We start from the raw sequence: 60948 nt of genomic DNA, 5'->3' as shown, positions 1-60948 counted from the left end.
TGGAGATGTCCAAACGTGAGCAGCGGAGTGACGTTGGATAATCCACAGTAAATTGATAGCGCCGCTTGGTCGGCGGAGCTAACAGCTGACCGGCGGCTAACAGCTAACAGCTGATCACTGGAGAAGGCGAGCACACAGAGCCAAATGTGCACAATCTTCTGACAGTTAGCAGCACCAGACAGTGAAGTGTAAATACAACTTATAGTGATAACTTATTCCTACATGCAGTGAATGTAGGCACAGATTTAACAAAAAGCGAAGTTTTGCTACGGAACTGAGAAGCGGCGACAAACACGCCAGCGTCCTCTCAATCTGAAATCTCTCTCTACTCTCTCTACTCTTTAATGAAGTAAAATCAAGACAAACAACTCAAGTTATCAACAATGTACAGAAACAAATAAAGCTTCAACAATCCTTCATGCATATTTAGAGCAAAACATATTTTTTCCCCCCCAAAACTGATTTAATTTTAATAGTTGTCAGGTAATCCCTCAGGTTGACCTCACTGACCTCATGCTGAAGGAGCATTGCTCCTGTGATGACATCTACAGGACATTTATGGTTATTGCAGTTGGATCCCAGTCAAAAATGCATTCAAAAACCATGGGAGTTTTCCTGCCAATGCACTTTTTATCCACCGTTACCTTAGCCAGCTTCTAAATTATATAACTTCCAGGATATATGTGTCATTAAAAGAGCCAGATTTAGTTTTGACTACGAGTCCACCATCTTTTTGTTGGATCGCAGGTCACTTTTTGCATAAAATAGGTCATATTTCACAATCAAACTCTTGATCTGGATAAACTTTAACCAAACTTTATTGAGAAATAAACCGTCAAAAAATCGGAGTACAGAACAGTATTATTGTAGTAAACCACATTTCAACGAGAATGTCAGGCAGTGGCAGTCAGCCTGGAGGTAACGATATCAATACATGCCAGTCTTCACAAATATGATCCCACTGAGATACTAGACAAGCATTTTGGCTTCATGGAGGGAGGAGGTGATGATGGTTTCAGCAAGTTGGTGAGCCAGTAGATGAAGATTGCTGTTGTCGGCTATCTGCTCTCTGTGTTCATCACTCAAGACCCAGTCGATGATGTCACGTGAAAGAGCCTCCGCGAAAGCCTCCATCTTGGCTCCGTGGTGAGATCCTACTTCAAAATAGTCTCTCTCCAAATCATCTGTGGTCAGCGAGTGCATTAGATGCTCCATTAGCTCCACCTGGGGGTCGCTGGCAGCTCCGTCCTCTTTGTCCTTTGGGGTCGGCGGAGGAGGCGAAGGCAGGAAAACCGTCGCCAAGCCTCCTTTCAGCTTCCTGGAGAAACTGTGTCTGCTCCTCTCAAGCTCAGTGAGGACAGGAGTGGTCGGAGGGGCGTCGGGGTAGTCGAGGGATCCCACCACGGGGAGCCCTGACTGGGACAGAGATGGGTGACAGGGGTTGGCGTCTTTGGAAGTCTGGATTTCTTTGCCTGGATCCATCTCCTGTCCACCGTCCATCTTTACTCCAGCTGACCTCTCTGACACTTCCCTCAGAGCGACCTCAATCACTGCGGAGGCTAACTCTTCAGCTAACACCTCCTGATTTCTGGACGCCCGGCAGTCCATCTCCGGTTCCACCGTTTCCATCTGGCTTATAAATGACTGGATTATGTTCTCGGACATATTTTGGGCAAACTCCTCAAGAACCCCGATGTTTAGGTGGCTTCTCTTGAGGCCTTCTTGAGTGGGCTCTTTGGCTGCCTGCATCGGGTCCTGTGAGGATAAAAGCAATAATCTTAGTGAAAGTGAAGGAAATCTTCCCTTTCCTGGAGAACATGGTGAAGGCCGGTACACGGCTTAAGCACAGAAAAGAGTCCAAACATGGTTTGAACAGCTGCCTCGTCCCTTTAATTAGTACATTATTTTTATGATATTTTTATTGGATTATTGCATGCGTGTTCAGTTAAAGCCATGCAGGACATAAATATTCCTCCTTAATGGTCATTTTTTATATAATAATAAACTTTATAGCACTTTTCTTAACAAGGTTACAGAATGATTTCCAGGAAAAAAAACAGCAGATAAAAACCAGAAACATGCAACAACAATAGAACAAAATACAAACAACAGAGGGAAATTAAAAAATATATTAAATGGCAGAGGAGGGCTGATAAAACCCAGCAACAAATAAAGGATTGCTAATCATGTGGCGTGTGTGATTCCAATAGGCAGAGAGTTCAGTCTAAGGGCTCTAACAGCAGAGGCCCAGGCACCTTTGGTCACAAGACTGGATCTAAGAACAACCAGCAAAGCTGCAGCCAACGATCTGAGAGAACGCCCCGGCACAGAAGGGGTCAATAAATCGACCATGTACTTTGGAGCAAGGCCATTTAATGCTTTAAAAATGATCAGTCACATTTTAAAATTAATATGGTAAATAATTTGCAGCCAGTGTGCGTTGGCTAGTAATGCGTTCGTATCTCTGAAGCTTTGTTTATCCTCTGGCGAGGCATCTGACTCCGCAGATGGCACGCGAGCTACGAGTACGTACAGTGGCGTTTTCTCACAATCGCCAGAAGGCGTGCAAACAAAATATTCTCTGAAGAAGCAAGAAGTCAGCGAGTGTTACCTGCAAAACACCATAAACCAAACGCCTCAATACTGAGGAGGAAATGTAATTAACTATAAACTCATATCTCATATTCATGGACATACTTTATCACCTTTTATACAATCCCTGTATAGAAATGAGTCAAGAATTAAATGTATTATAATAAAACAAAGGCTGAAAGGTTTAATATCTCCTGCTTGTAAAGCATTTATATTGGCCGACTTTCTAATTCATTATTTTACTTCTTAATTTAAGGTATTTGCTTTTATCCTATTGTGGCTGTCATATCTGAAAAAGCCTAGTTACATAAATTCAGAGGTGCACAACCAAGCTGTGCGGCGACTTGCGGAGCCTTTGCGCCGTACACACAATACATTATGATGTCATTTTGCCTGGCACACCCTTGCACCAAGGCTTATTGGAAGAGGCTGCGACACGGTCTGGAGCCATGGGGTATGGCACATGTATGTGCAGTGTAACTGGTCGTGCGTTATTGGCTCAATTTCAGCGAGTGCAGACCGGATTTTACTGCGTTCATCATCATGTGACATCTCCTCCTTTCAACGTCCTTGCCTTGCGTCGGGAACACTACGGCTAGCATAAACCCTGCTTTAGTGCCTGTTATAGTCAGTGAAGGGAGCTCTGGCTGATACCAACAGCATTACAGCAAAGTGAAATAAAATAAAGTGCATTCCAGGCGAGAATTTTTTTTTTTTTAATTTATTTTAAAATAAATGTAACTTTATGTAAATCAGAAGGAGACAAAAAAGATCTGAATTTAGAGATTCTTTTTTTTTTTTAGCTCAAATAAGCTTGCCTTTTTGTACTTATTTATTTTATTATATTATATTATTTTATTTTTAATATATATTTATATATATTTTGTATTATTTATTTTTTGTTATAATTTATTTTTATTTATCTATCTTTTATTATAATTTATTTTTATTTATTAATTTTTTCTTCTGATCAACTTAATTTGGATTATTATTATTCATTTATTTAGTATTTAACCATATACCAGTATACTAGATATCCAGTGTTTGTTATGTTTTGTGTATAAATGTTTGCATAAAAGTGGAAAAAATTTAATACAGATATTTGAATACAAAGAAGCCTGACTTTTTTTTAAATATATTGTTTATTTTATTATATTATTTGTATTTTTTATTATTTATATTTTTTAATATTTCTTTCTTTCTTTTTTCTTCTGATCCACTTAATTTGGATTATTATTATTAATTTATTTAGTATGTAAGCATGCACCGGTATACTAGATGTCCAGTGTTTGTGACGTTTTGTGTATAAATGTTTGCATTCAATACAAATATTTAAATAGAAAGAAACATGACTGAACAACAGTATTTACTTGAGCATCAAAACAGAGATTTGCATCAAATATTACATAAATATTATTTTACTCTCTGCTCTACATTCCTGGCCTGTTTCAGATTAGAGCAGAAATAGATTCAAACTAAAGGAATGTTGTACTGTACATAGAAGAAACAGCAAAAGAGAAAGTAATCAGGACTGATGTAAATAGAGGAATACAACACAGATGCAGACAGAACAGAAAGTCCCCTCTGAAGCCTCAGATGGAAAGTAAGATTGAGGCCTCGACCACAGCCTGTCACCATATGAGCTGTCAGCCAGCCAGGAAGTGACAGGCAGGAAGTGCTCGCTGTCCACAGCAGCGACCCGGCATTTTCTCTAAACTCTGTTTGCATCTGCATCTGTAGTTGATGGAGATATAGAGCTGCGTTTGATAATCCTCTTTTCAAGTCGAGAAAGCGGAAATGGAGCAAAGCAAATGTTACATGAAATGTGTAATGTTGTTTATTTCTGACGGCCTCTGAATCCATTTCAACACAATGGAAATAAAAGCTTTGGACAGACACATGAATGTTTGAGAGGCTCTTTGTTAGCCTGGTTCAGCAAACAGGACGGTTTGTTTTCACATCCAGTCTACAGGTGTGTTAATGCAAACTGCTAATAATATGAAATCTATAAAGTTATCGTTGCTCTCCGGGGCTCAGATTCACAAACCTGACTTGATATTTTTACTGCTGTTTTAGTATTATGAAGTCCAGACTGTCTCTAGGAAAGGTTTACATGTTATTCTCTAATGTTCAGGAATAGTTCAACATTTTAGGAAATTGTCTCATTTGCTTTCTTGTTGAGAGTTAGATGAGAGGATGGATACTGCTGTCAGAACTGTATAGTCAATATGAAGCTCCTGCCAGCAACAACCAGTTAGCTTATAGCTTAGCACGAAGAAAACAGCTTACCTTTAACAAAATCCACCTACCAGGACCTCTAAAACTCATTAATTAACACGTTATATCTTGCATGTTTAAGTCCCACAAAATCTGAAGCGTAAAAACGACACGTTGTGGTTTTATGGGGGATTATGTGCCAGACAATTTCTTGGCTGTAGGCCTACAATAATTCTCAAATTAGCTCAAATGTTTCAGTAAAAGTACATTTTTGGTAAAAAGACAAACCTCAAAACATTAATTTACATGTTTGGGATAGGTTGTTCTTTCAAAATCAATAGTTTTATATACGGCAACGTAGGCTACATTTTTTAGTTTAACAGTTGCTAGCTAGCTAGCTGTAGCATTAGATAGCAGAAGTTGGCTAACGTAATAGCAGTTAGCACTTGCTAACAACATTTCAATTGTTGACCTTTTTGGCTAAAAAGTTGTAATGTAATGTCAAATTTGTTTGTTTGAACTGCTGAAAAAATGTATTGTCCCTCTTTTTAACCTTACGTTGCTAACGTAGCCTTTTGTCACATTTGCTAAGTAGGTTGTATTTTAAGTTTTCTGAGTGAGAAACTAGAGAAGCAGATGAGACAGACTGTGAGAAACTGATGTGAAACTGAACTTAACACCCTTAACAACTTCCTTATCTTCTTCTTCTCTACTGTACTACTACTGTTACTACTGTAAAAGGACTGTCACAAATCTACAATATTTAGACCATGGCACGGTTTTAAACGTGAACATTCAAAATGTGTCCCAGTTTATTACCTGTTGCAGTGTCTGTAAATAACATCAGCTAACAGGAAGTAAACATGGATCCAAACTGTTGCCTAGCAACGCAATTCCATTGCAATTCCATTGCTAAAACGGAGCGTTTCAGACAGTGGGTAAATACAGGTTTATTCAGGCAGACAGTATGAGGAAAATAATGTGTTCTAGTAGAAACACAAAATTCAAACGAAAATGAGCACAATGTGGGACCTTTAAAGGAACGATGTGTAACATTTCGGGGGATTTATTGGCAGAGATGGATATATGACATCAATTTAACAAAAATGTCCTTCAAATCAGGTTCAAAGCAATTTCCCAAACGCACACATACTCAGAGATTTTCTCTTTCCTCTCTGAGCTCCTTCAGCCAAAAGTGAATGACGCTCAGGGCGACGCCAGAGGTAACTTTAGTCTCTCGTGTGCGTGTTACGAACTTCATACGATGTGTCACAGTATTATCCTGCCATTAGATCATACGCCGAGTTCAATATGGACGGAGCCCAGAGAGGAGGACAAGAATGAAGCACAGATGTGGAACAAATTACAGCTAAAACAAAGAATGTTTTCTCTTGGCAGTCTGACTTGGACATCCTGATGGGCAAACTAATGCTCATGAAACGAGGATGCTACTTTATTCCTGTGTTCTTGTACAACCCTGTCCAAACAAAGTGTATTGAATATGACAGTCTCCAATAACATTCACCCAAAGTTTATACAAGGTGGTCACAATAACCAGCACAAAGGCCATTCAGTGCTTTGCAAAATATTGTTGTAAATGCAACGTCTCAGTTGACCTTTTACTAAAACTGGGTTTCTTCCACACCCATTTTCTAATGAAATCCAAAGACAAGGCCATCTGCATTGGAGTATTCAAAGTTTTAGAATCCACTTTTGCTGATAAATTACCTAAAATATCTTCACAATGTATCAACTTTTGTTTTAGTTATTATGTCAAATTAATCTTTGTTAGCCCAAGAAAAGCTGGGCAGAAATTAGCAGAGATTTTACACTACAAACATAGATTAAACAAGAAACTGTAAAGGATTCCTGACCAAAAAGAGTCAAATCAACTTGCTTTACATCATAAAAGTTTAACGTTTATGAAGTATGGCAGATGAAAGGGGCAACTCCTGATTTACTACACCGGAAACACGCAGAAGGCATCTCAAGGGCCAGTTGGATAAGAATAAAGCCAAAAGTTACGTAAATGTACCACAAAATATGGAAACAACATACAGGAAACACCAGACGGCGTCTGTTGACTGTAGACCAACTTACCAGTTAGTAACGGGCTGCAATGTTTGCTGTTTGGTGTCTCCGGGGCAAATGAGTTTACACGGAAATGGATTGACAGATGAGTTCACAAGTTTCAACCACTTCCTGTGTGTGTGTGTGTGTGTGTGTGTGTGTGTGTGTGTGTGATAGACATGAGTGTTATTTGCAGCAGTCTACCTCATTGACAACATACAGCAAATGACAAAGGTCGTGTCTAGGTAACCCACAATTTGGGAAACTCTCGTGAGATGGTTAAAGTTAGGCGTTGACCTCTAATGGTTAAGGTTAGGCATTGACCTCTAATGGTTAAGGTTAGGCGTTGACCGCTAATGGTTAAGGTTAAGCGTTGACCTCTAATGGTTAAGGTTAGGCATCGTTTCGGGCGCCGTCGGCCTGGAGGTTCCCACTCTGAGTGAGCTAAACCTCGCTCAGAGAGGTTCCCACTCTGAGCGAGGGTCGGCAAAACAGTTCAGCTTCAGACGGTTGATCTGCACACCTGTGCCGGTACAACGCAGCAACAGCCCGACCCACCCGCTGTACGAAGCAGACACTATTTAGCTAACTAACATATAGTCATGCACCCTGACCCCATGATGATACCCGTTGAGTGACAGTCCCCTCATTTGCATAATGAGGCAGAAATGCATAAAAAATGAATACAGAAGTTTGGGGAAATAAATAAGGGTGAAATGCAAAGGGAAAATCGTGCAGAAAATAAATAAATGCAGAAATACATGAATAAATACATACATTTGAAAATGAATATAGGATAAATAAATGCAAACATAAATAAATAAATAATGCAAAAATAAATGAATAAAACAATTCTGAAAAATAAATACATAAATAAATAAAAGGGAAAATTAAACAGAAGAGTAAATTAATAAGGGAATTAATACAAAGATAAATTAATTAATTAAACCAGAAATATCAATTTATGTCACATTTCATCAATTAATTAATGGCTACATTTATTTTTTAGATTATTTTTGCTACATTTATTACATACTTTTAAATCCAAAATGAAAGAATTTGAAACAGATTCCTTAAGATGTCAATGTTTTTTCATTTGTTTGTCACCCTTTGTGTTTTCTTAAAGTTATTTTTTTGGGGACATTTTCCATTTTATTGAGAGGACAGTGGATAGAGTCTTGGAAAGGGGGGAGAGAGAGAGTGGATGCGGAAAGGGTCACAGGACGGATTCGAACCCGGGCCGCCGCGGTCAGGACCAAGCCTTGATACATGGACGCCCACTCTACCAACTGAGCTAACCCAGGCGCCCAGTGTTTTCTGTCTAACTGTGTTTTTGTGCTGCTGCCTGTCTTGGCCAGGTCACCCTTGAAAAATAGTTTCTTAATCTTAATAGGTTTCACCTGGTTAAATAAAGGTTAAATGAAATATATTTATTCATTCATTTATTTTTTATTTTGGCAGGTTCCGTCCTCCATAGTTTCAGACCAGTATCTCATCCAAAGAGGATTTTAAATACACTACTTTTGTGATTTTACTCCAGTTTGATGCAGCCAGACAACTAGACAATCCTGCAAACTGATCGTGTGTGTGTAATTTCCTGTGATGCACTATGCCGATGACACCCTGAATTTAGTGTCCAAACCCCGTCCAATTCAGATATCTTAACAGCTTCAACTAAATCACAAGACTTATATAACTATTCCTCGCCGCTCTGATGGAGACGCAAAGCAATCTGGATAGAAAGCGCTCTCATGTGAAGGCGTTTTGTCTCGGATGTTGGGAGATGATATCTTTCTCTAGACTTCGTTAGACGCCAGATTGTACTGCGGGAAACAATAACCAAGGGATGTTTGTTCGTTTTGGAGTTTAATGAGACTTGACAGTCTGTATTGCATTAATAATAGTGCTCTACAGGTCAGAAGAGGATTACCATAAATGTATAAGATTTATTTTGTTCTCTTAACAAGACTGAGATCCACTTTATGGCCTCTATTCAGAGCAGAATCAAAGATGAATCTATCAAACTGCTAGCAGCTGGATGGATGTTGGCTGCCAGCTCCCCCCGGTGTCCAACCTGAACCCTCACAAATGTAATGTAATGACCCGCTATTATCCAAACTGTTGCTGCAGTAACTCTGTTGCTCGGCCCCAGTAGGCCCACTGCGCTCCTGCCAGCTTCAGTTCAGGAAATACTTATCTGTGTGTCAGTGAGCTCATTGCTAGAGTCTACATGATTATTTAAATAGATTTTAAGGGTCATTTCAATCTTGTGTGACTGCCTAAAGGGAAATCATTACATGCAAGACCTGCATTACACAAAAGAACAACTAAAACATTTAAAAAATATATATATATCATCCTCTGCATTCTGCATTTTTGTGAGGATTTATGCCACATTCACATTGAGTCCTTTTTGTCCTAAAGATCATGCTTATTTTCAGGTCAATACTTGTATTTTGGGTTTCTACTAGAACATGTTTACATGCTTTAATGTTTAAAATGCCCTTCATTTTCCTCGTACTGTCTGCCTGAATATACATACTATTCACCCTCTGTCTGAAACTCTCCGTTTTCGTACATTTCAATGGAATGGCAACAGAATTGCGTTGCTAGGCAACAGCTTGGGTCCATGTTTACTTCCTGTCAGCTGATGCTATTTACATACACTGCAACAGGAAATAAACTGGGACACATTTAGAATGTTTACGTTTAAAACTGTGAAGTGGTCTAAATATTGTATATTTGTGACATCACAAATGGACTGAAATCCTGACGGCTTGTTTCAAAAGCTCAGTTTCTGAATACGAGCTGTGTGTGTTTTTCTGTGAATTAAGTGTTTTGATACTTTCACAGTATTCATATAGAACTTAAACCTGCTTTATAACATAAAAGCCATGAAAATGTCACTTTTTACAATATTGGACCTTTAAAGGAACAGTGTGTAATATTTTGGGGGATCTATTAGCAGAAATGGAATATAATATTCATAACTATGTTTTCATTAGTGTATAATCACCTGAAACTAAGAATCGTTGTGTTTCTGTTAGCTTACAATGAGTCCTTCATCTACATAGGGAGCAGGTCCTCCTCATGGAGTCCTCCATGTTGCTCCTCCATGTTTCTACAGTAGCCCAGAACGGACAACCCAAACTCGGGCTCTAAAGAGAGACTTTCATGTTTCTACATTACCTGATGGCCACCGTAGTTCTCCGACACGCTGGTGAAACTGCAGTAACGTGAAGCGCAGAGTGTAAAACCGTGGTACCGCCAGCCGCCGTCTGACTTCAGTTGCTCCTAAAGTAGAGTTATTATGGTATGGATGGCCTCTGAGCGAGGTGAACGGCGTTATCATGGTTTTGCCATGGATGTGTTAAGAGAACTGGATACAGAGTTGGAGGCGGGGCCCCGTTCATTCCTATGAAAGTGTCTCAGTGGAGCATGAAGCCTAAATGGCTCGACTTCCGAGTGGAAAAGTTCCCAGATCTTCTGCATCCATTGGGCCTGTGTAGCAGGCGCAGTAGCATCCGCTCGGTCACATGGCTCGGTCACGGGGTCCCGACGTCACGGGGTCCCAACGTCACGCTGTCGTCACAGTTTGCTAACTCCTCCTCCCAGCCCTCGCTCCAGCCTTGGTCTGAGTCTCATTCACATGAACGGAGGAAGGGAAATAACTCTGTATTCAGCTGTTAGTATTTTTACACCCTTTAGGACCACTATTAGAGTGTTCATACTGGGGAGTTGATTCACCTAAAAATAAATGATCCTCTGAGTTACAGACGTCTCTTTCCCAATGGAAGTCTATGGGGAAAAGTCTTTTTGGGCCCGATGGCATCACGTGACAGAAACGGAAGTTGTCGTACCGCCGATTGGGCACTACGGAAATTGGCATCAACAACCGCAGTCTTGGAAAGGGAGGGGAGGAAATCTGGTTGGTTACAATCTGCAGCCACACCACTAGATGCCGCCAAAACCTAAACACTGCACCTTTAACTGTGAGATAATCTCTATAAACAGATTCTGCATTCATTGTAGAATCTGTCGGCAACGGCACAAGATTTTGGTATCAGAAGTGTTCACGTTCGAATAGGCTTTGGTTGCAGGTAAACAGTCCGTGTGGAGAGCATTGATTTAGCTTTTTATTGGTGTAAAATTAGCATGTATACTGTCTACTTTCGAAACAACCCGGTCGTACAAATCCTCTCTCAACTCCTAGTCAAGTCTTGGCCCTTGTTCCAGAGGTTTATCTGTCGTCAGACCTGAAGACGATGGGTTCTGAGATTGACTATGAGATGGGAAAACAGTTCATGTTAAACCATCAGGGGATTCCTTAAATCACAAAATGCGTATGAATTAATTAATGAATTAGTGAACATATAAAATTCTGTATTGTGAGGGTTGTGAATGCAGGTGAAAAACGTGGAAGCAAATTAGCAAATGTCCCCATGCACAGAAACTAGAAATTAAAATCATATGCCATCAAGTAAAAACTGCTTTGACAAATATTTTTACCTCAAGGTTACTTGCTCTTTCGTAACTTACCTGGTCCTCATCATCAGATGGAATTTGCTCAGTTGTCATGACTGATCAATATGATAAAACACCACATTTTCTGCTCAAGACCACATCAAACCTTCAATTCAAATATCATAATTTTTATCTTCAGTTCTTTTGTTTATTTTGAATTACTTACTGAAAATTGAAGTTCCATACAATCACATCTGTAAAACACCACATCTGTAGAACTACATTTGGACAATCAGCTTTCTCCATAAAGCAGAGGTGGGAGTAAGTCACACATGTGCAAGTCACAAGCAAGTCTCAAGTCTTAACCTTCAAGTCTCAAGCAAGTCCCAAGTCACTGTGGTGAGAATCAAGCAAGTCAAGTCAAGTCACTGCTCAGGTCAAGCAAGTCACAAGTCAAGTCATACGAAATTCTGATGATCTAACCCAGTTTCCACATTTAAAATCAGTTAATAGACAGTGGTCATGAAAAGATGATTATAGACATACTTTACAGGGCTCATGGCGAGGCAAATTAAAATGTTTACCATGGCAAATAAAAAAAAAAAGTTGCAAGTGAAGTGTCCCTTGAACATATAGAGTTAAGGATAAATAAATATTATTTACAAAATCTGTATCCTTCATTCCTTCTCGCTTCCTTTTATTTCGATCTGGAGGCTGCTTTATTAATAATAATAATAATAATAATAATAATAACAATATAATAATAATAACAGCAAATGTTATGGGAATATCACGTATTGAAATGAAACATTTACAAACCTTGTCTGATTATTAATTATGCATTGGTAGGCTATTAACTATCCTTTAGCTATAAAACAACAAAGGCATACATTTCAGAGACTTTTAGAAAAACTTTAACAATTTACTTGATCATCAGAAAATAATGCATTGTAATTATGAATGAAGCAATCAACACCTGGGCTGTAATCCCATCTGTCTGGTGCTGTGTCTAATCTACCTAACGCCTGGTCACCATATCAAACACTGTAGATTACTTTACATAACGTTAGCTAATGGGCTCAGAGTTAATTTAGTTAGGGTATTATCACAGTGTAGCTAACGTAATAACGTTAGTCTGTTACTCACCTCAATCATATATGCATAAGAAGCTCCTGTCCACTGTAAATCTAGCATAACATTAACTTGCATGCAAATAAATTATTGAATTAACATACAAACGAAACGAAATGTACCTTGAAAACACATGAAATATTAGCTAAATAACAAGGCTTTAATCACAGGACTGTCCTCCTCATGACACACTGACAGTCTGGGAGTCCTGTAGAGAGTTTCTCTCAGAGGAAACTTATTGTTGTCTGGGCCTACGTACATTATTTTTCAACTTTAGTTTTGAACCTGAACCATCTCTGTCACATCATGTTGCTTGCCACAGCCACAGCCTATTATAATTAAAAATGTGGAGCTCAGACCACATTTTGGTCAGGATGGAGACACCATCCGGGTGAAAGACAGACAGGACGGCCGGTCCTGAGGGAGTTATAAGAGGAGCCAAATGCCTGTTGATGCGCAGAAAGAACTGTGTAGAATAATTAATCAAAACGACAGGTTTGATGTGCACATACTGTATAAGCACGGAGGGTTCTGTGGTTCAAAACTACACTAAATGTAACCAGCGGATCTGTTGGTGTCCGTGTGTAATTGTGGCTTAACAGCTCGACTGCAGCGGTGCGCTGTGCTGGCTCTCTGTATACTGATCTTGTGCGCACAAATTAATTAATGAGTGGAACATGATAAACGTCTATGTAAGTATAATATTGTTATTTTAATTGTAGTGAAACTGGGACAATTTGTTAGTGACTGTTGAAAACCGGGACATTTGAGTGTTTTACAGATATGTGTCGGGTATCGGGACACGTCACCTTGAAACCGGGACTGTCCCGGACAAACCGGGACTGTCCCGGACAAACCGGGACTGTCCCGGACAAACCGGGACTGTCCCGGACAAACCGGGACGCCTGGTCACCGTAAATAAACACCAAAATACCGGTGCCTCCATCACTCAGATTGATAACCTGTGAAATTGAACACACAGCTGTTTTAACTAGTAACGTGTCCCCATAGTTTAACTGGTTATATGGCCCCGAATCAGTCCCCCCATTGTCTTTTACATTAACGATATGTCTTCTCAACAAAATGCATAAATCGATTTGAAGCCAAGTCTAACGTAGTTTAAACTTAACGTTAGCTTTCTAGCTAACATTTAACCAGCCAATAAGTTAGCTAAAAAGACTCATGTAGCCTACTTTTCTTTGTGGGTTTTGTGGTGACGGATGAAGTTGGATGTTGTGGTGGTCGCGGCACTGATTTTTGAGCCGCTGTTCTCTTCTTACTACTGTAGGGATTTGGCTGTAACAGGTTTGGTTATTAGCAAATTAATTAATAAATAATAATAGAATTATTAATATTAATAAAGATTATCAATAAACATTAATAATAAATGGGGCACCACCCTGGAATCAGGGACCAATAGCCAAAACGTTAATATAGTCTCTATATATATGCTAAACTATCAATTTGGAATGCTGATTAATAATTAAATTAATAACTATAACCAAAATAGATAGTAAAGGTTGAAGGATATCGGAGTTCTTGACATAGCAGAGGTTGGCATTATTCACTCTTGTACAACATTAAAGAGACCAGCATGTATATTCCACAAACATTTATTTACAAGATAATAAAGGTTCAAAACACAATATTAATCTAACTAAATAACTAAACTAAACAAACCAAACAAAGTGTGTAAGCATGTGTGTGTGTGTGTGAGCGAGAGAGAGAGAGAGAGAGAGAGAGAGAGAGAGAGAGGGGGAGAGACAAGATGGCTTCTTGTCTCAAGATGTCTGCCTACAGACAAACGGGGCGAGCACTGTAAAACTACAAAGATGGCGGAATCAATGATGATGTGGGGGTTAAGATTATCTGAAGCTGTATGTTTATGATTAAAACTAATTCACAGTTTCTGTATGTGATCTTAATGTGTGTTAGATATGCAGTGGGTTAGAAAAGATGGTTAGTTTGCATGCAAGACCTTGTCTATGTGAAGCATAAACTAAACACATCAGATGTGGCAAAGCCACCTACCCAAATATCAAATACAAATAAATCTCCACAGTCAAACTCAATGAATAACATTAAAGGGACTATTTGTAACTTTCAGAAATGCTTCTTAACAGCGACACCTGTGGCCGTGAAATCAACGAAAGTCAGCGTCGGGCTCGCGCTTGCTCGCTCTCAATATACCTGAACGAGCATCACTCAAAACAGTGAGGCGACACACGTCAGCTAAAACCACAATATCACTCTATATTTCAGCTGCTTAGCAGTAATGTTAGCTGACCAGACGAAGGTCTCTCCATGAACATGATTTAGATCTGATCCTAGTGTTGGCTTTTCCTGCCTAAGTGCAGGCTGAGGCAGCGGGGCTCTGCAGCATGTCTCCCTGCTCCCTCCTCCCGCAGCCGGAGAGAGCAGAGGAGACACCGGCACCCGGTCGGTAACGAGAAGACAACGTAACTATCTGCACAGCTCGGTCACTTCACAAGACACGGAAAACCTCTGTTGGTCTGCAGGAGCTGCAGCAGTTATTTCTGCACAAACGTCCCCTGTGCATTCACTAGATACTCTCAGAGCTAAACTAACTCTTCTGCAGTGTGGAGTGAGCGCGTGTTCACGTCTGGAGGTGGAGCGAGCTGAGCTGTCTGAGTGAAGGAGAGCAGGCAGAGGAGGAGGGTACAGCGGCTACACGCGAACGCGCATATGCGAGCGCGCATGTGTGACGACCCGCTACATTTATACGCTTACAAAGTTACAAATAGTCCCTTTAAACATATCAATACAAGTACATTCTAGAAATCAATGTTGAACAGTCTTGCTCAGCCATGTGCAATTGCTAATGCTAAGGTAAGCCCAGTACGTTACCAATCCATGGAAGAAAAGGGTTTGTAATTCCATGTGTTGAAGTTGTGGCTCCAAGTCAAAGATGTCGTCTTTGCTGTGCAGATTACTTTCTCCCCAGTAGCTTGATAGCTTGGTGCTAACTTCCTTGCGGTCGTTGCTGGAAGGTAGTTGGTGAGAAGGCAGGCTCTCGCGTCCTCTGCCTTTTTGGTTCCTTGTGTTGCTATGGCTGTTTCCTAACGGGTCATAGATCAGAAGCAGAACTGCTTTGCAGCTTCTGGAGAGCAGCAGCTCACCTCAAGCAGGTCAGAAGGTGAGGAGATGAAGAGCAGAAAGAGAAGGAACAAAGACATTCCTCTGGTTTTGTTCTGGGTGAATTTCACACGTATGTGTGAATGCTACAGTAGCCAATGGCTACTGAGCCCTCAGTCAATGGCTACTGAGCCCTCAGTCAATGGCTACTGAGTCCTCAGCCAATGGCTAGCTGAGCTGAGCTGAGTCCATGGTTCAATGATCATGTTACTGAGTTCATGTGGTCACCTGCCATTTTGCTGGGTCCCTACACTACCGTCATCGACAACATAATCATTGAATCTAAATTGTATTATTTTTGTTATTGTTATGTACTAGGCCCCTCCATGACAGCTCGCTGCCTCCTGCGTTGGCCTCTGGTGAGTCCTAGTAGGTTGCCAGGTTTGTGCGCATTGTACTAGAAATCCCCCGATGTTTCAAAAACAAAAGGTAACTTCTCAATATCTAGAAAAATGAAAATATTTAATAAAAAATAAGTCAAGTCCTTTTGAGTCATCTGTCTTAAGTCTAAGTCAAGTCTCAATTCATGAATACCAAGTCAAAGTCAAGTCGAGTCTTTTATCAATGTTAGTCAAGCAAGTCTCAAGTCCTCAAATTTGCAACTTGAGTCTGACTCGAGTCAAGTAATGTGACTCGAGTCCCCCACCTCTGCCATAAAGGGCTGTCAACTCTGGAACATATTACCAACTGAAATCAATCTAATTCCAGATATAAAGTCCTTTACAACAAAAGGTTAAGAGCTGGATAAAAGCAATACAGAGCTTTATCCATTTATAGCAAATTGTACTGTAAATGACCGAGGTGCATTAGGGTACTTGTATTTGTAGTGTATTGTGGTTTTATGATAGAAATCTGTGTATTTTAATTACACTATACGTACATGTTAAAGCCCAACGAGTTGAAAATTAGCAATAGCTATAAATTCTGTGCAGCACATCAGTTTCATACCCTGTATTGGAACTATGTTAAATTCCATCGTCCCTACCAGATACAAATCAAATGAAATCACATGAATATTTTCAAGTTGACTTAAATGCAGCATTATCTAAACAGTGCATGCCATGTGTAAGTGTGCATGTGTGCTGATCGTGTAGGTTTTTCCTGTACATATTCAAGATAAGATAGACATCATAGTAAAATAACTGTTCAAAACAGCATGTGATTGATATATGTGCATAACTGTTTACTATGTATAACTCACCATGTATATACATGGTGAGTTATGCATATATAGTAAACACAATATGTTGACAAGCATATAAAAGATAGTACCAGTGTGTGTACATAATATATGTCACGTGTGTGTGTGTCCTGAAATAATAACCCCCATCGGTTGGTCATGTTGGTCATGAAGAAAACCTCATTAAATCCCTGCAGTTTAAACTGCTGCTGGCTGAGAGGAGGTTTGAAAATGCATGCTTCTCCTCCGGGGTTCGTTGGATTTAAGTACAAGGAAACGAGGTGGGCGGGTGTTATTTATAAATGTATTTATAAATAATAAGTTGTTCACACTATTTTGATTTAATTTTTCTTAACTTTCTCATTTACATAACATAACAAAATAAAAATGAACAATAATACGGTTTTCCGTATATAATCCGTTTTAATGCTACTGCTCTGATAATCAATGAAAGAACCGGGCGGAGCCGTTACAATGAAACCAACGCTTCCATTTTGGCAACGGCATCCCTAGCGACTTCCTCATTGGTCCGCCCGGCTCAAATTCCAGCCAATGAGAACGAAGCGCAGCAGATTTGGATCCGCAGCTGAAGCTCTTTAGTTCGAGCTCTCTCATCGTCTGAGAAACAACACAGCAGACCTGCACTACTATCACACGATTTATACACTATTTACAGCAGTTACACGAGCTGGATGCGCTGTCTATCGTCGCGAAACGGAATAAAAGGAGCTGGAACTGTAAAACACGGTAAGATAAAACTATAATGTTTACCTAGTGTCGATGCAGAACCTGTTCACGTGTGGAGAAGCCCCCGGTAAACACACAGCCACACACCGCCGTGTTCAGCTAACAGTACTCATGTTGTTATCTGCAGCTAGCTAACACCGTCTAGCCTGAAACACTCCAGCAACACTCCACCGCTGTGTTTAGTTTTAAAACTCACCCGCCATCTTTCTGTATTGAGCAGATCAGAGTTGTGCGGCTGCAGAGTGCGTGTTTGTGGGAGTAGAGGAGCCAGCAGCCAGCAGCATGCCTCTACCGAGGGGGAAGAAAGCCCAGGTCCCCGCTGGGAGTCAGATCCTCAAGCTGAACGCAACAAGGAGTGAGAAGCAGGTAAGAGAGTCACTCAGCTCCGGCTCGCTCAGAGAGCCAGCTGAGGCTGTAAACTCAGCAGACACTGCAGCAGCTCTTCCTCCAAACTGCATGACTTTTAAAAGGATTCGAAGTTAACGAGACTTGTGCCATGTATTTTCTTTTAGTGCATGTATGTGATGCGTGTGTTTGTGTTGCAGGAGGAAGGCCCGCAGGCGAAGAGGTCCTCCTCCCCTCCACATGGAGCCCCGAAGAAGAGGACTGCTTTCATCGACATCACTAATGTAAGTCTCGTCTGTCAGCGTTGTGGTTTCGGTAGAGAGAAGAGCATCCACATTCATCATCAAAGATTAATAAACATATTAGATGAAGCAGTTGGATTCAAGGATGGAGACGCAAAAAGTCTCCTTTATTCACTTAAACCAACTTGGTGGAGAGGGGAAACCACATTTATTACTAAGTATTTGTGCACATATAGGGATATATGTAAACAAGTATGTGGAGAAAAAAATAGGTGTGTATATATAAATATTATATAAATTGGGGCTGAACGATTTTAAAAATCGAATTGTGATTATTTTGAGTGATATTTCAATTGCGATATGATTTGTGATATTAGAGGGAATGATAGTTTCTACATCATTATTCTCATTTTCAGTGGAAAACATGTTGAATTGTTTATGATGTGATGTTTTCTTAAGTCTGTAGAAGATGATGTGTAGGCCGGGACATCTCTGCAGCACCACAATATTTAATTTGAAATGGTATTTTGACAACATTTCACCTTTACAAAATTAGAACCTCCTGCGATTTGAAAAAATTGCAGTACGTCATATTGGGTTTTTTGATAAAATGGATTAATTGTGCTGCCAATAATCAACAATAAAATAAAACATCTAATCGCAAGTCAAGTGTTCTGTAAGTTGTAAACAAAACAAATAGTGCAAAGATATAAATACTGGTTGGATATACTGTACATGGACTGGATGATTATATACATGTAAAGATGTTTATATACGGTATGTACGGTCAGAAGGATTTATATTGACCGTGACAGATGATCTGTACACTTTACAAAAAATGTGCATTAGAGACTGTAAATTCTAATCTATAGTGCCTCTCAGAGGGGAGAAGCTGGACGAGATTGGTTCCAGGGTGTTAACAAGGCTTATGGAAAGGAGGCAATTGAGCCAATCGCAACTAGGGATGTCACGATACCAGAAATCTAGTAGTCGATACCAATACCAGTGAATTTCCACGATTCTCGATACCCAATTCGATACCACGGTACAAAAACAACAACAACAATAAATCCCCTGTAATTCAACACGTACTCTTTTATTAAAAACATTTGAACATTACAAAAAACAGAGACATGTAGCCTTTAAGTAATAAATAAAAATAATTGACCCATTTAGTTCATTTTGGCGTATCAGCAGCATGTTATCAATGGATAGTCAGACAACGGACACTATATACTGACCGTGAACGCATCTGGTCCGTCAGCTCAGAGTAGCAGGAGTAGGAGGCAGAGGATTTGTTGTGGAAGTGAAAAGCAAACGCACCTATTTGGCAATATTTCAGGTTTAATCCCAACGCTACAAGGGAACCATAACGTTAATGAGGTAATCGCCGCGAGGCGGATGGCGCCGTCACAGCCGGTGTGCACGGAGCAGCGGCGCCAGGTAGACCCCGCAGCGGAGCCCCGCAGCAAAAGCTCTACCGGAGAGGCCAGACACACCGCCACCCGACAGTAAAGATCAGAGTCAGCGCTCTGCACATGTTGACCATCTTTTCTTGTAAAATGTCCGGTGTAATCGGTAACACCGGTGTTGTCACAAGTTTATTAACCGGTGGGAACATTTTCCTCACCGTCACATCCCTACCAATGACCATTATTGTGACATCCCTAATCGTAATGCACGACCGCAGCTTCGGTTACACTGCGCATGTGTTATACCCCAATATGCGCGTCGGCCCGTGACCCAGCCTCCTTTCCATAGGCCTTGGGTGTGAAGAGTCTGCAGTGATGCTTCCTGACTCTGGAGGTGTATCAGTCCTGGATGGATGGAGGGCAGGCTGGCACCAATGTTTTTTTTCACTGTAGTCTGTTCCTGTCCTGTTTGGTGGCTGATCCAAACCACACAGTGATGGATGTGCAGAGAACAGACTGGATTATAGCCGTGTCAAAGTGTATCAGCAGCTCCTGGGGCAGGTTGTCTTCTGCGATGTAGAAAATGCAAACTCCTTTCACATCACCCTGGTTTGGGAAATGTTCAGGTGGGTCTCTAACAGCGGCACAGGTTGATGATGGAAACATTTGTCAGCCTGGTGCATATATTTGCTACCATTTTAGTCATCTTTCTGGTTGTTTTAGTACTTTGGAGTAAATCAGTGTTTCCGTATTGATTGTGTTCTGGGTTAGTTTTCCTGACTACATAGTGGAGCTGTTCAACAGCTGTCTCTGAAGTGGATGTCTGAGCTTCCTGGCATCGCATTACCTTTGAGGCTCCAATGATTGCATCACTGTAAAGTCATCATACGTTAGTGGGAACACTTTTGCATTTGTTTCATACTGAAAGTCACAGTGATGCACAAAAAATGGACTTGTGACTGTCAAGGAGAATAGCGGGAACATGTGTGCTCTCTGGTTCGTGGGTAGAAAGGCTCCTTTTATCAACATTTGTGAGATGTTAATAAATTAGTTTCACCCGTGTCCCTTTTTTATCCCATAATACTGCACATGTGTGTCGATAATTGTACACACATGGTGTCCTTAAGCAGAGTCTTGACTTGTGGAAAAACTGTTTTTTAAAAGTGATTTCACCACCAAATATTTGTCATATTTCAAGTGTGGTTTTTAGCCCAGTACCCACTCACACAGTAGCAGGATTGTGTGTCACCTGTATCACTCCTTTTTATGTGAAGGGGAACAAGCAACCGGAAGAAGCTGACCTTAAAGGTTTTGAAATTTAGACCGAGCTGACCTGGAGAGGACTTTAAATCAAACCGCAGCTTCAGATTCATCAGCATGCTGCACACGTCCTCTGTAGCATCTAATTCTGACAAATATGTCATCATCCTCATAAAGCTTCCAGGTTTGATTTATTAAGATGTCAGAGAGAGAACGATGGGCTGTGAACCACTATCTGCTGTCTGAATGCTGAATGAGTTCTGGATGATCTCCCACGGTGCGTTATCTCGTCTTAGCTGAGTTGTAGGACATTTTAAACAGTCAAATTATAGTGTGAGGCATATCTACAGTTTCCTCATATGACATGGGCATCTTACTTTGACAACATTACCTGTTTTAGTTTGTGTTTGCAAAGCGTCTTGCTCTGCTCTCTACTCGGCAGGGACACAGCCTCTCAGCTGAGTGCTCACACACACATCCATAGAGCATCATGCTCGCATGGTTTTGAGGTGGTCGTAAAATGTACGCGGCATGACGAATCCCAACTTGTTAATCAAAACTAATTTATTAGAATCCCCGGCTGGACTTAAACGAGCAGTCGGCTGTTTGGCCGGCACTGATTGAGAGCTCTGATGTGTGCGTTGTGCTACACGACATTTCAAATAGGTTGATCTTTGTGGCCTCGGGTCACGTAACTTTTCACCCTCCACCAATCAAGGTGATGATTTAAAATGACTAAGCCGTGGACTAACGGCTTAGTAGGTTTATCCGCCACCCTGAGGCGGATAAACCTACAAATGCTGTTTACATATAGAAATTACATACTATAAATTAGGGCTGGGACGATTCACCTTTCTCCCAATTGGATATTATCACGATACTTAAGTGCCGATTCGATATTACGATTTATTTTGTTAACTTTTTTAACACTAGACCATAGGAAAAAGTTGAATCATACACTTCTAGGGACTTTTACTTTGGAAAATCTCTAAATGAATCCAGTAAATTTTTTTAATTTTCAGCATGTATGTAGTCAGAGATGTCCTGAAGTCAAATATATCAGGATCAATGTCAGGAATTATTTATTATCCAGCAACCCAAAAATCAAAGAATAAAGACGTTTCCCTCACAGATTAGTGGTATTCATTTTTAATTTATAAGGGACATGTAATGTTTTATACCTCTGGTGAATATAATGCATCAATCTTATTTCCATAGATGTGTTTTGTATATACAGTTCCCTTTTGTTAACACCTTATTTTGATAAGGTCATCTTTAGCGGACGTAGTCCCACATGTCTACATCCTCTAACTTCTCCAAGGTGGTCTCTAGCTCTCCTGTCAGCTCCGTTCTCTTTATCCATCCATGGTCAGCTCCATCGGGGCCGTTTCAATGCAGAGAACATAAATGTCAGTATCTGGGTGCTCTACAGTTGTAGCGTCGGCCTATTTGACCACGGAGATGAGAGTGACGGCCGGCTCGACCGTAACGTTACCGCAATACGATAACGTTTCCTGTCAGTGACAGAGTTAGCATGCAGCTTTAGCCGTGATGTCTAGCTCTGCTTTTCCTGTCAATGTGTGAAACCCAAAGTGTTTCCATCCTTTACTGGATGTGTAGTGTTTACCACGTTTAACATGTGAGGGTGCAGGTCGTATCCACGCTGACCCTCCAACGCTTTCTACTGTCTTGTTTCGTCTCGCTGAGGTTTGTTTTGGTTGACGGATACGGAACGGATATGACGTCACGTTACTCAGACTACAACAATAAAAGCGGTAACTTCCTTTTACCTCCACATAGACTCAGATGAAGCAAATACATAGATTCTGGCATTAAAACATCAATTTAGAAATCGAAGAAAAACAATCTGGATACATAGGTGCTAGTATAATTCGGCTTTAGTGAACATGGCATTTCTTAACTAGTTTCTGAGAGTGTGTCCCTGCTGGCCACCGTACACTCTGACAAAGCCAAACCATGACTCTACTGTATCCGTCAGGTTGTTAAATGTTTCCAAATGAGTTGCCTGTTGGATTTTATTACACCTCAACAGAATGTGTACACAAAATAGTGAAATGAAATGTCTCTCAGCAGCAGTTTTGAGTCACGTGTTGATACCAACATCCTGATATTCCAGCTCTTGGACATAAGTCAGTTTTGTTCTTTGTGACTGTTTTTGAACACTTGGCACTGATCCCAGTTCTCATTATTCATGAATGTTAGACATCGCCATCGTATCCCACTCACTGTAAACTATTAAGCGTGTATTATTGGGGGGAAATAGAAAATGAGTGATTTAAAGATGTGACTTTGACTGTGTTCACAGGCTCATAAGGTTCAGATCATCCTTCCAGGGAGGAAGAAGGAAGCGGCGAAGAAGCAGGGGAAGAAAACAGGCGCCACCTCGGTGTCAGCCAAGAATCATGCCCACCTGAAAAAGTAAATCATACAAACAAGCTTTTCTTCTAACTGTTTACTCTGCTCGCTCTTTCTCCCGTAGTGTTCTCCTTAGCGCTGGATATCTTTTCATTTGCAGCCTCTCTCCCTCTGCAGGTCTTCGTCTATGAGCTCAGAGGGGACGCCCGCCGAGAAAGACAAGACCAACGCAGAGGAGGAAGAGGTGCAGAATGCAGCAGCTCCAGTAGAAGAGCTGGTGGCTGCTGCAGCGCCTCCTGCTGCCCGTGAAGTGCCAGCACACCTTCAGAAACAACAAGTAAGGGAACTTCAGAGAAGCTTTCTGAGCTGGAATTGTTTGTCGTTCCCTCCTCTTTACTCCTATTCTCTCCATCTCCATCCTCATAGATCCCAGAGGAGTTTGACATCGACTCTGAGAACTCTGAGGACTGTTATTTGTGTCCGGAGTACGCGAAGGACATCTTTGACTACCTCAAACAGAGAGAGGTGAGCCAAACCAACACACTGTTACCTAATTCTGAACCACGCTCCCAGGATTTGTTTCTTCCCCTCATGCGGTTCCTGAAAAGGCTTTTTTTAGGGACACAGCCTCATCTTTCTGTTTTCATCTTATTGTCTGCAGGAGAAGTTTGTCCTGTGTAACTACATGCCCAAGCAGCCCAGCCTCAACCCAGAGATGAGGGCCATCCTGATCGACTGGTTGGTGGAAGTACAGGTGAGTGGTCCTGGTAGCCTGTTGTGAACTTGTGTTAAGAAGAGATATACTGTATTTCAAGGTTGTAAAGTGGGTGAGGTAATTCATTTGTAAAGTAAAATCATTGCTGATTAAAACTCCGGGGGGGTTCAAATAAACTTTATATTTGAAGCCCATAATTAGTAAAATCAAGAGGACACTTCTGATGATTGAGTTGCTGCTCAGTTGGATGCTTCTTTCCTTTGTGTTTGTGCAGCATGTTGACTGGATTCTGTCTCTGGCATTTGTTTAGGAGAACTTTGAGCTGTATCATGAGACCCTGTACCTGGCCGTGAAGATGGCAGACCACTACCTGTCCAAGACTCCAGTCCACAGGGAGCTGCTGCAGCTCGTCGGCTCCACCACCATGCTCATAGCCTCCAAATTTGAGGTAAAGACGCACGGCGTACAATTCAGATAAAATTAGGGACGCGCCAATACCACTTTTTTGGAGACCAAAGCTACGGTCTTCCCCGCGTCCTCGGACCGCCAACAACACTGTTTAACAGACGGGCTTCACTAGATACAACCAAGAGGTTTTGCTGCTTCACTGTAGTTTGTGTTGGAGTCTGAGTCTGAACAGCGTAGACACACTGGAGCGCGCATGAGACACCGACCCGCAATGATTTATACGTGGAAGAAGTTACAAACAGTCCCTTTTAAGTTTACGCTATATTTACAATATTTTCACCGCTTTGCATTGCTGTCAGACAGCTGTAGTCTAAGACAGCTGTAGTCTAAGACAGCTGTAGTCTAAGTTTCTGACGGAGAACTGAAGCCGTTTTCTATGCTCTTGCCAAAGCAACCAGACTCCATTGAGAAAAAACAGTAATTTGACCTCACAGAACAAAGGAGTTGCTGCTCTACCACTGCCTCGATCGGTTAGTTTGACTTTGGTTAGTTCAGATTCACCCAATATTTCACACAATAACACGAACAAACTAACTGATCAAGGCAGTGGTAGAGTCTGGTGGCTTTGGTGAGAGCATAGATGGATACAACGACTTCAGTTCCCCGTCAGAAAGGGCTGTCTGACGGCAAGCTAAAGTGGTGAAAATATTCTAAATATAGCGTACACTTAAACTGATATTGATTCTTTTAGGTGTCTAAATCCGTTCTGCTGCCCCCCCGTCCACAGCAGTACATTACTTTACTCCCGTGCTGGTAGTCCTGTCTGTTTCTCTATCCGGGGGTGTGCTGACTGTCATCTACTATAGGTAATACACTGACTATGGAGAAGTACCTCATAAAACCCCACTGAGAAACACCCAAACTATCCCTTTAAATCTTAATTAAAAGCTTGAGACTCAGTTTTTCATTGGAAGATTAATCGTAAAAATCAATCCTGTTTTCTTGAAGGTTTTTGAGTATGATTTTATTGGCTCTGGCTTTGGTTAAAATTCACTCTACATGGCCAGTGGGTTTTATTTTAAAAAACACAGGTAAAAAAATGAAGGTTAGGAGGCTCACAAGCTCCCCTCACAAACATGACTGAGAAATGGAGCATGACCGTGTTTACTGAATTAACCATGGGAGGGAGGATTACACTTTAACACAGAGTATTGTTTTTCCTGACGTTTGTTTCCTGTTTTATTTTGACGATACGCAGGAGCGCAGTCCGCCTTGTGTCGACGACTTTCTTTATATATGCGACGATGCGTACAAGAGGGAGGAGATCATCTCCATGGAGGCCAGCATCCTGCAGGCGCTGTCCTTCGACATCAGCATCCCCATCCCCTACCGCTTCCTCAGACGCTATGCCAAGGTCTGTGGGTCTGTGTCTGTGTGTGTCTGTATGAGAGTGGACCGTTTACTTGACACCACTGGGTGTTTCTTTATCTCTTCCATCACCTTACAAAGCCACAGAGAGCCTTCTTGCTCTTCAGTCTCTTGAGGTCTGTCTGCCTTCGCTCTTCTGATTGTCGTGTTGTGCTGTCTCTGCAGTGTGTGAGCGCGGGCATGGACACGCTGACTCTGGCCCGGTTCTACTGTGAGATGAGCCTCATGGAGATGGAGCTGGTAGCCGAGAGAGGCTCGCGGCTCGCCTCAGCCTGCCTGCTGCTGGCACTGGTCACCAAAGACCTGGGAGGATGGGTAGGTTCTCCTTCATCACATCTTCACACTGCAGCGCTGTTCTCATCGTGGCCTTTTAGCACTCTGTTAAGACCTTTGTTACCATGTCAGAACTCTTGATTTGGTATTGTTCATTTTTGGTGTCAACATTAGTATTTCTATTATAGTTTTCTCATATGAACTCGGGATAACGTCTGGAGAATCAGGAGTTTCCTTCTCACACATGTAGCACACAACAGGAGATTTTGTCAGATGTGTTCTCACCCACTGGAAATACTCTGGGTGGTGTAGGCGAGGGGTGGAGTCTGGGTAGAGCGTGCAGGAGGCAGGAGGCAGGAGGACGTGATGCCGTTTACACCACATTCATGTAGCCAGTTCGTAATTTGGTCATAAAAAAACAAGTCTCTTGTTCCTTGAATTTGTCTGATGATTTCCGTCGGCCATTTCCGAGGAGACGTCCCTTAAATCTCGTCTCTCCAGGTGGACATTTTCATGTAAATGACCCTTCTTCACCCTCAGATGTCTGTTTTCATTCTTTTTTTTGAATCATGATTTTTATTGTTTCCTGAAGAAAAATGACTCCAATTACCTGAACCACATCACAGAATTTACACCAGGCAGCGGCGAAGTGCGGCTCACCGCAATAATTCCATATTTCTGCAGCTGGGAGGCGTGTTCATGTGTTTTAGGCAGGAAGAAATTCTTTGTAACAATTAGGGATGTTAATAATTAATCGTTAACAGACATTAAGCATTTTAATCGATTAACGCTATCGGTTAAAAGAAATGTTAATAATTAATTAAAAAGAGGAGCGGCTCATCTCTTTAAGGCGAAAAGCTGGTCCACCTTAACAGCCCACCTTAAGAGACGGAGCCGGAGTTGCAGGATACAGGAAGTTGGCTCCGGTCTCCGGCTAGCTTGGTTGGAGTGGAGGAGTTGTAGTTTAGTAGCATTTATTCACCGACAAATAAACTGTAGACACACTGCTACACCTACGATCACAGCTAGAACACCACCAACAACCACACTCACCACCAACACACACACACACGGTCTGTTGGAAACTCACTAAAGTTACTCAGACTATGTGTGGCGGCGGCGAGCACGAAGCCTCCGGCAACGCTAGAGCTGCTAACGTAGCACAAATACACACACTGTTTGTTGGCCACTCGCTAAAGTTCCGCCGGGCAGACACACAGCTGACAACCTGCTAAACTAAACTAAATGTGCGGTGGAGACTTTTACTGGGAAAGTGTCTGCATGTCCGCGACACTACACGCAGCATCGTAGCTGCTAAGTTAACGCTCCCGGATGGTGAACTGGAGACTCCCGTCAACCAATATCTGTTGTGCTCCTGCAGCTGCTACACCGCTGTATGCGAGGCACAAATCTTGTCGGTTAACGGTTGATAATCGGTTAACGAGGGTCGGTTATCGGTTAAGAACATTTTTCAAAATGAGCATCCCTAGTTACGATGAGTCAACATGTCAAAGGGTCTGATTGGCTACGGGTACTCCCTGGCTGCACTTCGCCGCTAAAAGTCAAACCTTTCCCAACGTTTTTTTTGGCCGCACGTCGCCACATAGTCAAGCGGCCGCAGCAGCTTTTCATTGACATTTCATGGCAGCTCGCCGCAGGCCGCACTTCGCCGCTGCTCTGGTGTGAATTCAGCATTACATGAGGCTTGAACGGTGTTCGGGCACACACGGGATTACATAATGTACCCACCGTCGTTTTGCTTTTTTTTATAGAAATAAAACCCATTTAGTTAATTTTTGCACATCAACGCCGTGTTATCAATAGATAGTCGGAGGACAGACACTACAAACTGAAAGCAGCATCTTTTCTTGTAAAATGTGTAATCGGTAACACCGGTGATGTCACTGGTGGGAAAATGTCCTCACCGTCACATCCCTAATGTACATATAATAACGGATAGAAAATGTAAACTGGAAAAAAATATTCAAAAACAAGGTAGGAGAAAAAATGCTAATGATGATGATATAATAATTATAGAAAAATATTAAATAAAAATAGAAATTATAATTAATGATAACAATAATAATATAAATTTAATGAATTGATCAAATGAATTCACACACTAGACACTCTACACCTACTTCTATCCCTGTGGTCCCACCCCCATGTTTATTCACCCACACAGGATACGGAGTACACACCGTGTGTTTGTCACGTTACAAAAGAGTAAATAAAACCGAATATAAAAGATGTCTTTACTTTTGTTATTGCATAATAGAAACGTCATCAACGCGCCACTCCCTCACTGTGAATCCTCTGGATAATAATGAGCAGCTCTTATATACACACATGAAGTTTGAATGATTCAGATGTATGAGCTCCTCTGGGTAAGGTCTGGATAAGTTCAGTGTTAGGAAATATGAGAAAATCTCAGGGACAACTCGCCTTATTGTTGTTGATTTCAAAGCAGAGGAGGGATTTTCATGTCTTTAAGCCTTTTGTTTGGTAGAACACAAGCTGGGCACTAAAGGGACGTGATGACTTGGCTCCTCTAAGTAAAAGGCTGTTTGTAGGGATGCTCATTTTGAAAAATGTTCTTAACCGACCCTCGTTAACCGATTATCAACCGTTAACCGACAAGATTTGTGCCTCTCATGCAGCGGTGTTCCAGCTGCAGGAGCACAACAGATATTGGTTGACGGGAGTCTCCAGTTCACCGTCCTGGAGCGTTAACTTAGCAGCTACGATGCTGCGTGTAGTGTCACGGACATGCAGCCACTTTCCCAGTAAAAGTCTCCACCGCACATTTAGTTTAGTTTAGCAGGTTGTCAGCTGTGTGTCTGTCTGGCGTAACTTTAGCGAGTGGCCAACAAACAGTGTGTGTATTTGTGCTACATTAGCAGCTCTAGCGTTGCCGGAGGCTTCGTGCTCGCCGCCACACACGTAGTCTGTGTAAATTTAGCGAGTTTCCAACAGACCGTGTGTGTGTGTTGGCGGCGAGTGTGAGGTTGTTGGTGGTGTTCTAGCTGTGAACGTAGGTGTAGGTGTAGCAGTGTGTCTACAGTTTATTTGTCGGGGAATAAATGCTACGAAACTTAAACTCCTCCGCTCTGCTCCGAGACCAGAGCCGACTTCCTGTATCCTGCAACTCCGGCTCTGCCTCTTAAGGTGGGCTGTTAAGGTGGACCAGCTTTCCTCCTGAAAGAGACGAGCCACTCCTCTGAGCCGCTCAGCTTTTGAGTTAATTATTAACATTTCTTTTAACCAATAGCGTTAATCGGTTAAAATGCTTAATGGCGGTTAACGGTTAAACGGTTCATTATTGACATGCCTAGTTCCTGGACCGACTCCAGAATCGGCTCAAATTTTAGAAATGATAATGTTTATGAAACCTTCAGAGAACGAGCGATGAATGTGTGTTATTATATTTGTGTATCTTTAAGGATTCAACGTCTTTGTGTTTGTTGTGCTGCAGAGTCCCGTCCTGCAGTTCCACTCCGGCTACCAGACGTCCGATTTGGTGCCCGTCGTCAGAAAGCTCCACGAGATGCTTCTAGCTCCTGCTGACGACAAACTGAGAGCCATCAGGAACAAATACTCCCACAAGTAAGTTTAAAGATACATAAAACAAGTTAATTTCTGAAACGCACAAGCTGCTTAATATCATATCATTTCTTTAATATATTTCAGGGTGTTTTTCGAGGTTGCGTCTCTGCCGTTGGTCGACGCTGACACTTTGGACAAAGCTTTATCTCAGTGAAAATAATATCTTGCCTACCTTGAGTGAAAATTTTCCAAATTTTCCCTCCAACCTGTATATAATTTGTTAATATGTTTAATATTTATACATGTAGTCCAGCTTGTCTTTTATATAATATTGGAAATAAATCTTTTAATTCCACTTTGAGAAGGAAAAGAGTTCTTATGTGGGCATTTGTTCTGCCAGCAGTGTATCGTTGAAGTTATTAATAGCGCCTTTTTTAGTGTTACATTTGAGTTTTTTGGCATTCATTTTATAACATTTTATAAGAGCATATAAAAATCGTAATTCATTATTAATTTGTTAGCCCCGTCTGTCTCTCTGTGTGTATAATTTAAAAAGTAAGTTTTAAGATGATGGCGAGAATTTTCCTGCTGGATTATGCAGCGGCCCGGCCCGGCCCACATGTTTTTATAAGTTTTCATCCAGTGTTGAAGTTAGCAGGTGTGCTTATATGTTGTACAGAGTTTATCATGTTAATATCACTATGCTAATTATTTGTATAAAAGACGACCGGATGATGCTGTGCTATTTTTAAATGGCTGTCATGCGTACTCTTAAAATAAAGTTGTGCTTTTTTTCATGTGTTTGATAAAATTGCTGTTCATTGTTTGGGTTATAGGATATTTATTATTATTATTATTATTATTTTATTTTTTTGATTTACAAAATGTTTATTCATCTTGTATCTATATACAAATGCCAAAATAAATAAATGACTGACTCAATAAATAAATCAATATGCCATTAAATGAACCAAAATATTAAAATCACATGTAGTCAATTACATTATAAAATGTGAGAAAATAGTATTTGTTTTAATTTGCTTCTTTATTTACTTCCCCATGTATCTACTCTTCTAATTAATTTCCCATTTATTTGTTTTATTAGCTTTTATTAATTTATGCCTACATTTGTTTTTTTTAGTATTATTTTTGGTTCATTTAATGGCATTTATTTATCAAATCATTAATTAATTTTATTTTAATAGGGTTTTGGCAGGTTTATGGTTCCATAGTCTTGAAGTTTTTTATTATTTATTTTCTTTATTTACCAAATGTTTATTCACTTTAACACATTTGGAATATATACAACTGCTTTATCAAGTAATGGAAAATAATAATAGTAAATAAATAAAAGAAATAAAAATACCGTAAAAGAAACGGATGTTAGTTTTGGCCACATTCAAAATAAAATAAGTAACTACAGGAGTCCCTCGGTCTGTCTTTACAGAGTTTTGCTATATTTTTTTCCATTGTTTACACTTTAGGTTATAGGAATATTTAATCATGTATCCATGTCTTGATGTTGCATTTGGTAAACGCGTCTTTTTAAACCTTTGTGCAGGATATGTAGTTCTGTTGTTAGACCACTAGAGGTCAGTAACGTCCCACGTTCCTCCAGGATCCAAAGATGTCTGCAGGCTGCCTGCTGCTGCTTCTCTGAGCCCAAAGATTTATGAAATATATAAACTGGGGAAAAAAAGATCAGAAGCTTGTGTTTGGTGGATTATTTCTCTGTTGTTACAGTACTAATGGTCATTGTATTTTACATGGTTGGAAAGCCTGTTTATTTACCTTCACAATGAGGTCCAACTTGTAAGGATCATGCATTTGTGGGATGAGCAGCACAGCTGATTATGTGGGTAGCGCCCAAGAAAAATGTGCCAAAATGCTCCGTCAATGGTAAACAGTGTATTTTCCTGTTGGTATTGACTTTTGTTTTGAGTTGTTTGGTGGATTGGATGATTGAACTCTATCAGTAACAAGGAACAAACAAGACATATTGGCTATTTTACACTTTATTCATTTAATACACCGTCAGGAGCCTCAGTAGCGGTGGAAGATCCATACGCAGCCACAACAGCCTGGTACCTCCTCCTCATGCTGGTCACCAACCTGGTCACACGTTGCTGTGGGATGGCGTTCCATTCCTCAACCAGGATTCGTTGCAGGTCAGCCAGCGTGATTGTGTTGGTCACTCTAACACGTACAGCACGTCCAAGCTGATCCCACAAGTGTTGAATTGGGTTGAGGTGTGGACTCTTGGCAGGCCGTTCCATTCTCTCTACTCCCACATTGTGGAGGTAGTCTGTGATAACCCTGGCTCTGTGGGGGCGAGCGTTGTCATCTTGGAGGATGAAGTTAGGTCCCAGATTGTGGAGATATGGGATCGCCACTGGCTGCAGAATCTCATCCCGATATCTCACTGCATTGAGATGGCCTTCAATGATGACAAACCTTGTTTTGCCAGTGAGGGAGATGCCCCCTCACACCATGACACTGCCCCCACCAAAAGCTGTTACTCCATCGGTGCAACAATCAGCATAGCGTTCTCCGCGTCGTCTCCATACTTTCACCATACCATCCGACTTTAGCAGACAGAACATGGACTCATCAATGAACATGACATTCCCCTACATGTTCAGGTTCCATTGTGTTGTCGACACCAGCGCAAACGGGCCTGATGGTAAAGGCTTCCTGGTAGCCTCATTGGTAGAGCATTTTGGCAAATGTTTCTTGGGCGCTCCCCACATAATCAGCTGTGCTGCTCATCCCACAAATGCATGATCCTTACAAGTTGGACATCATTGTGAAGGTAAATAAACAGGCTTTCCAACGATGTAAAATACAATGCCAATTAGCATTGTAACAACAGAGAAATAATCCACCAAACACAAGTTTACTAACTTTTTTTCCCCAGTATGTACTTCCTGTATATATATACAGTATATATATATATAGGAGCAGTGTCGGACAGTTTAAGATAAAAATATTTTGGATGGATAAATGATCTGTAAAGTTCAATCTGTCCTGCTGCTTCATTCACACTTGTTTCCTGCCAGTTCATCATGGAATGTGTCTCTTTTTAAGTCATATGCAAATCCCTGAAATGTGCTATAGCAATGAACTTGCCTTGCACTGATATAGGAACTAAAAGCTCCCTCTACTTTTAGCTGAAAGGTGAAGGTCTGTACTGTGCACCTCAGAGAGAGCAATGACCTCCATTTATTAGTTTTCCTTTGGTTGCAACAAACAGAGTCAAATGAATGTGACGCTAAAGGTCATGTTGCGGTTGAATGTGGGTCATCTTACAGGCATTCAGTGGTTCTTCTAAAGGATTTAAAGGTCCCATATCGTGCTCATTTTCAGGTTCATGCTTGTATTTTGTGTTTCTACTAGAACATGTTTACATACTGTAATGTTAAAAAAAAAACATTATTTTCCTCATACTGTCTGCTTGAATATAGCTGTATTTACCCTCTGTCTGAAACGCTCCGTTTTAGTGCATTTCAATGGAATTGCAACAGGATTGCGTTGCTAGGCAACAGCTTGGGTCCATGTTTACTTCCTGTCAGTTGATGTCATTCACAAACACTGCAACAGGAAATAAACTGGGACACATTTAGAATGTTTATGTTTAAAACCGCGTAATGATCTATATATTGTATATTTGTGACATCACAAATGGACACAAATCCTAACGGCTTGTTTCAAACGCTCAATTTCTGAATACGGGCTGTGTATCTCCGTATATTGAGCGTTTTGATAGTTTAACAGTATTTATATATCACTTAAACCTGCTTTATAATATAAAAGACATGAAAATGTCACTTTTTACAATATGGGACCTTTAAGTCATATGCAAATCCCTTAAATGTGCTATAGCAATGAACTTGCCTTGCACTGATATAGCAACTAAAAGCTCCCTCTACTTTTAGCTGAAAGGTGAAGGTCTGTACTGTGCACCTCGGAGAGAGCAATGACTTCCATTTATTAGTTTTCCTTTGGTTGCAACAAAACAGAGTCAAATGAATGTGATTGCCAAAGGTCATGTTGTGGTTGAATGTGGGTCATCTTACAGGCATTCAGTGGTTCTTCTAAAGGATTTAAAGTTCCTCTTTGGCAGGTCACATTTGAGACAGGAGACTTTTTGCTAAAAGTAAACACTGTATTACAACCTGAACCCAAATCAACAACACACAAACATAATGTACAGATAGATGGGCAAAGCATTCTGAGGCCAGAGCTTCTCCCACCGCTATAATGAATGTTTGTTTTCCAACCGGCATTTTGGAAACCTTTTCTCCATCTGTTACATGCCAGTTGATCCTAAAGGTCCCATATTGTAAAAAGTGAGATTTTCATGTCTTTTATATTATAAAGCAGTTTTAAGTGCTATATAAATACCGTTAAACTATCAAAACGCTCAATATACGGAGAAATACACACAGCCCGTATACAGAAATTGTGCATTTCAAACAAGCCGTCAGGATTTCTGTCCATTTGTGATGTCACAAATATACAATATTTAGACCATTACACGGTGTTAAACATAAACGTTCTAAATGTGTCCCAGTTTATTTCCTGTTGCAGTGTATGTAAATAACATCAGCTGACAGGAAGTAAACATGGACCCAAACTGTTGCCTAGCAACGCAATTCTGTTGCAATTCTGTTGAAATTAGCTCAAACGGAGCGTTTCAGACAGAGGGTAAATACAGGCATATTCAGACAGACAGTATGAGGAAAATAAAGTTTTTTTTGAACATTACAGTGTTGTGCCCTTAAACAGAGGAAATAGTGAGAGAAGGATGAATAAATCACACACGCAGCTCTTCTCTTCACTCGTCTCTGTATTGAGTTACATTTGCTGTATAATGCAATGTAAACAAAACTCATACATTTAGACATCTGAACTCAGTTTCTGGACCACAGTGATCATGGCAAAATTACATTTTTAACTTCCTCTAAACCATTTAAATGATCTTTTTAACTGTTTCTAAATGTTCTTAATTCAAATACAGCATGAAGTCTCTCATATTAAATGTATTTTAACTTTTTAGCTCACTGGACACATAAATTCACCTCCAACAGTTATCAAATCAACAACTGCATACACATATATGAATGTAACAGCCTAGCTTAAATGCCGACCACAAAGTAAACAGACGGACTCTACGACGGTACAACGATGCATCCGACAGCTAGCTTACATATCAACAGCGTTAGCTAGAAACTTTCAAACACAATACAGAGTACAAAATGTGCACTTTTCCTCTATAATGAACAACAACAACGTATAATGAATTCTTAATAACATGTGTTCACAACGTTATGGTGCTTTGTGGACGTTATTTACCTTAAACAGGGGAAATAGTGAGAGAGAAGGATGAATGAATCACACACGCAGCTCTTCCCTTCACTCGTCTCTGTATTGAGTGAGGAAGAGGAGCGCGACCCCCATACTGGAGCCCCGAGGTATTACGCCGGGGCCACACAGCGCGCATCATGCTCGCGTGACGGCAGCGTCACGTCGTGGCCGCGTCATGCCCACCTAGGGTGTTCACACTAGACGCGAGTTACCTGTCAGCTGTGTTTTTGCTGTTGCTGACAGCCCTTTCTTTCTACATAGAGTTTGCCTTTTAATGGCCATTTAACTTCATAATAAATGTGATTTATATTTATTTAAGACAAAAAAGGGTAAGAACTGTGTGGTAATTTGTAAATATTATTAAAAACAAGCAAATAAATTCATACATAAATATTAATATATAGCCCATATAAATCCCTCTTTTCTGTCAGTGAAGAGGGATTTATATATATATAAATCCCTCTTCACTGACAGTGAGGAGGGATTTCTATGGGCTATATATATATATATATATATATATATATATATATATAAATCCCTCTTCATTGACAGTGAAGAGGGATTTATATGGGCTATATATATATATATATATATATAAATCCCTCTTCATTGACAGTGAAGAGGGATTTCTGTGGGCTATATATTAATACAAAAAAATAAATAAATACATTAGTAGTAAGAGAGAGCCTACAGCAATCCCTCTTCACTTTGACTGGCAGTTTTAAAAAAAGTTTCCAGGGGGTTTCGGGTTCCTGTTCTACAGCATTCCAGGTTGCGGCTTTTATCGAAAACGACTTAATTTACATCTGGGGCGGGACAGCAATTTACATTATAAATGCTGATGTTCCGACATCTCAGGCAACTTGGAGCTTTTCACCACCTTGTTGCTGAACTGCGCCTTGATGGAGAAAAACACCTGAAGTATTTCAGAATGATAAATATAAGTAAAGTGTTTTTTTTTTATTATTATAAAACAAAGCAAAATAAACAGTTTCGTTATTTGTTAACCTTTAGAAAACGAAAATTATTATTAAATATCTTTAAAAAAATTAAATAACACCTCTAAAAGAAAGAACAATAAAGTTACGTGGTGTTTGTTGAGAGAGAGAGAGAGAGAGAGAGAGAGAGAGAGAGAGCGAGAGAGAGCGCATCGGAAAAATACTGCCAACTATCACCTGATGTTCTTATAACCTATTAACCCAGTCTATTATATGTATAGCATATGTAGGGTTTCTGCTATGACTACTACAGTGTTTACATAATTAAAAGCCTGTACTATATTAACTTGATGGAAACCTGCAAGCAGACAACTGCTTTATTTAGAGTATTTCAGAATAAAAGCATTGTGTTAATGAATGAATGATTCTGTGCACTAAAAACGCTAGAGGACTTTTATTTTGAAATCTAGATAGGAAGTGTAAAATATTGATGGTCAGTGACATATTCTACAGATGTCTAGACATGGAAACTGTAGTAATCTTGCTCATATACTGTCAATAGATCACCTTCACTGTCTGTTGCTGCTGGGAGACGCAGCCGAGAGGTAAGCGGCAAGCGTGAAAAATAGGCGAGCCTTCTATTCTATAAAATAGACGCACGTCTGACGTGCGTCTGACGCGCGTCTGACGTGCGTCTCATGCGGGCAGTGTGTCCACTCTAACCTGTTAACATGGACGCCGAAATAAAAAACAACACGCGACGTTGCCGTCACGCGAGCATGATGCGCGCTGTGTGCTCCAGGCTTTACGCACAATCAACCCACACAGACAAGGATCTGCATCACCTATCTGCATTATTCCTCTTTCTATTTCACTGCATATGTGCTGCATACAGTGACCAGTATTGATTCACATTTATTTCCAAAAATTAAATGACATGTCCTGAAAAAGATACAGTAATAACTGAGAAAACAAAGAAATTAGCTTTTCTCTAGATAAATCAATTATGCCTGAAAAAATAATTATTCTTGCATTATTCTTGCCTGTCACAACAGCATGTTAATATGTTCTATTAGAAACATAAAATACAAGTATGAACCTGAAAATGAGCATGATATGGGACCTTTAATATTATTGTCTGTCTGCACCGTAGATAAACACATTTATTGGCATTTTGTTTTTCAACACATCACATCAAGACATACACCGATGTATCCCTCCCCATCTTCCTCTCTCCATAACCTTCACTCAAAGCCTCCCAAAAATATAATAAACATTGGTACTAAAATTCAACATTGACATTATTTAGTAAATGAATATCCTAAACAAAAAAACATTATAATTAAATGGAAAATAAAAATTAATTCAAAGAAATAATTAAATGGATATAAGAGGCATAATATTGCATTTTTCGTTTTAACAATAAGTTACAGAAAAGCTTCAAATTATCCGGTCACATCTTTCACACTAACTCGTCAAGATCGCACCTAGTTATTTTCCAAAGAATGTAGGAATTTACCCCATACAGTATTTTATAAAAGGTATTGGGCCTTCCTTTGATGACAAAGGTTAATCTCTCTACGGCAAGACGTTGAGAGAGGGTTTTTCCAAAAGACAGATATTGTATGTTTACCTTCAAGAAGAGAGAGAACAATCATTTTTGTTCTTGTTGTTATTAAGCCTTTCAATCTCAGAGAACAGAACTGGGAACACACAGGACATTTTGGACATTGTGGTCATTTGGCTGAAACTATTTTTGTCAAGTTTCCAGAATCCGTTGATGCTTGGCCTGTAAGCAGCGAGACGGTGTGTCCTGATCATCATCAGTGCATTACACACACTGCTCTGGATTATTGGCATCAGAATGGTGTAATAGGGACGGAGTCACATGGTAATCCATTTGTACTGCAAGAGTCTAAATCTGCTCCCATTCATTTTCTTATCTCTGTATCCAAACTACCAAGCAGGTTTCCTATTCTCTGAGGACTCCTCTGATTTAGTAGGTTAGAGATTAAAGACACTTACTGCCAGAGTGATGCACTCTGACATCACTTTTTCCAACATGGAAAGTCAGTTTTACATTGCTACTAAATGTTTGTCCTGGACTTGTAGCCAAATTTTGATCATAGACCAGGGCTCAGCAACCTTTACTATCAAAAGAGCCATTTTAGGCAAAAAAAGAAAGAAAAGAAATCTGTCTGGAGCTGCAAAACATTTGATCATTGTGATGAAAGTAACACAGTTTATAGTCTAAGTATATAGTATATAAGTCTAATGCAGTGAGGGCCAAAGAGACAATGTACTACGGAGTATTAGGGCCATATTGAGATAAAAATAAGGTCGGAACTTTACGTGGAAAAAAAGTCGTAATATTACGAGAATAAAGTCATAACTTAACGAGAAAAAAAGTCAGAACTTTACGGGAAAAAAAAGGTTGTAATATTACGAGAATAAAGTCATAACTTTACAAGAAAAAAAGAAAATAACACGTTCAATTACTACTTTATAATATTTTGACTTTATCCTCATAATATTATGACTTTATTCTCATAATACTAGGACTTTTTTCTCATATTACAACTTTTTTCTCGTAAACCTTTGACTTTATTATCGTAATATTACAACTTTTTTCTCGTAAACCTATGACTTTATTCTCGTAATATTATGACTTTATTCTGTATATCTCAGATTTATTTTTTTCCCTCAATGTGGTCCTAATACTCCGTCGTACCATAGACCTACAACTAAATAAAAATGAAAATGGTATCAAAAAACAGTTATTAATTTTTATAAATCCACAGGGAGCCACTGGAGAGGGGCTGAAGAGACGCAGGTTGCTGACCCCTATAATCTGTCATAGAAGGAGTCAAACTGTCTCATGATGTAAGGCCCCCCCCCCCCCCCAAAATCCTCAGATGACAATCGCCGGCGTGGCAGTCGGCTAGCTCCTGGTCTGAAGAGATTTGTACAGATCAATAAATTGATCAGATGACAGCTCTGATTCTTAAACAACCCCCCCCCCTCGTTCTACAGAAACCTGCTAAGTGACATCCTGAGAGAGGGAGGGAGAGGGAGGTGGAGGTCTGGAAATTGATTTTGTGTCTTCAGATGGAAGTGGGACACGCTGCTTAAAGTTTGAAAACGTTCTCTTGTTGAGTGGACATGCTAAACATCATGTTGGCTTCCATTTATTTACACTCATCCACATGTTTTATTTCCATCACCTGGGTGTCTTAAATTCGTGATGTCCTACGTTTCCCGGAGCGGCTTCCAACAGTGAACTTGGCACTTGAGTGGTATTGCATTCAGCTATGGATTTATCGTCATAGTGGCCTCGATGGAGCGAGTTTTTCCAGTCGACAAATGGTGAGTCTTGATCCTTGCCAACAACATCCTGATGTTGCATTGCATCATGGTCCTCTGCCTCAGAGTGATGGATTTCTCTCTTTATATGTGTTGAACTGCAGGTGCAAAATAGTGAGTCTTGAAAGCACTTATTGCTCTTAAATTCTGAATATTTTTTGGGGCAAATTCCAACTGAAATGCAGTTATTCAAGGTAATTTATATACAAAATGGCATAGTTTGTATGGAGGACAGAACCTGCCAAAATAAAAAATAAATAAATAAATGACTCAATAAATAAATAAATATGCCATTAAATAAACCAAAAATAATTACAAAAAAATAAATGTAGTCAATAATTAAAGGGCGGGTCCTTCTGCGTTCTGTTCCCTTTTTTTTCCAAATGGAAACGCCCACTCAGTGCTTGGCAAGAAGCAGCGACGTAGGTTACCAAAGTAAGCTAATCGAAGCTAATCAATAAGGTTATGAAAAATGTGAACGCTAGCACTAGCGGAGTCAAAGTTAGCTGTGCTAAGTTTGGAAATAACTTAAAGGGTTAGTTCAGATATTTTTCAGTAGGGTTGTATGTATACTCCCGTATTCTGAGAGGTAAAGTGACCGTTTTATGAATGGAGTCTGGTCTGGTCTTGAAGACCCCAATATAAGGGGACAGAAAGGGCTGTCTGACGGCGAGGTAACATGGCTGCAGACGTGAGCAGCAGAAAAACATATTTTAGCCACCTAAAAAATCAATATCAGTTTAAGTGTACGCTATATTTAGAATATTTTCACCGCTTTACCTTCCATACCATCAGACAGCCCTTTCCGACGGGGGACTGAAGCAGTTATATCGCTTCAAGACCAGACCAGACTCCGTTCACAAAAACAGTCATTTTACTTCGAGGAACACCGACCGGCTAGCTTGTTTGTGTTATTGTGTGATTTTCGTATCCGAACTAACGTGAATGATAATCTAAAAAAAGTCCTCTAAGTTATAAAATGTGACATAAATTAATGTAGCCCTTGGAATTTGATGCCACACAGGACACAATTACTTTGGGGTTCTAGTAGCCTTAGTTTTATTGTTGACCACAATTTCAAGTAATTTCAACAGAGTACAGAAGCTACACAAATGCTCTTAGTTAACTGGGCATGTGTTTCTACAGCTCCAGTAAGCCTTTACCGAAGATGGCTTAAAATAAAGACAAGAAATATAAAAATAAACAAAAGCAAAATACGGCAGTGGGCTATGGCTAGCAATAGAAAACAGAAACAAAATCTGTTACACACATATGTAACAACCATAAACCCATCATATAATCTGGAAGGCACAATAGATATGTACAAAGTACACTTACATTTCAACACCTTTCACAAAACCCCACGTGGACCTCCCTGGAGACTACACCGTCGTATATCCTGTCTTTGCCTTCAAACAAAGATCAAATGAAGGTAAACCCTGCACTCTTTCACTATTTACAAGGTTCAATTACAGTGTGCTGTTTTTAGCAAGCTAACCTTACCATGCAAATGGAAAACACAGTACTCGGCGACTGGCGCTCGAAATCCCATTTGAACCAGTGGTGCCTAAAACAGACCTTCCCGTTAAGATATTGACAGATAACTTTTTGTACGGTAATATTTAACCAGATGTCTGCATTTACTTACTGCTTTTTACTACTTTATACGACGGGTAACATCACTGTCCACTCGGTGAATCTCCAGGTTGTTCGCGTGCTTTGTTAACAGGAAGAAAGACCGTGATGCACTTGGCAGAGTAGCGCTATTATTACTCAACGCTGCCACCCCGTGACCAAAGTCCGCAACTGCCTGTGGCGGTCCACTTACAGTCTAATTCACATCTCATTGACTTAACAATGTCACATACATAAGAAAACAACAAAGAACAATTGACTTTGAAGACATGGTGGAACTATAACAACTCTAAGTGGAACAATACATTTGAATTAATTTACCACCCGGTTACATTAACATTTCAGTTTTAATTTGCTTCTTTACTCATTTAACTTTGTATTACTTCCCCTATCTATCGACTCTTCTATTTAATTTTCCCTCTACACTTCAGTAATGAACCTGCACCCTCAGACACAAAGTAAGAGAGCTGCTATATTCAGATTTCTACACAAATGTAATTGCCGACTAAAATTTAACAGACTTCGTCAACTAAGCTCTTCCTCTTAGTATCTGTGACAGCTGTCAGTCACCTAGAGGAGATGTAATCTAATCTAAGAAAACAGCTACAAGCTTTTAAACCTCCTTATTGTCGACAGCAGCAGTAGTTTGTGTGTTTAGAACTGCCTTAATGACCTAAAAAGATAATTTATCAAGGACTCATGTGATATGAGTTAAATCATCTTGATGTTTGCAGAGTTCAGTACAGACCGAGAGCAGAGTCTCCAGTACCCAGCTGTCTGTCTATGAAGAGTGACCGGTCCATAGGTATTTCTCCGGACTTCAGTAATGAACCTGGACCCTCAGAGTCAAAGTAAGACACTGTTTTTACTGTAAGCTGACCTGGTGGACGATGATGCATTGAGGACGAAGACAAAACGTTCTGCTAAAAGATTTATATTCCTCAAAATGCAGCTTCATGTTGTACTAATTGAGCAAGAAGAAGTGTCATTTCTGGCTACCATCTATGTTTGGATTATGAAAAAGAGTTGCAACTCAGGAAAATGGCTTAAATTATTTTTTATTATGCAACAGACAGAATATCTATTCTTCCAGATGTTGAGAAGAATCTTAGTCATATAAGTCTGAAAAAAACAAAAAAAACTGAAATATTACAGAAAAAGCACATTAGTTTTTAACCAAATTGATTTAAACATAAAATGAGATGACATTTGACCAAAAACTCATTTAATTCAACCTGTTAAAGCCAGAAGAGATTCTCATAAACACACCGTGTTAAAAAGCTGATTTGTGTGAGCAACACGCCATTGTAGATAAACTCTGAGGTCAAAGTCTTCCTGTAAATGAATAACAGAGCAGAAGGAGGAGACTGAGGCAGGGTGAATGTTAATTCAACATTTTATTACTTTACTGCCAAACTCTCTGAGTCAGTTTTGTCTCTGTGGACTGTAGAGGAGAGAAATGTGTCGCTGCCACCTTGTGGTTTCCCGACGTGCCCTCGCAATAAGCGTGTCCATGAGCAAGTTGCAGTTTCCTTTCCATCATGTTATATAGCCTCCAGAATAATATCAGTGATTTAAAAGTGGCCAAAGAGAGCTGATTATGTCATTTACTGATTCACAGTCACTTTGGGTAGTTTAGTTTGAGTTAGTTAGGTTTGAACTGAGGTTAGAAGTGGTCTAAATATAGAGGTAGACCAGCAGTCTAAGACACACAGCATGTAACTCTGGTGTTCCTTGTTAGAATAGAATAACATCAATGTTTTAAAAATGTCCGTTGTTCCTCTTTAATGAACAAACTTCAGCCACATCACTAAATGTTTAATAAGACAGTCAGACAGGAAAAGCAGCTAATTCTTGTTTTTTAAAGCAGGAGAGAAAATAAAGGAACATTTTCATCACAGACTGAATGCTGAATTCAGTACCAACACTTCTCTTCTCTGTGACCATCTGAGCTTCAGTGTCGGCCAAGTCTTGATATTCTTCACCAACAATCAACAAATGATTTTAGTAATAAAGTAATGTCTCCACAGAGAGAAGAGGAGTCATGCTTCTGTGGAGGAGCCGATGTCCAGATCCAGAACAAGACCTGGACGTCAGACAGCGGGTCAGACCAGAACAAGACCTGGACCTCAGACAGCGGGTCAGACCAGAACAAGACCTGGACCTCAGACAGCCAGTCAGACCAGCACTGTACAAATTAAGACTGTAGATCGGTCTGATGATGTCTTCATGTCTGAAAACAGGACTGGTTGTTTTAATACACTGACTATTGTTATGACAACTGTTTAAGATCTTCTCCATCATTCATATCTGCTCTGCATCACTTAGACTTTGTTCTCCTTTGAGAGAAAATCTGAACCCAAAAGAAATAATTTTATATTTTTAGGTTTTGTTTTTATGATATGACTCCGTCTTTGCATTAACAATCAGAATGCTGTTTGTTTTCCATCTGCATAGATGAAGATGGAGAACTATTAATCTCTGTAAAGCAACAACATCACTGTTCTATCATAGACAGACAGTCACACTGACTAACAGCAAGACAGCAGCCTGAGACACAACAAGAGCCACAGACTTTGAACACCATTAGCTTTCCTGCTACAGTCTCCTTCTCTAACTTACAAACACATGTCTGGTCCTGCAGAGCGACTTGTTGAAAAACTATAAAAAATAAATACAAAAATCACTTTGACGTTAGTTTTGACTTCAAGAAGGGATGATGACTTTATAACCTTTACTTCTTTATATGTTCTTATATTGAGTATTTTCATATTGGCATTGGAAATAATAAGTTTCTGTGTTTTGTCTTAAACTTTGTCTCTTTTTTTCAGCAGATAGAGGTCTGCAAGAGGTTGTAGATGAACATAAGATCAGTCTGAATAGAGGTCTGCAGGAGGTTGTAGATGAACATAAGATCAGTCTGAATAGAGGTCTGCAAGAGGTTGTAGATGAACATAAGATCAGTCTGAGGAGCAGATGTGAACGTGTGACTGAAGGAACTGATGAAACAGGAAGTGGAACCCTCCTCAACAGGATCTACACTGAGCTCTACATCACAGAGGGACAGAGTGAAGAGGTTAATACCCAACATGAGGTGAGGCAGCTTGAGACAGCTTCCAAGAAGAAGACCCTCCATGACGCTCCAATCAAGTGCAAGGACATCTTTAAAGCCTTACCAGACCAACAGGGACACATCAGAGTCGTTCTGACGAACGGCGTCGCTGGCGTTGGAAAAACCTTCTCAGTGCAGAAGTTCACTCTGGACTGGACAGAGGGCTTGGAAAACCAAGATGTCAGTCTGGTGGTTCTGCTTTCCTTCAGGGAGCTGAACTTGATCAGAGATGAGCAGTACAGTCTTCTCATGCTGCTCCGTGTTTTCCATCCAACATTACAGAAGGTCACAGCAGAGAAGCTCGCTGTCTGTAAAGTTCTGTTCATCTTTGACGGCCTGGATGAAAGCAGACTTTCACTGGATTTCAAGAACAACGAGGTTGTGTCTGATGTCACCCAGAAGTCATCAGTCAACGTGCTGTTGACAAACCTCATCCAGGGGAATCTGCTTCCCTCAGCTCTCGTCTGGATAACTTCCCGACCTGCAGCGGCCAATCAGATCCCTCCTGCATGTGTTGACAGGGTAACAGAAGTACGAGGAGAAGGAGGAGTACCTCAGGAGGAGAGTCAGTGATGAAGAGCAGTCCAGCAGAATCATCTCACACATCAAGACATCCAGGAGCCTCCACATCATGTGTCTAATCCCAGTCTTCTGCTGGATCACTGCTACAGTTCTGGACCACATGTTGACTACAGACCAGAGAGGAGAACTGCCCAAGACCCTGACTGACATGTACTCACACTTCCTGTTGGTTCAGACAAAGAAGAAAAAGCAGAAGTACGATGAGGGACGTGAGACGAGTCCACAGGAGCTGACGGAGGCTGACAGGGAAGTTCTTCTGAAGCTGGGGAGGCTTGCGTTTGAACATCTGGAGAAAGGAGACATCATGTTCTACCAAGAAGACCTGGAGCGGTGTGGTCTGGATGTCACAGAGGCCTCGGTGTACTCAGGAGTTTGTACAGAGATCTTCAAAAGAGAGTGTGTGATCTTCCAGAAAACAGTCTACTGCTTTGTTCACCTGAGCATTCAGGAGTTTCTGGCTGCAGTCTACATGTTCCACTGTTTCACAAACAGCAACACAGAGGTACTGGAGGCCTTCCTGGGAAAAACATATGTTCATTCAACCCTGGATGACTTCCTGAAGTGAGCCATGGAGAAATCCCTTGAAAGTAAAAATGGCCACCTGGACCTGTTTGTTCGCTTCCTCTATGGCCTCTCTCTGGAGTCCAACCAGAGGCTCTTAGGAGGTCTGCTGGGTCAGACAGACAACAATCCAGAAATCATCCAGAGAATCATCAACAACCTGAAGGAGATGGACAGAGATAATATCTCTCCTGACAGAAGCATCAACATCTTCCACTGTCTGACGGAGATGAACGACCACTCGGTACATCAGGAGATCCAAGAGTTCCTGAAGTCAGAGAACAGATCAAAGAAGAACCTCTCTATGATCCACTGCTCAGCTCTGGCCTACATGCTGCAGATGTCAGAGGAGGTTCTGGATGAGTTTGACCTGAAGAAGTACAACACAACACCAGAGGGACAACGGAGACTGATTCCAGCTGTGAGGAACTGCAGAAAAGCTGAGTAAGTCCAGATGTGATTAACTTTATAAATCAGTGTAGATTAGTAGTTTAGTTCTTCAAATATACACACTATAAATTATTCTTAAAATATAATAGTCTTATAAGTATTCCACGTGTTTATTACATAAATATGTCCGTTGTATTTTGTCACAGATGTTCTTGAGCTGTTTCAAATGTTGAGTTCTAAAATGTTTCAGTAGGTTGTGTTTCTAGCTGTCAAGTTAATGAACACTTATTCTATTTATTTCTAATAATTGTTACATTTTACAGTTTTTTCTTATTTATCTTTTTGGGTGATGGAGACGACATGTGAAAACAAATGAAAAAAACAAAAGATCAGCTGGCTGGTGGAGCGCTGGGTCTAACTGGTATAATGGCAGCAACAGAACATTTGCTGACCTGGCGGGGAGTCTGGAGCTGCCGCACACGCTACTCTCGGCAAAGCAGCCTCCCGGCGGCGAGGAGGACGAGGCGGGGCTGCGAGTCGATTTCTCGTTTCTGCTTCTTCTAATTTAATCCAGATAGTGCAGTGTCCATTCAGTGCAGTGTCCGTTCAAAGCATGCCTGTTCAGAACGGGCCGAATGCTTGCAGCTTTCTCGAGAACTGCTCGTACAAACAACTTCACACTCAACATCGTTGGGTCCTGAGCAATACACCTGTCATGACATAGTTGCGTCACACACCCAAGTCACGGCTACTCACGATTAGGAACACCGGTGAAATACACTCTGTAAAAACAGACTCCGGTAGCTGTCTTACACCGTATGCTGTACGGTCTAAGACCTGCTCTATATAAATAGAAAGTGTCTTGAGATAACTTCTGTTGTGATTTGACGCTATATAAAAATAAATTGAATTGAACTGAATTGAATTGAAAATTGAATTGTTACTGACAGTCAGATACATCGGTGAAATACACTCTGTTTCACAGGAAAAAAACAGACCCTGCTGTTACTGACAGTCGGAAACATCGGAGAAATACACTTAGCGGAGGTAATTTCCAAATAGATGTATTAGTTGCTTGCTTTGACATAATCACCGCGGTTATAAAGTAGAGTATGGATTTAATTATTGGAGGTATTTTCCTGGAGGTAACATTATTAGTGTTATTTTTTAGCATCAAGTCTAACACCGGGGAAGTATTTCTGATATATAATACTTTTTTTTTTTTTTTTTAAACAGCGCACCCGTCTTTGCATCAGTAACAGTTCAGGAGGAGAGTGTTATAGCAGCACGGAAGATGATGAGAGTCTTCCAAAACAAAAAGCTAGAACCTAGTTAGATAAATTCAGCTGAAGTTCCGAGAAGTTGATGAAAGAGAAACTGCTAAAATCAGGAAGACACCACAGTAACTGTAGAAAGAGCTGTGTTGTGTTGAAGTGGTGTGAAGAGACAGAAGAGTCACTCTCACCGGACTGCTTTTCCTCTCCGTCCATTTCCTGTTACAGACACACACTGTGAAACAATACTTTAACACATTACAGAGACACACGGTAAAATAAGACTTCAACACAAGCTCTTTGATGGATTATGTGTTTGGCGAATTTCAGGAGATGCTTGGACAGATTCAGAAAAGATGGAAATACACAGCTTCCACCAATTACAGCGGTCTGGTGAATATAAATTTATAACAGCAGAATGGTAGAATTCAGAATTTTTCAGAGATCTTATACACACCAAAGATCAATGTTCTGGTTTTAATGCTGATACACTGATAACATCTTTCTGATGACATTATGTTGAAAATAATGCAACCTTATTGTTTTATTAATTGTGTTTGTGAGCTGAATACGTTTGATGCTCAGAAAACGTATGAAGGTTTGATTATTTATACAGGTCTAATATTATTACGCGATTTGTTTCATTTCTTTATCGTTTGGCAGCAGTCACTGAATTTTCCCATTTATGGACGTGAACCTGACAGCAGCAGGTAGCTAGCAAAGAGAGGTCAACTATCAACTGTATTATTATTACTTCTTCACTGAGTTTTAAAAATGCTTTTCTAATCAAGAAGGCCTCATGCTAACTTTGTGGAGACAGACCTGGGATCAGATCACACTGACAGACTGGACATTAGGGAAGCCTCAATGTAACTACATTTTCTCTCTCTCCATCTGCAAGATTAAAGAGAAACAAAGATTAAAAGTCTGCAGGTTTGAGAGAGAGTGATGAGAATTATTGTTTCATGTCAACCAGTGAGATAAGATTAGCTGAACCACTGATGTGAGGAGCAAATGTTAATCAAAGAAGTTTATATCAAACTGTTTAGTCATCAAATGCATGAAGTAAATATAATCTGTCCTCTTTCATTATAAAATGTTTTTGTGCCATGACAGACTTGGACTCTGTGTACTCACAGATACTCACTGTGAAGTTGTGGCCTCAGCTCTGAAGTCCAACCCCTCCCATCTGAGAGAGCTAGACCTGAGTGGCAGCTACCTGCTGGATTCAGGAGTGAAGCTGATGCCCGCTGGACTGAAGAGTCCAAACTGTAGACTGGAGACTCTGAGGTCAGTTCACTGACTGTAGCTCATATAGTTTGTACACACCTCAGCTCTCCAACATGCTTGGCACAGGAGAGGCTTCAGTTGGTTGTAATCTCCTCACCTCACCACTAGATACCGCCAGAACCTCCACACTGGACCTTTAACCACAGACCTTATTTCAGGCATCTAACTAAAAACCCATTGACCTCAAGACGAGGGAACAGGAATTGCTAAAATGCTAACTCATTTCTGGGTTTCAGGACTCATTCCTGTAGCACTCTATTTGACCATGTCTAAAGGTGCAGCACTCTCACAAACACGTATTGCACCAACTTAAAGGCACATAAGTGATGATTTTGAACGACACCTTCAAATTAGAGGTTTCTGTTGTTCTAAGTTATTCCCACGTTCTTTTTGACAGCAGATCTAACTGTGCTCTGTTTTCATGTCAGCATTGTCTAATTATTTGAAGCCACACACATTTAGATTGCAGCAAAAACCAAATATCACATGTTCATATGTACATTCAAAGAGTTATTCATGTCTATCATCATTCCTTCTGTCTGTGAAGCAATCCCTGTATAACCTGAGTGTTACGAGATGAGGACTAAATCCAGTCTTGTTCTGTGTAAAATGGCCTGTAAGGTTGATCTTAAACTAATCAGAGGCTTCAGCAGTCTAGGTAAGATGTATTAGGACTGGGTGACTTGGAGAAATTCAATATCACAATATTTTTGACCAAATACTTTGATATCGATATTGCGACGATATTGTAGGATTCACCATTGGTGCTTTCACAAAATATTTACACATGAAATTTTTGATAAATAATCATCAGTAATGTGGATCTCATGACTAAGTGTAAATGACAAATAATAGAACAGCTAGAACAGTCTGGTAAGTTCAGAAAATTACATCACTTTATTGAAATGTAGCCTTTAAAACCAGGAAAAGACGACACTTATGCCATATCACGATATCACGATATCAAAAATCTAAGATGATATCTCGTCTCATCTCACGATATCAATATAATATGGATATATTGCCGAGCCTTAGTATGTATCCAGTAAGTATGTTGTGTTTGACAGTTTCCTTGTTGAGCTGTCGGAGGATTAGTAACACAAAGAGGGAATTTGGTACTAAACAGTCTGTAACCTTGGTAAACACTACCGTGGGGAAAAAAATTGATTCACCTTTGTATCGCAATTTTTTTTTTTTTACGATTTTGAAATCAATGTTTTAATGCCAGAATCGATACATTTACTCCATTTGAGTCTAGGTGGAAGTAGAAGGAAGTTATTGCTTTTATTGTTGTAGTCTGAGTAACGTGACGTCATATCCGTTCCGTATCCGTTCCGTATCCGTTCCAACCAAAACAAACCGCAGCGAGCCGAAACGAGGAAGTATAAAACGTTGGAGGGTCAGCGTGGATACGACCTGCACCCTCACATGTTAAATCCAGCGTGGTAAACACTACACATCCAGTAAAGGATGGAAACACTTTGGGTTTCACACATTGCAGGAAAAGCAGAACTAGACATCACGGCTAAAGCTACATGCTAACTCTGTCACGGACAGGAAACGTTATCGTATCGCGGTAACGTGCGGTCGAGCCGGCCACCGCTCTCGTCTCCGTGGACAAATGGGCCGACGCTACAACTGTAGAGCACCCATATACTGACATTTATGTTAAATGAATTGAAACGGCCCCGATGGAGCTGACCATGGATGGATAAAGAGAACGAAGCTGACGGGAAAGCTAGAGACCACCTTGGAGAAGTTAGAGGAAGTAGACATGTGGGACTACGTCCGCTTTTCAAAATAAGGTGTTAACAAAGGGAACTGTATCTACAAAATACATCTATGGAAATAAGATTGATGGATTATATTCACCAGAAGTATAACGCATTACATGTCTTTATAAATTAAAAAGAAAATACCACTAATCTGTGAGGGAAATGTCTTTATTCTTTATATTTTTGGGTTGCTGGAAAAAATTTAACGAATAATTCCTGACCATGACTGATATATTTGACTTCAGGACATCTCTGACTACATACATGCTGAAAATCAAACATTCTGACTGGATTAATTTAGAGATTTTCCAAAGTAAAAGTCCCTAGAAGTGTACAATTCAACTTTTTCCCATGGTCTAGTGTTAAAAAAGTTAACAAAAATCACAATAAAGCGCAAAATCAAATCATTCGTAGAATCACAGTACTTCAAAATCACAATACATATCGAATCGTGAGATAGTTGAATTGTCCCGGCTGCTGAATCTTCATATTAGTTTCAGTTGAACTTATGAAGTCATTTCTTACAGTGTAGTTGTGTTATAAAGGGACCACTTCACAGGAGGAATGATTACTGCCACCAATAACTCTTTTAATGTACATATGACATGTGGTTGTTGTTTACAGACACACTTGAACGAATGTGGACCTTTCCTGTAAATGACATAAACCTGCTAAGCTACCAGATACAGTGAGAAGAAGGCCATGTAAAAAATGAAACAATAAAGTCCAACAAGTCTGATTTAATATTGATCCTCTAATTCCAGACTTGACAGAGATCAGCAGCATGTTATTGATGTGTGTTGACATGAACAGGTGTATGAATGTTGTGGTGACATCTGGATGATGTCTGTAGAAGGCTGACATTATGATGATCCACAATAACACAATGACAAAGTCACTCTACTCATTTTAGGGAAAAGATCATTGATTAGGACATAGTGATGTTGAGCTACACATTTAAAACCTGAACACATCTGACTGGATTATTAAGTGATTTTTATCTTCATCATTTATTCTTTATTCAGATTGAGGGGCTGCAGGTTGTCAGAGATCAGCTGTGCTTCTCTGGCCTCAGCTCTGAAGTCCAACCCCTCCCATCTGAGAGAGCTGGATCTGAGTAACAACAACCTGCATGATTCAGGAGTGAAGCATCTGTGTGGTTTTCTGGAGAGTCCACACTATAGACTGGAGACTCTGAGGTCATACACCATTTTTTACTTGTGTACTGAGATTAATATGATGTGAAAGTTGTGGTGACACTAAACTGCAGACATAAGGTTGATATTATACTGATCCAAACTGAGGGCCCTCTTACACCCAATGCAAAGCGGCGCGCAGCACAGTTTCAGACTGACGCACTCGTCATTTTCATGCCCAGGTTGTACCAGATGTACTTTAGCTGATTTTTTTGTTGCCTGATTTTCTTCCCTTTCCCCCAAAATCCATCCTGACATATTGGACATCTTTAGAAACTTTGAGATCTTGAGTTGAATCTTGAATCAGTTTCTGTGGTTTGTATTTGTGTTTGGCTGCTCAACATGAGTTTGTATGGATGGATCCACTGGTGGAGCTGTCAGAGTTGAAGAGGTGAAGTCACTACGTCTTTATTGAAGTAGCAGCACGTTGTCATTAATATTAATGAGAGCTCTGTTTCACTGTTTAACCTGCATCCTGTTGGCTTCAGGTGTTTGGAGTTTACATTTTCTAAACTTCTATGTTCTAAACGTTCTTCAGCTCTGAACACATTATTAAACATTGAATGATTTCAAGCAGGAACGTTGTCTTCTAAACTTACATCATTTATTCTTTATTCAGATTGATGAGCTGCTGGTTGTCAGAGATCAGCTGTGCTTCTCTGGCCTCAGCACTGAAGTCCAACCCCTCCCATCTGAGAGAGCTGGAGCTGACTGGAAACTACCTGCAGGATTCAGATGTGAAGGTGCCGTCTGATCTTGTGGAGAGTCCACACTGTAGACTGGAGACTCTGAGGTCAGTAGAGGGTCGGAGTCGGTCCATGCTGGTTTCAGCAGTATTGTTGTGATGTGTTTCCTCCATTAAGCTGTGAGAGGAGAACGGTGACACACAGAGAGAGAGAGAACAGTCAGCCAATCAGATCAACCAGAAGCTTGTTGTGATCATGTGTTAGAGTTGATGTGAAGAAGATGTTGTTGTTGTGTTCATGTCTCCAGGAAATAAAGCTGGATTACAGCTGACAGCATCACAACATGTATAGAGACAGTGGTCCTCATCCATCAAACTGTCGTACCATCAAATCTGATCAGAAAGTCTTTGTTCTCTCATTGATCAGTTCATCTCTGTCACAGCTCTGAGATCAGTCTGACTGAAGCCTCAGATCACTGGCTCTTATTTCATAGAACCGTGATTACATTTAGTAACCATGATGTGGTCTGTCCATAGAGCTATTAAAGGAGGGTAACGGGATGAGGGTGTGGAGGTTTAGTGTCTTTATTAACTCGTTCCAGTCACTAGGAGCAGTAAACTGGAATGAGTGAGGACCAGAGGAGGTGCAGACTTTAGGAACGACCACACTGATGAATTAGCTAGAAGATAAATTGCAGTTACTGTTGGAGATATTGAGTAGTGAGCGGAGATATGGAGGTTGGTTCTGCTGATGATCGTTTTATAAATGAACTGTGTGCTGCATCAGTGACTGACAGCTGATGAAGGGAGTCCCTATAAACACTGATTCATGACTTCTGTTCTCTTCTTCTCTCATCAGATGGAAGCCGTGGTCTCTGTCAGTCTGAGTGATCAGAAAAGTGGATGTGTTGAGAAGATCAGCTGTGTCCTGATGATCCACAGAGGTTCACCACCTGGACCTGCATCTTATTTTATTATTATTTTTTTATTCATTCATATCTTCTGAACCCAAAGTGCCTCTGCAGAATAGTTCAGTTCATGACAACATAACTGTAGATTAAAGGGACTATTTGTAACTTTCAGAATGTCTTGTTAACAGCGACACCTGTGGCCCTTAAGTCAACGAAAGTCAGCGTCGGGTTCGCGCTTGTGCTCACTCTAAATAGACTTGAACGAGCATCACTCAAAACAGTGAGGAGACACACGTCAGCTAAAAGCACAATATCACTCTATATTTCAGCTGCTTGGCAGTAATGTTAGCTGACCAGACGAAGGTCTCTCCATGAATCACTGCTGATCCTAGTGTTGGCTTTTCCTGCCTCAGCCTCCGGGGCTTTAGCCTCCGGGGCTGAGGCAGTGGGGCTCCGCAGCGAGTAACGTTAGTGAGCGCGCATGAACGTGAGGTGGAGCGAGAACGCGCGCGTCGTGTGAGTGAAGACAAGCAGGCAGCGGAGCAGAGTACAGTGTAGCCACACGCGAGCGCGCATACGCGAGTGGCGAGCGCGCATATGCGAGCACACATTGGATCCCGACCCGGTAGATTTATACCTTTAAAAAGTTACAAACAGTCCCTTTAACACATTTAAATAGATCTTTCTGCTTTGCTTTGTGTCGCAGCTCCACCCTGTGGAATGATGGAGTTTTGCTGTTTATTTCCACATATTTCTAAATAACAGTGGAAGTTAATAAAGTTTGACGCCCATTTTCGTAGAGGCCAAACGGCGGTACTACAACTCTCGCGTCCATCACGTGATGCCATTGGGCCCAAAAATACTTTTCCCCCTAGACTTACATTGTGAAAGAGACGTCTGTAACTCAGTGGATCATTTATTTTGAGGTGAATCAACTCCCCAATATGAACACTCTGATAGACATTATTTAAATCATTAGGTCCTAAAAGGTGTAAAACGTACTAATAGCTGAATCCAGAGTTATTTCCCTTCCTCCGTTCATGTGAATGAGACCCAGACCGAGGCTGGGGCGAGGGCTGGGAGGAGGAGTTAAAGGAGCGAGGGCCCGGAGGAGGAGTTAAAGGAGCGAGGGCTTGGAGGAGGAGTTAAAGGAGCGAGGGCTGGGAGGAGGAGTTAAAGGAGCGAGGGCCGGGAGGAGGAGTTAAAGGAGCGAGGGCCGGGAGGAGGAGGAGGAGTTGAAGGACACACTACTGCTCCTGCTCTATGGGCCGATGGATGAGGAAGATCACCTGATGATCCGGGTACTTCATCACTCGGCAGTCAATCCATTTTGTCTTCATGCTCCACTGAGATGCTCTCAGAGGAATGAATGGGAGCCTCTGACGCTGGATCCACTTCTCTTCTCCAATATCAGCCATTTCTCATATTATAGAAGATAAATATTTGCTTGTAACAAACAGAAATAATTAGATAAAATCTGAATTCAGTTGAGGCTTCACTTCAGTTTCTCAACTGACTACAAACAGATTCGTCTGGATTTTGGTGGAAAGTCAGCACCTTCATATTTTATATAATGTTTAATGTAAAATAATCAAACAGAACTGATTAACATGCGTATGTTGTGCCCCTTAAACAGGGGAAATAGTGAGAGAGAAGGATGAATGAATCACACACGCAGCTCTTCCCTTCACTCGTCTCTGTATTGAGTTACATTTGAAATGTAATGCAATGTAAACAAAACTCATACATTTAAACATCTGAACTCAGTTTCTGGACCACAGTGATCATGGCTTAATTACATTTTTAACTTTCTCTAAACCATTTAAATTATCTTTTTAACTGCTTCTAAATGTTCTTAATTCAAATACAGCATGAAGTCTCTCATGAAATGTATTTTAACCTTTTAGCTTTTTAACTTTTTTAGACACATGAATTCACCTTTAAATGTTATAAAATCAACAACTGCATACACATATATGAACGTAACAACCTAGCTTAAATGCCGACGACAAAGTAAACAGACAGACTCTACGACGGGACCACGATGCATCCGACAGCCAGCTTACATAGCAACAGCATTAGCTAGAAACTTTTAAACACAATACAGAGTACAACATGTGCACTTTTCCTCTATAATGAACAACAACAACAATGTGTAACGAATTCTTAACAACATGTGTTTACAACGTTATAGTGCTTTGTGGACGTTATTTACCTTAAACAGCGGAAATAGTGAGAGAGAAGGATGAATGAATCACACACGCAGCTCTTCCCTTCACTCGTCTCTGTATTGAGTGAGGAAGAGGAGCGCGATCCCCCTACTGGAACCCCGAGGCATTACCAACAGATCAACGCAAAATCAACCCACACACACAAGGATCTGCATCACCTATCTGCATTATTCCTCTTTCTGGTTCACAGCATATGTGTTGCATAGTCTCTACAGTGACCAGTATTGATGCATATTTACATCCAAAAATTAAATGACATGTCCTGAAAATGATACAGTAATAACTGAGACAACAAAGAAATTAGCTTTTCTCTAAATAAATGAATTATGCCTGAAAAATTAATTATTCTTGCATTATTCTTGCCTGTCACACGTACTCTAGATTTTATATACACTAATCATGCACATACAGGAAAATTCCAGTTTTATGTGTGAAATCCATGTTGAAGCGGTCGTGTCGTTCTCACCACCGTTCATGTTCTGTTGTTCCTGCTGGAGCTGCTTTCTGCCAGCAGATGTCACCGTTCCCTCTGTTTTACCATAAAGGAGGTTTATCTGAATGGATGCAGTGAACACTGAACTGATGATGTGAATGCTTTCTTCCTGACTGACTTGGTTCTGTAAGGAGTGACTGTAATATCAAACTGGATTTGATATTAAACTCAGCACACAAGTTGCACAAACGTCCACTTGGACTCAAGTATGAGCTGATTAGAGTTTGGTGGTCAAAGGTCAAAGGTCACTGTGACCTCACAAAACACATTTTTGCCCATAACTCAAAAATTCATATGCTAATTATAACAATTTCACACAAATATTTATTATGATAAAATGATGAAGTGATGACATGTTTGACAGACATGGATGTAAACTGCCACCGTGAGGAGGTAATTCTTGTTTTTTTCTGTTCGAAGAGGAAACAAGTTTATTTATTCCATCGATGTTTAAGTATTTTTAGTTAACTTATTTTAAAATAAGTTAGCTAACTTTGCGATATTAACAAAGAAACCTAGCTAACGTTAGTGTTAATGGTCACTTTCATTTTTTAAAACTTCAACATGTTTCTGTGGTTTTCTGTCCACATTTTAAGATGAACTAATATCTGTTACTGCACTGGACAGTGAACTCATCATTGTAGTAAAGATGTAGATAAAGATGAACGGCACGTCCTTGCTCTTTTTTGTAAAACACAAGCAAAACGTTCACACCTTCTGTATGATATTGGAAGAAACATCAATATAAAGAAATGTATCTCATATGATAATATAATACATTTTAAAATTGTGCTTCACATTGTACTAATTGATCAATAAAATGTAATTTCTGGCTACCATCTGTGTTTGGATTATGAAAAATAGCTGCACAGTTGTAACTCAGGAAAATGGCTGAAATTATTTTTTATTTTATTTTAGAATCATTTTTCATCCAGATATTCAGAAGAATTTTATTTGTATAAATCTGTAAAAGAAAACAAAACAGAAAAAAAGACAAGTTTTATTCTAAATAGATGTATTAACATGATTTAAAGATAAAGATGAGATCTCTCCATTCCTACACCACCATGTTCTTGTTTGGTTGGCTTCGGCTGTGTTACTAGATTCGGTTTTACACCCTTCATTCACCACACGACCACACGTATGTGTTTATAGACAATATTAGAACTTTTGAAAGAAACGTGACAACTGAGGTCGTGCCCTTCCCAAACTCCGAGAGACCTGGGAAGTATGGTCTCTCGGATGTATGAGTATGCATGGCTCGGATACTGTATATCCGAGCCATGCATCTGTTGAGATTTTGTCTAAGGCTATATTTTGGTCAGAGCTGATTTTAATGCTACGGACGCTCAAGAACACTGTGGTGAGCCTCGGAAAAATGAGGACGCCAAAATTGGCCTAATTTTTCCGAGTGTCCTCATATTGAAGGTGTGTTATCATAAACTTGTCCTCATTTGTCATGAAAACAAGTACACACACACACACACACATACAGTAAATGGATCCCTGCCAATTCAATTCAGTGGCTATCATCTCGCACAAACGCACCCCAATGCTGCTCCTGTGCCTGGAGACTTCTGAGCCCATTCTTCCTGTTATTCACTCGATCAATTAAGGTGATTGATTGGCCGCATTGTGTGTGTGTCGTTCCCCCCAGTTCACCCTGAGCCACAGATCCCAATAACTCAGTCTGATTAAAGTGTGCCGGTGGAGATAGTGACCATTCGGCCCGGGCAGATACGCATCTAAAGCAGTGCTGCCAAACTGCATATGAGCTATTGATCAGTGGCGGGCCGGGAAGCAGACTTTCACTCTGTTAGCTTTGCACAATCAGAAGGAGCTGGCAGCTTTTCACTCTTTACTTCTCACTTCTGAGGTGCAGCTGCTGTTCCAGATGTCTGAGCTGCAGAATAAAGGGATGGCTGGTTAGGGGGGATTTTCCATTTTTCTTACTTATCCACAGTCACATAAAGTCTTGAATGTCTTTCCAAGTCTCTTTTGAAGCTTACTGGATCCAATAGATATCCAGAAAGTGAGCTAAGATAAGCAACCATTAAACTTCCAACTGCATGCAGAGTCCTGAGGCTCTGGTTAAAGTCCCCTTCAGCTCACAGCATCACACGCCACTTGTCCAATTTGTTCAGAGATTTAAATGATGTTTTGCCGACTTTCTGTTGAAGAAACCAGTCAGGAAATACAACGCGATTGAAAACAATTCAGTGACCTTAAGATTCATAAGGTGTATGACATCAAAACGTGAATAACTGTAACACTACTTTTGTTGTGTACCGTTTATCCTGTACCTGTGGTTGTTTTTACATCGGCCGGACAAAGAGACGACTGAAAGATAGAGTCTCTGAACATAAGTATGCAATCCGAAAAGCTCATTTGAATTACCCTATGGCTAAGCACTTTTATGAAGTGTATAATAGCAATCCAGACAGCCTGATGGTTAAAGGCCTAGAAACCATCAAAAAGAACATTTGGGATTGTGATCAACTGAAATTATTACTGCAGAGAGAAACTTTTTACATCCACATTCTATTTTCTTATTTTATTTTTCTTATTTTCTCTGCTTTCTTGACTTCCTGTAGAGCCATCTAGTGACCACATTTTGCACCTGTCACCTGAGAGTTTATTGGCCTCTTGCTCAAGTGTTTGCAATCATCAACTGTCTGTGTACTCACAAAAGGGAAAGCTGTGTGCTGAGGGTTCCACCCTGAAGAAGGCTGTTTGTGCCGCTACGTGTGGGTTGTTACCCAGCTCTATCTGAACATGTACCAGCATTGTTTTTAGCATTTCATCATGAAATAGCCATTTGAATAAAGGCTTTTTATTTTTTGCCAGAAGAGTGCCTTGGACTCCCTCTATTTTTAACCTTTGTGTACCCCACCAAAGAGCACCTTCATCACACTGATTTGAACTTCCGAGCACTCTGGACTTTTTCCCTTTTTTGAAGAAAATGCAACGCATTCCCGTCCCAACTCGTCACATACTGAGGCTTTGTCAGACCTCTTGGCGTCACTCAGTTCGATCACAGTAAACACGTGCTTCATGTTGTGAAGCAAACAAAAACGTGATTATGTTCAGGCAATAAAAGCACTAGTTAGATTTAGGAAAAAACTACATGGTTGGGCTTAAAACTACAGTTAAAATGAAGCTGAACGTTGTGAACACGGGACATGGACAAACGGCTGATTGTAACGTGACGCACCACACTTTCGGCGCACTTTCCTAGAGCGTTAATATTGACGCGGATGGGTTTACATTGTAGTTATAAAGCTTGGTGCGTCTCTGTTTTTTGTGCTTTTGTGTCCTGTAATTTAAAAAATCTGTAATTTTACTCACACTAAAGTAGGCTATTGTACTTTACTACATTTACAAGGTTCTACTTTAAACATTCTTTCAAGTAGTGATTGTAGTACTCTCTCCAGCCCTGATGAATATACTAATCAAACCAAGATGACGTCCTCAAATGTCTTGTTTGTCCACAACTCAACAACAACACAATTTAAGAAACTGGAATCAGAGAATTTGTACTATTTATGTGTAAAAAATGACTCAAACCGATTAATCGATTATCAAAACAGGATAAAAGGACACACAACTAACTAACTAAATAAATAAACAAAAAAAGGATAAAAGACAACTAACTAACTAACCAACTAACTACATAAATACATCAATTTAAAAAAGGATAAAGGACACACAACTAACTAACTAACTAACTAACTACATCAATTTAAAAAAAGGATAAAGGAAACACAACTAACTAACTAACTAACTAAATAACTAAATAAAAAGGATAAAGGACACACAACTAACTAACTAACTAACTAACTAACTAACTAACTAAATAAATAAATAAAAAGGATAAAGGACACACAACTAACTAACTAACTAACTAACTAACTAACTAACTAACTAAATAAAAAGGATAAAGGACACACAACTAACTAACTAACTAACTAACTAACTAACTAACTAACTAACGAGGTAACAGACACAATAGCAGTTATTTGAAGCTATTTTTGTTAAGTATTGTGTAGTGTTTTTGCTGTAAGCTGCTGTAATGGCACAACTTCCCACTGGGATCAGTCATTAATCTGTTTGGACAGGAGGGCTCTGTGGTGTGATGTGGCTGCTATAGTTGACATGTTAATGCACTTTATTTTGTAGACTAAATGTGTTCTTTACCTGAACAGAGCTATCATACAACATCATCATATACATGTTTTCTTTACCCTCTCTCCAACTCCCCTTTCCCTTTTTACACACTCAGATTACATTTTCTGACTTTTTTTTTAACCAATTTGACTGGTGCTTAAGTAAAAAATCTTCAAAGTAACAGTACTTTCACTTGATATTGTAATACTCTCTCCAACCCTGATGGATATACTAAGAGAACTGAATTAGAGCTACAACTATTAATCTGTTGGTTATTTTCTCGATTAATCGATTAGTTGTTTGGTCTATAGAATGTCAGAAAATGGTGAAAAATGTGGATCAGCCTGTAGAGATACCGCTCTTCAAGACTCTTCAACTTCTCTTGAACGTCTGATGATTGTTTAGTTTTATCTACATGCCGACCTGTCTCCCTGTGTGTGGAGGTTTCATCTGATTTGATCCACCACGGACTTTGATTGATTGCTTAGATCCAGGCAAACTCTTTATCTGTAAAGACCTTCCAGATACGTTTGTAAAAATCTTGAATGGGCCGAGCTCGGCCAATTAGAAGGAAACCTGGGGGGGATTTTGGCTGTAGGTAGATCAAGATGGAGCTGCTAGGCTGGTTTTTGTCCCAGAATGCACTTCAACTGCTGCCATGAAGCTGAATTAGCGGTTGTGAAATGTTGACAGCTAAAATTGAAACACTGCAAAGTTTAAAGTTTAAAGGGAGGCTTTTGCAATTTGCATAAAAGGTTTGCCTGAAATTAACTTAAAGGGGAACTGTTCAACATTGACTTTACACCCAATTCGATACCACGGTACAAAAAAAACAACAACAATAAATCCCATGGAATTCAACACGTACTCTTTTATTAAAAACACTTGAACATTACAAAAAACAGAGGCATGTAGCCTTTAAGTAATAGATAAAAAGAATTGATCCATTTCGTTCATTTTGGCATATCAGCGGCAAGTTATCAATCGATAGTCAGACGACGGACGCTATATACTGACCATGAACGCATCTGGTCCGTCGGCTCAGAGTAGCAGTTGTCACACAGGGGACGAGAGAGTTGACAGACCGAAAATGGCAGAGGATTTGTTGTGGAAGTGTAAAGCAAACGCACCTATTTGGCAATATTTCACGTTTAATCTCAACTCTATAAGGGAACAATAACGTTAATGAAGTAATCGCCGCGAGGTGGATGGAGCTGTCACAGCCGGTGAGCACGGAGCAGCGGCGCCAGGTAGACCCCCGCAGTGGAGCCCCGCAGCAAAAGCTCTACCAGAGAGGCCGGACACACAAGATCAGAGTCAGCGCTCTGCACATGTTGACCGTCATCTTTTCTTGTAAAATGTCTGGTGTAATCGGTCACAAGTTTATTAACCAGTGGGAAATTTTCCTCACTGTCA

The 60948-nt window shown here is 40.3% G+C and overlaps 3 protein-coding genes across 6 annotated transcripts; 2 read left to right on the top strand and 1 right to left on the bottom strand.

Moving 5' to 3' along the window:
- Nucleotides 1-800: 800 nt before the first annotated feature.
- LOC141761215 (uncharacterized) lies at nucleotides 801-7014 on the bottom strand. Of its 3 annotated transcripts, none has more exons than XM_074624547.1 (2): nucleotides 6910-7014; nucleotides 801-1755 (listed from the first exon to the last, which is right to left on the bottom strand). In XM_074624547.1, the coding sequence occupies exon 2, from the start codon at nucleotides 1747-1749 to the stop codon at nucleotides 970-972; it is 780 nt and encodes a 259-aa protein (XP_074480648.1). In that variant the 5' UTR covers nucleotides 1750-1755; nucleotides 6910-7014; the 3' UTR covers nucleotides 801-969. The 3 variants fall into 3 exon arrangements, with proteins under 3 accessions (XP_074480648.1, XP_074480649.1, XP_074480647.1); XM_074624548.1 differs by lacking the exon at nucleotides 6910-7014 and adding an exon at nucleotides 5629-5672; XM_074624546.1 differs by lacking the exon at nucleotides 6910-7014 and adding an exon at nucleotides 4882-5168.
- Nucleotides 7015-17371: 10357 nt separating this feature from the next.
- Nucleotides 17372-30373, top strand: ccnb3 (cyclin B3). The gene is made up of 12 exons (XM_074623215.1): nucleotides 17372-17557; nucleotides 17778-17923; nucleotides 18103-18186; nucleotides 23143-23255; nucleotides 23370-23529; nucleotides 23619-23717; nucleotides 23854-23946; nucleotides 24218-24355; nucleotides 25574-25729; nucleotides 25909-26058; nucleotides 29492-29622; nucleotides 29707-30373. Exons 1-12 carry the CDS (start codon nucleotides 17503-17505, stop codon nucleotides 29774-29776), a joined length of 1395 nt encoding a protein of 464 aa, XP_074479316.1. The 5' UTR covers nucleotides 17372-17502; the 3' UTR covers nucleotides 29777-30373.
- Nucleotides 30374-45127: 14754 nt separating this feature from the next.
- On the top strand, nucleotides 45128-54252 carry LOC141760859 (NLR family CARD domain-containing protein 3-like). 2 transcript variants are annotated; one of them, XM_074623957.1, is made up of 5 exons: nucleotides 45128-45564; nucleotides 47901-48074; nucleotides 50875-51048; nucleotides 51665-51838; nucleotides 52590-54252. In XM_074623957.1, the coding sequence occupies exons 1-5, from the start codon at nucleotides 45128-45130 to the stop codon at nucleotides 52615-52617; spliced, it is 987 nt and encodes a 328-aa protein (XP_074480058.1). In that variant the 3' UTR covers nucleotides 52618-54252. The 2 variants fall into 2 exon arrangements, with proteins under 2 accessions (XP_074480058.1, XP_074480057.1); XM_074623956.1 differs by lacking the exon at nucleotides 52590-54252 and having other exon boundaries at nucleotides 51665-52451.
- The last annotated feature ends 6696 nt before the right edge of the window (nucleotides 54253-60948 follow it).

Source organism: Sebastes fasciatus, chromosome 22 (genome assembly GCF_043250625.1).
Source record: "Sebastes fasciatus isolate fSebFas1 chromosome 22, fSebFas1.pri, whole genome shotgun sequence".
NCBI lineage: Eukaryota > Metazoa > Chordata > Actinopteri > Perciformes > Sebastidae > Sebastes > Sebastes fasciatus.
This window is presented reverse-complemented; position numbering and strand designations above follow the sequence as displayed.

Coding starts and splice junctions, on each gene's coding strand:
- LOC141760859 (XM_074623956.1), top strand. CDS start 45,128: ATGGAGAAATCCCTTGAAAGTAAAAATGGCCACCTGGACCTGTTTGTT. Junction 45,565..47,900: donor AGGAACTGCAGAAAAGCTGA/GTAAGTCCAGAT, acceptor GTGCCATGACAG/ACTTGGACTCTGTGTACTCA. Junction 48,075..50,874: donor TGTAGACTGGAGACTCTGAG/GTCAGTTCACTG, acceptor TTCTTTATTCAG/ATTGAGGGGCTGCAGGTTGT.
- ccnb3 (XM_074623215.1), top strand. CDS start 17,503: ATGCGCTGTCTATCGTCGCGAAACGGAATAAAAGGAGCTGGAACTGTA. Junction 17,924..18,102: donor CAACAAGGAGTGAGAAGCAG/GTAAGAGAGTCA, acceptor TTTGTGTTGCAG/GAGGAAGGCCCGCAGGCGAA. Junction 18,187..23,142: donor CTTTCATCGACATCACTAAT/GTAAGTCTCGTC, acceptor CTGTGTTCACAG/GCTCATAAGGTTCAGATCAT.
- LOC141761215 (XM_074624546.1), bottom strand. CDS start 4,920: ATGAGTTTTAGAGGTCCTGGTAGGTGGATTTTGTTAAAG. Junction 1,756..4,881: donor GTAGGTGGATTTTGTTAAAG/GTAAGCTGTTTT, acceptor TTATCCTCACAG/GACCCGATGCAGGCAGCCAA.